This window comes from Vitis riparia, chromosome 2 (genome assembly GCF_004353265.1).
Source record: "Vitis riparia cultivar Riparia Gloire de Montpellier isolate 1030 chromosome 2, EGFV_Vit.rip_1.0, whole genome shotgun sequence".
Lineage (NCBI taxonomy): Eukaryota > Viridiplantae > Streptophyta > Magnoliopsida > Vitales > Vitaceae > Vitis > Vitis riparia.
Window position 1 is genome coordinate 15069016 of NC_048432.1, and position 57917 is coordinate 15126932.

Consider the following 57917-nt stretch of genomic DNA (forward strand, 5'->3'; position numbering starts at 1 on the left):
ATAGAATTAAAATTCAATTGAATTTGATTATAATTTGCATCCCAGGTGATTTTAATGTTTTTAATCTTATATTCATATGTGAAAATAAAAATAATGAAAACATCTATCTTGAAATTAGTAATTTCTACATCAGATATTTTAAATTTGATTAACTTCAAATCTTAATCAAGTAAGTGTCAACTTTCATGTCCCTTTGACGGAGGATATAATAAATTCAACCATAGCCTTAAAGGCTACTAGTACTACTAAATTTTCGGTTCCACCCATCATCTACTAGAACTTTTGATGAGATTAATCGCCTTTCTCTAAAGTCTCACCCATAATGTTGGCACTTATTATAAAGTGTTACCCCTAATGTTGGCCATCATTTTTAGTTAGAGTAATTGATTTGACCTTTGAATTTGATATAATATGACTTTTTTTTTAATATATTAAAATCAATGTTGATATGATTTGACATTAATTTTGATATATATCTTGCAAACTCCTTTTATTTATGAAATTTTAACAAAAATAAGTAACCCTTACCTTTTGAATTCTTTGTAAAATACTAGATTCTCCTAAGACTCCTTACTTCCTACCTTTCAATGCCTACATTTTGGTCAAGAAGTGCTCTTGACTAAAGTAATGTAGGTCATCTTCACTTCATTTATTTGGAATAGTTGAAGAATAGTCTATACTAATTTTCCAATTTAAACTAATTTGCATTTTAAAAGTGTTTTTTAATTTTTCTCAAACACTTATTTTCTTTTTTTCAAAAATATTTTTTCGACTAAGAATGTTTTAAAAAAAATTACTAAACAAATGATTGTGGGATATATAAAAAATTACTGAATCGTCGATCGAAGCTTAATCCACTATTGTGGGATGAATTATAATTGTGATGAGTTATAAAATCTTTGAAAATCTTTCTCATAAACTATAATCTAACTAGCAACTAGAGCAACTAACAACCGGATGATTTGAACCATTAACCCTTTGATCAAAGGTTTGAGTTGTGACGACTTTGTTGCTAATAATTGGTATTTTAAAATTGCATATAAACAATATAAGTAAAATAAATTATAAACAAAATAATTTTCTTCTATTCTAATATATTTCTTCACATTTAAATATTATATATCTTTTATTTATAAAATTTAAGCAATTATATTCATTCATAATTTAAGTTTGATAATATCAAATATGAAAAATAATAGTAATACATTTTCAAAAATACATATATTAAAATTTTATAATTTATTTTTATTTTTAATAATTTATGAATAATATATTTATGAAGTTACTGATTCAACTGTGGTTTAATCATTGATTCCACCTATTAACCCATCAATCGATAACTTTTTTTATCTAATGACCGATACGATCTCAAAAACATTAGTAATAACATTATATTACCTTCCTCGGGTGTGTCGTTCACACAATAGACCTCTAAACTTAATGCTTCAAACATCATACACTAATTTCATTTAAAGCCTTTTTAATTTAATTTACATAATCGAGGTTAAAGCAAAGTCATAAATATGATTGCTAACTCTTTCATCTTTCATCACATATTCCAAATAATTGAAAAAAAATAAAAATAAAAATATGGACTCAAGATAAATGTTGCTGAAATTTTAAACAAGGTTGTAGCAAAGCCCTGTTTGGGTCATTGGGTGTCACTTTCTCTAGAAAAGGAAAAATACGCTAATTAAATTATAGAAGATAGGACTATAGGAGGGAGGGAGTAGGGAGTGAATAATAAAATGTGCAATTAGTGAAATACAGTAGGGCAGAAGGGGTGATTGACAACCTTACCTTCCCATGAAGGTTCACTTTGAGTGTATAGTGGAGAAAGGAATAGACATGTGTAGCCCTAATGGGCTGTGACCCACAGATTTAGAGTTAGGGTTTTTGGTGTAGGGTGGTAACCTAGAGGGACATGGCAGGTAGAAATGTGTGTAGAATGACGACAGTGGGTGATGATTTAACCGGAGAAGGTAAGGCTGTTCCAATACAAGATTGGAAAGGAAACCTTAAAACAGTAGGCAATTGGAATCAAATTTCAGCCAAGGAAAAGCTTGTCATTTTCATAACTTTAGTGCTTTTCCTGGGAATTTTGGAAAGTTATTTCCTCTCTGGCCTTTGTCCCTTTGTTGTTCTTCTATGTTTCCAACTCGAGTAGCAAAATGTAACCACGTAAAATTCTCTCTCATCCGGTAAATTAATTTCACTCAATGGGGCCATTTCTTTTAGTGAATTTTTGAGTTGATTATGGACTCGAGAATAAGTTGAGGGTGCCTAATGAATCACACTTCACCTCAAATCTTGTCAATTATATATTAAAATAACTTATCATAACTTTAATACCATCAACCTTCAAAAAGTAATCTCTATTTTCCTGTGATAATGCATCCGATGGTGACATTATTTTCGACACAAATCTTAATTTAATCTTAATAATGAATTCTTTAAGAATATCTCAAAGATTAAGGTCATTAGCCTCTTCTTAAATTCTGGGTAAATACATCTCGTTTTTATTAGTTTAAAATTTCATCAAATACCTCTCGTATAATTTTTTTATCTCTTATTTTCACTCAATTTTACTCAAAATAAGAAAGTTATTTTATAAAATTTCAAATCAATTGGAGTTAAATGTATTCAACGAAAAGCTTAAAAAAGTTGAATAAAATTAACTTTGTAATATTCACATTACATATAAGAGAAAGTTTACAACGCTATATTAATATGGACTCCTCTTAATTATGTAAGCACGTTTTAAAGCTACGAGTATTTCTTAGGGCTTAAAACGGATAATATCTACATGATTTAATATAAATTGTTACAAATAGTATCAAAGTTTATCTCTGACTTCAATATGAGTCTTTGTTTGTTTAATTTCATGAAAAGTGTATGTCTGTTGTAATATTTCATATTGGATATGAGAAAAAGTTTTTAACGTTGTATAAGTATAGACCCATTTTAATTATGTAAACATGTTTTAAAGTTGTAAAGACATTTTTGGGTTTGGAACGGACAATATCTATATGATTAGGTACAGATCATTACAAACTTTATATTAAAATATATTATAAATTTTTAGAAAAATTTGAATTCATGAAGGCTCCATTTGAATTTTAAAAAGATTTGAAGGGACAAAAAGAAAAAATAAAATAAAAGATAGATTTTGATAAAATTCATTAAATTTTGTTATTACTTTTTAATTTTTCTTTTATACCAAGAAAGAAGAATTTGAAATTATCCAATAATGATAGTAATAATTTTAGGTCATGAAGCATGGAATGGACCTTTTATCATGTCCAAGCCCATGAAATGAGTCCCAAGTTGTATGAGGCCATATCAAACCTAGAGCAATTGGGATGAGGTAGGGCAGGGCAGGGCAGGTCAAGTGACCTATTAACACACCATTTTGTCCTTAGGATTTGGGCCTAGTCCATTAATTTACAGAAAAATAAAAAGATGCACCAGTATCAGAAATCATTTAAAAAAAAAATTATTATTATTATTATTTATTTTTTAAATATTGATAAAATTTTCTATAAAAATTTTAAAGAGAGAAAGAACATTTTATGAGCATCACTACAATTTAGAGAGTGGTATTATGATCCACAAATCGAAATATTTATTATAAATTTTAATTTTAATTTTAATTTATGGAAGGAAGTAAATATGATGGAAAGAAATTTTAAGGAAGGCAAGTGGAAAAATATTTTAAAAAAGAAATTATAATAATAACATAGATTTCATATGAAAAGAAGTGTACATTGATGAATGATGGGTGCACGGGCCTGCTACATATTTAGGCCCATAATTAGAGAGGGGGCTGGGCCAGGTGTAGGGCAAAGATTGGGGACCTGACATCTCTCAATGATGCTCCATCAAACTACTCCATAAAGTCTCAGAAATTATGAGAAAAGCTGATTTGTAATTCTCTACTTTGCAAAAGTGGTAAAGATGACTGGGCCAAAGAGGGTTAAATTTAATGAAGGCTGAAGCTAGTTTTCGGTATTGGGACAGCTGGCTGGATCAAGCCCATCATTGCTGGGCCCACTTCGCTTTATGTGTTTCTAGTGTTTTCAGTTCCACTATTCAACGTCATCCTGCTTCTCATTTGATTGGACGATCAACATCATGCCATCATCTATCCAACTTCCGTACGTAGCATAATGGGCTCTGGATATGATGTTGTCCCACAAAACTTCGGGCTTTTGGGCTTTTGATGGACTCCCAAATGGCCCGGCCCTCAATCCTCTGGATAGATTACAGCTATTTTTGGTGAGATTTGGTGTGGCCCGTGTGAGTGGAAATAGCAACCCAGTCTCTGATTTTCTCCTAAAACTTTTAATATTATTAAGAAACCTCCTTTATTTTTTTCATCAAATAATTAGGTATATAACATTCTAAATTGTTTTACCTTTTATTAAAAGAAAACTGCCGGATGATTTTTATTTTTGTTTATTTGGGTAATAATAATATAAAATCTTACAGGAGGTGAACGCTACTATGTAACCATCAGGACCAACAAAACTAATTTATCACTAAAAAAGATGAAAATTGGTGTTAGTTTAAGCAATTTTTAGAACTTTTTGAATTGGTCCAACAGAACTTATTTTGAAAAGATCACACTTACAAGGCCCATATCTGCTTACCCGGTCCAATGCCTAGGCAGGGCTCAATAGAAGCCCAAGGGGTAGAATAGAAAACCAAAAAAAAAAAAAAATGGGTCCTTGGTCCAACTTAGAAAAGATATATGCTTACCCGGTCCAATACCTAGGCAGGTCGCAATAGAAGCCCAAAGGGTAGAATGGAAAACCAAAAAAAATAAAAATGGGTCCTTGGTCCAACTTAGAAAAGATATATGCTTACCCGGTCCAATACCTAGGCAGGTCGCAATAGAAGCCCAAAGGGTAGAATGGAAAACCAAAAAAAAAAAAAATGGGTCCTTGGACCAACTTAGAAAAGATTCCACTTAAAAGGCCCACCCATGCTTCTCCGGTCCAATGAAAAGTTCATAAAAAGCGCCCACCGTGGGGCTCGAACCCACGACCACAAGGTTAAGAGCCTTGCGCTCTACCGACTGAGCTAGACGGGCTTCATGTTCAGACATGCAGATTAATTTTTTTTATTAAATATCTTTTTCACCCATCTTAAAATATCCTATTTTGGTGCACGCTCTCCATACACCTGGAGACGAGCCTGAATCGTTCGCTTTCAATTCATAGGAAAAGATTTCAAGCCAATGATTGGCTACGTGTCGCTTTCTCCTCTACCCCTTTCTTCAATTCCTAGGAAAAGAATAGTTTTTCAATATCTCATTTTGGTGTCTCTGGATTCTCAGATCAGCAAAACATTAAAAATATAAAATACTTTTCATATCTACACACGGAAATTAATAACAATAACAATACATAATATTTGGATTTGACCATAACACCACAACAAAAGTTTGGGTTTTACATCTTACACTGAATGTTCAAAATCCACGGAGGAAAAACAAATTCAACACAAAACACAACCCCTCCCCACAAATTACACAACTGTAAAAGACCCCAAGAATTCGATCCCCATCTGAACCACTAGAATTTCTACTACCCCAGACTAGCATGGTGATAACAATGGATAATGTCAGTCTGAGATCAGAGGTCTCAGTAAGTTGTTACTGGTGAGATGCATCCGAGAGGGGCATTGTTCCAGATAAGAGTCTTATAGCCCGACATCCCCCACCATTAGTCAGATTTGAGATCTTGAGTAAGGTTCTGGTATGAGACTCCATTTTGTTGGCCATTGCTTTTCAAATCCTCTTTCAACTGAATTACATGGACAGAGAAACATTAGAAAGAATTTAATAATTCATTCAACCCATTGCAGGACGCTTAGTGGACTATTGAAGCAAAATAAGTTGGATAAAAGAAAAGACAACAGGGGCCTACTTCCCAGCAAAGCATGTCGATAACATTGGAGCCAGCCATTTAACGAGCACATCCAAATCACATCACCAAGCAGATTCCAAAATGTCGATTAAGTTGGGATTATTCAACATACCAAATTAATGAAGTTACCAAGAACAATAAAGGATATCCCATCCCACCATCTACCAGATTTTAAAATGTGGAATAAGTATCAAAATATTTAGCATATGAAACTAAGCGAAGGTAATTCAACCTAAATTTGGATCTCTATTGCACTGTGGGTCCAAAGTCCCTATATGTTCAAAATAAGATACAGAAGAAAACCCAAGGAAGCTGCTGATAGTCCATGATCATATTCTAACAAAAAATACATAGCGCTGAATGTTACCTTTGCAAGAAGCTTCTTTTGATACCGATAGCCCTAATAAGATAAGTCAAGAAAACATTATTGGAAAACAATTTTAATCAACTAACTTTAAATACAAAATGTAGATAATAGAATCATAAAAAATAACTGTATAATAACCTTGTCAGTTCCATAAATGTAATCACAGTAGGTGAAGACTGAAGCAAAGTTACTTTGGCTTTGTCCCCCAACATAGTGATGGTAATCATGGTGATCAGCACCACCATAAAATGGTATATATTTCGTAGGACTCCAGGGAAAGTCATATCTGTACGAACATACATAAGTTGTTACAACATGCTCCAAGTGCCACCTCAATTAAGTTTCTAGTGCAAAACATAGACAAAGGAGAAAATGAATATCATAAAGAAAAAAAAGTATATCATTCTTATTTTGTTGATCCCAGTAATTCTATTGCCAATAGAGGAAAGGGAGAATGATATTGTAGGCTTACAGGACAACCAAAAAAGTTTATATAATACATCCTCCTTGGGCTAAAAGTTCAGAGAATATCAAGTTACAATTAAAAAACACATAAAAGTTATCGAACTCTTTCAAATCTATCTTGAAAAGCAAACAAGTACCTACAATTATGCATTTGTTCAGTGAATGAACATCACATTCAGAATTGGATATTAGTAAACAAAAATAGATGCAGTAAGTGCATCTCTTTGTTCCAAATTTGCCATATAACTATTAACAACTCTAAGCAGATTACTTCATTTCACTACTACTAAGAAACCCCTTCTATTTTCCAACTTCACAGTTACGTTTTTTGGTAAAATAATAAGCTACATGTGAGCCTATATGTCTATTTCCGAGAACATTATCATACAAGCAGCATGTGCCACCAGGGGAATCCTTCTCAGCAACCATCAATCAAGGTCCTTATTTAATGCTAATTATCCACACAACCAAACAATGTAGTCATTTGTTTGATAGCTTGCCCACACAACACCAAAAGCATATTGACTGCATGGATCCTTTTTTAATAACCCCCTACATTTAGAATGAGTATTCTGTTAATTTTACTATAATTAACGAAACTCAACATCAATGTAACAATTAGGTCTTTTCTGTTAGTGATGCCCCTCAAATCTGTTGCCCCCACGCTCCCCTTCCCCAACCACATGTAAACAGCACCCTCTCTAATAATTTGCTAAAATCTCGAATATCTCATTTGTTGTGATTAATAATCACCAAACTAATTTTTTCTTAGTTAATCTAAACTTTAAAACTTTCACTGAAAACTAGTTAATAGAGATTACTGAATTTTTCTCACATATATCCGAATTCTAATGGGTTACCAACTAGCCCAAAATTCTATTTGTCATATTCTGGTTAGAACCCTCAAATATCTCCTCTGATTTTTTTTTATAGCATGCATATTCTGGGCCCAGGGTCACCACAAGGCCATCTAAGCTCACAATTCTAGGCCACTTGAATCCTTTTTACATAGAAAAACACTAAAAGCATTCCTTCCATCTTTCCAAAAATCGCTATACTCCACCAAGGCTCTTTGCCCATCTCCAACAAGGCCTTTGCTCATCACTTATGCCTTTAATATGAACTGTGACTCTTAACCAATTTGTGGACACCTTCCTTGCCTTGGTGACCGCCACCTAAGATTTATGAGGTGATTACCTACTAGCAAGGTCACTGAAGAATATAGCAATAACCTTCAACCAAAATAACAAAAAAAAAAAAAAAACCATCAAGTTGTAAAAAAAGGGCTTGGATGGAGATGGGAGTAAAGAAAACAAAACAGCCAAAGCAACAGAGTATTACTACAGCTGAGCTTGAAAATAATCAAGATACTTTATCCGTATTAGGTGACAAGCAACAATAGTGATTATCAAGATAATTTTAAGCACATTATCTATGTGCATAAAGTTAAAGCACCTAACGATTCAAATAATTAATATAAAAAAAATGAAATTTAGTCCTCCAGATTATCTGAAAAGATCCCATCCAACCTCAAATTGAAGTAAAATCCAATTCAGCTCAGCACCACATCTTGAATGCACAGAAAAACAGATTGAACTAATTCTTTCACCTGCAAAAATAAATTGCAACTCCAAAATTTCTTAACCAAAGGCTTGGCATCTGAATCTCCTTCAACCTTGTACCTTGGTATGGCTTTGTACTCACATTAAAAGCAAAAACTATACAATAGATCTAGCCTATAGGAAAGACTGCACCTAATAACAATGAGAAAAATCAGACTATAATAATTCCACCCTCAATTGTAGAGCCCTGTGGCAATTTAACAGTTCCACAATTTCCAAACAAAAACTATAAATGAATTAAAAAAAATAATAATAAAAGAAACATAATAATAATAAGATTTGGAAAAAGAAATAAAAAAAAAGAAGAAGAAGAAGAAGAAAAGTAAAAAGAAAAAAGAAAGAAGAAGAAGAAGAAAAGCACATCTCTGATTCTATTCTTCACCAAGAAAAGGTAAATCACTAGGAAAGATCCTCCACAAAAATACTTTATAGAGAAACTACACGTTAGGGTACACGTTAGGGTAGAAGAGAAAGGAAAAGAGAGAAAGAAGCGGTACTGTTAACATCATTTCATCACAATCAACTAAAGCACAAAACGACAATCAGCAACTGAAAGAAATTAGCATGCGTACCCACTATGAGTGTCAATGGCTTCAATCTGCCGAAGAGCAATCCACAACCAAAATGTGATTATGTGCCCAGGGGCCATTGCTGGCCCAAGAAAAGACGGAATTCCAAGGATCAAAATCTCAGCCCAGTGTGCATAAGGTGCCGCAAATCCAATTGGAGCTGTATACTCATGGTGAACCCGATGAATCTTCTCATACCCCCATTTACAATGCAGGAACCTATGGATCCAGTAATTGGTAAAATCCTCAACCATAAAATAGACCGCGAGTTGCATAAGAATCTCCCACCCAGATGGCAATGGCAAACTTGTACGAATCCCAATCATCTATGAACAAACAACAAATGTCTTGAAAATCGAATCACGCTGATTCCATGAATTCTAAAATTATTTATAATCCCAAAGAATCACAATAATTACCCAATAATCCGATTAAATTTCGAGAAGCAACACATTCTTCAGTTTCAAGATCAGTCACAAATAAACTAGCACTAGAAACATAAAAAATTCTCCTAAATTGAAAAGCCATAAATCTCATTACAAAACACAAAAAACTTGCAACAACCACCCAATTGCAAGCTAGAAAATTAACAAATTCCTCAAATCCAAACCCTACAAATCATATACCAAATATCGGATATTTCACAGCAATTGCCGAAAACACACTATGGAAAAAAAAATAACAAATCACAAAATTCAGAATCCCGATCAAGAAATTCAGAAAATCACATACAACCCACATAAATGTACCTTGATGGAAGGGTAGGAGACGAGCTGGAGAGGACCAACAACAAAGAAAAACATGCTCATAACGTCCTTGTAGCACCGAAATATATCGGCCGAAGACAGCCTCACCTTGGGCTGAATCTTAAACTTATCTAAGCCGGAAGATCGCGAGAGCTCCATGAAGACCAACGGAAGAGGGACGACAGAGAAGATAAGGAAGAGGAAAAGAATGTTGTGGCAGTAAAGGAAGTAATCAGACTTGTTGGCAGAGTAATTGAGCCATACGGTTTCCGGAAACGTGAGGTTCCGCCCCAGAAACGCCTCTGCCTCCTGGAGAGTCTTGTAGGGCAACATTGGTCGGCGGCGGAACCCTAGGTGGCAGAGATGGCGGAACAGGGAGGCGAGTGGAAGCGAATGGGTGGTGCGAAGAAGAAAACAACAAATGCGACTCCACTTAACCAGTCAAGGTTTGTTTACTATAAATATATATAATGCGGGAAATGCATTTTCGGAATATTTTTTGAACTCCGTTTGGATTTCCTGCTGTTTCTTATGGAAATTAAAAAAATAAAACCAAAAGTTATTACCCCATGGACCGCTTTGCTGGCACTGCCTCTGTGCCGCTGGCCCTTCATAATTTGGAATTAAAATTTTTTTTTCTAAATATATATATATATATATATATATATATATATATATATGTTATAATTATGAATTTGGACACATATTATTAATAATTTCCTTTCCTGCCATGATTGCCTTGTAGCACTTGTTAATATACTCTCTCTCTCTCTCTCTCTCTCTCTATATATATATATATATATAGTCAAAGTATTAGTCTACAAACTTGAAATTATGATAAAATTATAGAAAATGTGTTGTGAAGATATTTTCCTATTCCTAGTTAATAAAATAATTGCTGAAATCTTTAGAAGTCATTTGAAAAAGTTTTTATTATAAATTATTAGTGTCAATTCATATTATGAGTTTTCTTTCCTTTTCTATTCAATGTTTTTGTCATGAAGTATCTCAGATTTCTATTTAGTGTCATTTTTTTTTTATAGAGAATAGTATATAAAATATTTTGTAAGTTGATACATTATTATAATATGATATTTTTTTATAAAATAAGAAAAGTTGTTAAAAATGTCTCTATAAATATTTTAGGTTATGAAATGAAAAGGTTATGAGATAGAGATGTATATATAAAAGTTATATAAGTTGGATAGAGATGTGAGGAATAACGCAAGCTACCGATGGAGCAAGATGGTTTGTGGTAACGTGGTTTGTGGTAGAGTATGAATACAAGAAGTGAAGAAATATGAGATGTTTTGAGAACCCAGTAATTGTATCTTATTCTTTTATCTCTAATATTCTCTATTATATGATGGAATGATTATTTCTCATCCATTGACATAAGTATAATTGATCAAATCACATTAAAACCTCGAATAACATACATATGATTGTCTTATCTTTATGTTATTGAATTAACCTTATTTGCATGAAACCTTTCACTCACAATAGTTTAGTGAAATTGTTTTTTTTTTTAAATGTTTTTAGGAAAACAATAGAGATGACGATTTGGGATTTTGGATGGGTCACTCTCATCCCAATCTTGTATTGTTTATTCAAAATAATTTTCATATTTGTCTCATTAAAAATGTTTAACGGGTAGGGTAGGTATATGAATTGCCCATACCTGCCTAACCCCACCCAGTTTAACATTTAAAAAAAAAAAAATCATATTAAAATAAATGTATTTTATAAATAATTAAAATATTATAAAATTTATAACTTTCTATTGAAAATTATTTTTTATTATTATATATTAAAAATAAATAAATTTATTTTATTTTTTAAAATTTAATTTTATATATAATTAGGGCGGACGAGTAAGGGAGGGATGGGACAAGATAATATTCAAACTCATTCCGAGTTTTAAAAAAAAAGCTCGAATTTACCCTTAATCTGTTTATTTAAATTTTAAACCTATCCTATTAAACACGAGCGTGAATTGAGTATCCAAAATAACCTACCCTATTATTATTCCTACCTATCAAGTATTTTTTTAGAAAATACTATAAATAATTTTTCATTACAACAAACCATTCGTCAAAATTTTAAAAGCGTCTTTTAAAAATATTTTTAAATTAAAGATATTTTCTAAAATCAAAGCAATTGTCATATGTTACGTGCACGTATGTGTCTATATATATGATATATAGATATATATATATATATATATATTATGTTTTTATTTTAATAGTATACCCAAATCAGTAGTAACAAGCATCCAATCAACACCGATAAACAATGAGTTATTTGAGTGAGATTCAATGAATTAACATTGATCCCATCATTGTCCCAATAAAAAACTAAGTCATAAGTTACCCAACTTACCATATATTTAAATAAAAAGAACAAGAATCCCCAAATAACACCGTTAAAATAAATTTTAATATCTTTTTTATTTATTTTTAATAACAGACAATACTTAAAAATAAATAAATAAATAATAATAATAATAGTGGGGAAAAACAGGAGGCAAGTGAGTCGAGCTGGGACGTGGGAGTATGTTGAACAGGCAGCACGTGTCACGCCTTAGGGAACGGCAGCAGCTTCCAGATCCATACATAGCACAACACATTCTCCTGCCGTCTACGTTTCCACATTTCCACCTCTTTTGCATGTTTTCTCGGCTTCTTTGTCATTCTCTCTTCTTATCCCTGTTTGTTTACGCTTTTCATTTTTATATTAAATGAAGGGGAGGGGTGTGTTGGAAAATCAAAGAATCAATTAAATCATGTATACCTAATATTTAATGATGCATAACCATGTAATTTAAAACAAAAAATATAATTAATGTTATATTTGGTCACTATTTTCTCAAAACAATTTTCTTTTCCTTTTTTAAATTAAAAAATAAGAAATTTTAACAATAGAAAACAAAAAAATGGGACATTTTTGAAGAATATTTTTTAAAACAGTATTTACTTGCTTTTTTAGGATTATTTTAAAAAATAATTATACAAATATAAAAAATAATTAAAAATAAAAACATTATATATATATATATATATATATATATATTTAAATAAAAAATATATATATCATTATAGAAACTCCCAGTGAAAAATAAAATTTAAAAATAATTAAAAAAATCTTAATATCAAAGTTAATATAACAAATAAGAAAATTAATATCCATTTATCCAATTATAAATTTCAGTCACATCGCAAAATCATTCAAATAATGGAACTTGTTTCTTAAGTCTTATATCAAAGCAATACAAAATGTTGTTTTCACGCATTCTGATGTTGAATTAGTTCATAATATCTAATCATTCTTTACTTGTATGGAAAAACGCATTGTAACAATTAAAACGCCGCCCAAACACGGCCCAGGGGGTGGAAGGTGGGGGTGATGATGTCACTGCGTCAGGCCATCAGCCATGCAAAAGCAGAGTGGTCGGAATTCAAAATAGTCAAAAGTAGAAGGGCCCACAATCTAAGACTATTTAGCCCAACTTGTCGATAATCAATTTTCATAAAAGCCCTCTTAGTACGTTCATCAACCTTTAGTACGTCTCATACGGCATGTGTTACCTTTTTATTTACTTATTTTTCATTTATTTATTTATTTTGGATGATGATGGGTTTCAAACTTTTGGTTAATTACTTATTTATTTTTAATTATTTGACAAATAATTTTAATTAAATTATATATAAATGAACATAAATTCTACTATTCAAATCCATTCAATTAGATAACATAATTTATTAGATTAGATAATATTGTTGTAATTCATTAAACTTAGTCACATCATTCTAACTCGTATAATTTATTTTAAAATACTTTTAGAATGTGTTTGGTTTTCAAAATATTTGAAAAAAAAAATACAAAGAAATGAAATAGAGTAAAAGTAGAAGAAAAAGTTAGGAAAAATAAAAAATAGATTTAAATGTAATAAATTATTTTTATATATTTATTCAAATTCATTTTTTTATTTATCTCTATTATAGTAAAATTAAATAATTTAAAAATATATACATTTTAAATTAATTTTAATTATCTTTTATTTTTAATATATATATTTTTTAGCGAAACCAAACATAGCCTAGTTTATTTTAAATTTTAAGTTTTAATTTTTTAAAATCTTAGTTAATTATAATTATAATTATAATATGTCTATGATATAAAAAATATATATTTTTTAATTTTTTATCCTTCTTATTTGTTATTTTTATTCACCTCTCCTTTAACTTAAAATAAATGGAATATATATGATAAAATTTTAAATTAATGATATTAAGATGTATCTAACCCGAGCCTTGAGGGTGAATGAAATTAATTCAAATTTGTATCATGTTATTGTGTTATGTCAAAAATTTGTATCGTATTGTTATGTCATGTCAAAATTGCTAATTGTATTTAGTTAACATAAACTTTCATTTAAAATAACTATTAGCTTATTACACCGGATTATTTTAAATAGCCTTTAAAAATAAAAGTTATTTTTTTAAATGTATAACATTATTTTTACAATCATTTTTTTCAAATAAATAACAATTTTTTTTTACAAAAAAAAAAAAAAACAAGTGAAAGTTATCATTGTATGTTTTTAAAGACCTAAAACGTTCTAGCAAAATAACACATAGATGGGGTGAATGAATGTTTTTATAAAATTTAAACCTTTATGACTCAATTAAACACTATGAAACTACAAATGATTAATGAAAATTCAATCACACGTAAGAAACAAGGTGTTTCATAGAAAACACTCACATTAATTATGAAAATAAAATATCATACAATTTAAAACCCCAAATAAAAAATCCATTGTATGAGATCATAATATACAGATTTACCTTGTTGCTTACCTTGAGATTTATTATTTAATACCTATATTATGATTCATGTTCATGACTCAAAGAACTTGAATGCTCTAAGGATTCGTTTCGACCTTTGATTTTTTAAATTTATGGACAATTTGACATACAATAACTCTATATTGTCTTTTTATGTAATCTCACTAACTCTTAAATTATATTGGAGTATAACTTTTTTCTAAGTAACTCCTCAAACTCTTCAATAATTTGAGACCAAACACTAAGGCTATGTTTGTTTCCAAGAAAATACGAAAGAAAGAAAGAAAAATGTCAAGAAAAATAATTTGTTCATGTTTGGTTTCACCATAGAAAGTATGGAAAAAATAAAATTAAAAATAGTTAGAAATTTATATATTTTAAAGTTATTTAACTTTTATATGATAGAGGAAAATAAGTGTAATGAGTTTGAATAAACATATAAAAATAATTTATTAATTTTGAATACATTTTTTATATTCCGTCAATTTTTTTTTTCATATAACCAAACAGAGCACAATAATTTAAAATTTTGGTTTATCTAAATCTCTCATTAAGAAAAAAAAAATCAATAAATTATTTTCAGTGTTGTCAATCCCATGTGGTTTCCAACATGTTAAGCCATGTGTTGTAGTAGTTCCAACACGTTTGGTCATTTCTCCACCGAATATAGAATAAAATAATTACCACAAAATTGTAGGGGACTTCCCCGTGTGACCACATGGCAAGCTACCTTGACTCCACGTGGTATTCTTATATCTCTGTCCGGACGAATGTAACCATATCTGAATATCCAATCTAGATTAGAAGTACTAGTAGCCAATTACTTGGTGTTCCTCTAAAACTACGCAATGCACTCCAAATAGGTTTTCTGACCCACTCACATGAACAATCATTCTCCCTATGCTAGGAGCACGCTTGATGAGACGTCATCCTGTCTCTACAGGCGGCTTGCTACACACTGCACCATAGCGCCTGCAGACTGAGGTGACAAGTGAACCATCAGGTCACTCCCACTAGCAATCCCTGTCAGCCGCCTAAAGGGTGATGACTACTCTGTCACCAACTGTGCTGTCATAATGACTATGAAAGTTAAGAAGTCATCTCAGCATAGATGTGACACCGTTCTAGACACTATAAAAGCCCTCCTCCAGTTCAAAATCAAGGTACGCGCACATACAAGACTCATTTTTAACTCCTAAAAGGGGGCAACATCTCAAGTTCACTTTCATCATCTGACTTGAGCTTTGGAGGGTGTGTCCGGACAACCTGGTTGGGCATTTTTTGTAGGAAAGAAGGGAAAAACATCGCTCCTAGTTGACCTGACATCAACAAAAATATACCTAACTTGTGAAAAAAAAAACATGGCAATATAATGATAGAAGAAGGAAAACATTACTCTTTGATGAATTTAATGGCTGCAACCGGTTACTAATGTCATTTAATAAGAAAAAGGGTCTAAAAATTGTGGAGAAATTAATTATTTGGTGTAGCAGGTATAACACATTGGTGTGTTTTGATTTGATTTGTTACGATTCAATGAGACATTCAACGATCCAGGTCGCCTCCATCGATTGCTTTGTGATTAGTGACCAAGAAAGATATTACTCTTCGATGAATTCAATGGTTGCAACCATTTGTTGGTGTCATTTATGAGGAAAACGACCTTAAAAATGTTGATAAATTAATTATTTGGGTGTAGCATGTGGAACACGTTGGGTCATGACTCACATTTATACACAATTATAGTTTTTCAAAATTGTTTTACATAGATTATTAAATCGAGTAAAATCAAACCAAGTGAAATTGTTTGACAACAAAAAAACTAGTACTTTATATTTTTTATTTTTAAAATAGAAAATATGGTATTTTCAGATAATATTTTTTAATTATTTCATATTATTTTCTATTGTTTTTTAGAGTTATTTTTAAAAAATAATTATACAAATATTTAAAATAATTAAAAATAAAATACTACACATAAAAATTATTTTTAAAATATATTAAAAATATGATAAAAACATTATAGGCTTTTAAAGAAACTTTTGTTTTATAAAACATCAAATCAAAGTTTTTATAAACTATTTTTAAAAAATGTTTTGAAAAATAGGTACTAAACAGGTCCTTAGATTCTATGACAAATCTAAATTTTTTAAGGATAAATTATAATTTAAAAATAACTCAATTAATTATAAATTGAATCAAAACAAATTCAATAATAAAAAATTTGACTTATTTACATATTAAAAATTGTTTAATAACTATTTTTAGAATAGTTTTCTTATTTTTAGAAACAGAAAACCAAAAAAATATTTTTGATAATTAAAATTTTATTTTTTATTATTAAAAATAGAAAATATGGTGTTTTTAAATAATATATTTTAATTGTTTCTAATTGTTATTTTTAAAAATAATTATATAAAAATAGAGAATGATTAAAAATAAAATATTAAATATAAAAATTATTTTTAAAACATGTTTAAAAACATTAAAAGCTAGATAAAAATATTTCGGTCTCGAACAAATATTTGTTATACAAAGAAAATGGTTTTCAATCATTTTTTAAAAATTTTATTTTTTTAAAAAAGTTATCAAATACATCCTGACTTGTTTTTAAATTCATTCAAACAAGATGATATTTAAAACTATTTCTATAAAATTATTATTATTTATTTTCAAATAATAAAAAAATCAATTATGTCTTTATTTACAACATATACTAAAATAGTACTATTTTTAATGAAAAATATAAGTTAAGATTTTATTATAATATTAGTATTAATCATATTTTACTAAAAAAAACTTAATTTTTAATTTATTCATAGTTTTATAATTATGAATAAATTAAATTTATAATTAAAAAAAAACAAAATTTAAAAATTATTTTTTATTCTTAAACTTAGAAATAGATTTAAAAAACATGTCCGAAAGGAGACCCTATATTTTAACAATTTCTCCTATACTGAACAAGTCCCACTGCCTTTTAGAAGAAAAAATACGTTATTCTTTTTGTATTTTGTAAAGAGGACTTGAAAGCTGAAAGATTATCTTCCAAAAGACTCAACTATATGATACTCTTGGCTTGACCATTTAGCTTTCCCGTCACATGAAAATAATTTCAAAAGATTTTCATACATGACTTTTTCCCTTTTTTGCCTTCACATGGAATCTAACTCAGACTCTGTCATCTTTATCTCTACTTTTCCATCATTTCAGTCCCACAAATAATCTTTAAATGATTAAAATTCAGAGGAAATAAAAGTGAATGATATATGACTGAATAAATAAAAATATTGCATGTGCACTCATGTCCGGTTCGGCACACTCAAAAGGGGCAGCAGCGTGGACTGAAAAGGAGGGGGCCATCTTTTATTGCAACATTCTTATCTATGAGGAATGCTGCAAATGATAAAAAGTGAAGTGACCAAAAGAAAAGGCAGAAGGGTGAAGAGGCAGAGGGAGGGAGAGGGTCAAGACTCATCATTATCTTCAGGCTTTGGGCTTGAAGGTTTCACTGCGACTGCAATAAAAGTGAGAAAGAGATAGGGATCAAAATCTAGTAACGTGGATCCCATTTGAAGGCGAAAAGAGAGATGACTGTAAATCATGCGCAGATGGGATTAACTTTGCGAAAAGGTAAGGGTGGACTGTGGAGCCTACCCACCATTTTGTTTGAGGGGAGGGGAGGGGGGCGTCTTTTGGGGTTGCGGTGGCGATGATGATGTGATGTGCACCAAATCATTTGATGCGTGGACTATTGCAGTGCTTCACCTCACTCTTTCTTCTCTCTCTTGGTTTCTTTTTCTTCATTGTATTTGTCGTACTCGTTCTTAGAAATGATTGAGTGGACTCTTCAACTCAGACTGCATCAATCGGGGTGACCATCTCGTGTGTCGCGCAACTCTTCTCTGTGACTGCAATTGGAGTCGGTCGCATCGAGCTTGGGCTTCATTGGATTTTTGAAAAAACATACAGTAATTGGACAAAAATTATTAAAATATGACCACTTTTCAAACTATTTCGAAATCTATATGACATCAATTCAATTTTAAAGCTATCTTTTCAAAAAAATATAACTTCAAAATTTAAGATTATGTTTGGTTGTGAAAAATTAAAGGAAAATATAAAAAAATAAAATAAATAAAATCAAAATTCAATAAATTTTTTTATTTGTTATTTAATATTTATTTTATTTATTAACACAAAAAATAAATAATTTTAAAATACATGCATTTTTAACTGGTTTTAATTATATTTGATTTTTTTAAATATTTTTGTATAATACAATAAAACACGAGAATGAGATAAAAAATGTCGGATTAAAAGTTAAACTTTGGTTGAAATAATCAATGAAGTCAAAACTCAAGTTAGATATTTGGGTTGGAAGGATTAATGAATTCACAACTCGTATAAAATAAAGTTGATTCGGACTGCACTAAGGAAAAAAAAAATTATATATATATATATATATAATATGGTAACAAGTCAAAAGAAAACTTATCACCATAATGTAAAAATAAATCATATCTATTAAATCTCTTTTATATCACATTCATTTATCTAGTACACCAATTTGGTATAATGTCAACACTTAAATTTAATATATGAAATGAAATTATTTGTTTTTATATAAAATAAATTATTTAAGTATGAATTAAATTCTCAAAATTAATTATAATTTGTATATCACTAGTTGAAATTTGTTGTAAATGCTTAATAAAGAATGATGAATGGTGAACAACGACCATGTTTATTTGTTGTAAATGCTTAATAAAGAATGATGAATGGTGAACGACCACCATGTTTATTTGTTGTAAATGCTTAATAAAGAATGATGAATGGTGAACGACCACCATGTTTATTAGCAAGGGAATCAAAGTTTTCATTTATTTATCTTAAAGATGAGTTAATAATCCAAGCAATCTTGTAAGCTTATAAAAGACCCTTTGGAATGAAAAAAAAAAAAAAGCCATATTAAGAAAGAAAGTTTTTTAAGTTCTTTCTTCCACTTTACCATTCTCTCATCTCAATTATCTTTTACAATTTATATTTCATTAGTTTGTTTCTTGTTTTATAACATATTGTAGCACGAGCACGAGTTGCTCTGAAGGTAATTATTTGATATTAAACTCGAGGTTGTTTGTATAAAATAAATTTTACATTTTTATATTAATATTGATTTTTTTAGAGGTCCTAGTAAAAAGATTGATCATTCACATGATGAAAACACTAATATTAACTGATGTTACTTTATATTTTGCTAGATCAATTAATATATCATTATGTCTTATATTTACATCTTACTATTACATTTATTATATCATTATTTATATTATGTCTTGTTTTTTTTCTCCTAAATATTAGTTATATTTAAAATTTATACGTTATTATGTCTAAAGATGAATGAGGATGATGTATGTCTTGTAGAGTGTGCAAGCACACAATTTTTCGAGATGAAAGATACGTTTTTAAGTTGATATTAACAAAAGCTAATTTAAATACCATATTTGATACTATAAACTTGGTTAATGGCTCTGGAAGAGTAAACATGATACCACCAAATAAAACTAAATTCCATATAAATGATACTTTATATTCTAACAAATAAAAAAAAAAAAAAAATTGTCTAGTTTTAAAAATATCCATAGAAATGAATATGATATTAAAACTATAAACGTAGATAATATAGAATATTATTACATTACTTCTTTTATTTATAGTAAATAGTTTATAATGGAAAAACTTTTAACTTTCTCATTTGGATTGTATCATACAACTATAAAATTTATTGAATTATATGATGTCGTAAACCAAAAGTTCATTGACTCAAATTTTTTTATCTTTTGGCATGATAAGTTAGGTCATTCAGGAGCTTCAATAATGCAGCGAATAATAAAAGATTTACATGGGCATCCACTAAAAAATTAAAAGATTTTTTTGTCTAATAAATACTCTTGTGTTGCTTGCTATTAAGATAAATTGGTAGTTATATTATCCTTTACTAAAGGCATATGGATGTGTTTTAACGTGATTAGTTATAATTAAATAATATATTCAATGATTGAGTTCACCTTCTTTGACCAACCCCTCACCCAAAACTGTGGACTAAAATCTCTTTTTATTTTTATTTTTTATTATTGCATGTCGGTAAGAAATATCAGGAGGTGTGGAAAAATAAACACCACACAAATTCGATGAAGGTGATTTTCACTGATTTTTCTAAAAAAAATAAAATGAAAAAACACTAATTTATTGGATCAAAGGAATGACATGAAAAACATAGTAAAATCCTACTTGCCTCTTTTCTCCTTTTCTTATTTTCTTTTCTTTTTCTTTTTCTTTTTTTAAGTTTTGAACTATCTAACAATAGTAAAATCCCAATAACCAAAAACCAAAAAAATCACAACAATCAAATCTGAAAGAGAAAAAGTCATGAAAATTGAGAAATTTACAAAGCCAACAATTACAAAACAATAAGTGAGGGAGTAGTATGAAGGAGAGGAGAGTTGATCCATGACTTTTAAGTTGAATGACTAGTCCTATTTGGACTTATTTTATCTAATTAAAAATAAGTTGTAAGTCAAAAAGGAAATTAAAAAATTATGATTTGAATTTTGAAAATAAATTATTTTCATAATAAGGAAAGAAAATAAATGTCAACTTAAATAAAAAATAAAAAAGTGAAATTAATGTTAATGGTTTGCATCGCATACTTCAATAATTGTGTCTTGTGAGGACAAAAAAAAAACAAAAGAATGAAGCTAATGATTATATTGAATTAGGATATTTAAGAATTGTTCATGGAAAATTAGGACAAGTTTATCCAATGGGCTTTTGGGAAAGTTTAGCCCAATTTCAGGGTTTTGGGTAGGCCAGTCCAATTTTGGGCTTTTGAAAGTCCTATGGCCTGGGGAGGGTGAGCCTTTAAAATAAATTGAGAGCCCGATCCCACCCCCACTTAAATTTGGGTTTGAGTCCGGCTTTCCGGGCTTTGGGCTGGGGTTGACACTCGGCTATCTGGTTGGGTTTGGACTGAATCACACAATCAAATAGGCGTTTTTGATACTCGTTGAAAAAAATAATTGGTACTCAAAAAAGCAACCACATCAAGAAATTACCATATAAAAATATCTTTTGGGAAAATATTTTTCAAATGATATTGTGATCTCACCATTAATTTAAGATGATTGCAGTATCAAGTAACCTAAATCATATCTTGAAGAAGCAATTTCTTCGAAAAAAAGTTTTACTCAAAATCTTTATTCGCAAAAATGTTTTCTCAAATTTATTTAATTATTTAATTAAAAAGTCATTTTCCTATAAATAAAACTATAACTTTGAATGAATTTTTATGATAATAAAATTATTATATATACATATATATATATATATATATATATATATATATATATATATATATATATATAATCAAATTAATTAATTTTTTTGTAATAAATTTAATATATAATAATAACCATTAATTATTTTATATACTATTGGTAAATAACAATATTATAAAAATATAAATAATCTTTACCAATAATTATTCCTTTCTTATTCAAGTTAAAATTTTTGTATATGAAGATTATATGGCATGTAAAAATAAATGTCCTGTTATATTAAATTATATATTTACCATAAAAGTTTAGTTTTACTATAAAAAAATATAATATTTTCATAATAACATTTAATTAATTTAAAATTTTTGTTTTAAAAATGAATTAAAATATTTTAATTTTCCTATTTATTTTTTGTGTCTTTACAAATCACCTCATAGATAAGAAATTAAATTTTAATTGAAAGGATAATTTTTTTTCGGCCATTTCTAAGTTTGTCTTAAGGAACTTAAATAATATTTTTCTTCCATTTTTCTATTTCTGACTCTGTGAACCCCTCATGATTCATGAATGGAACCCAGATGCTTATTTTCCAAACTGAGCACAATCTCTTTATCAGTGAAGCAAGCAAAGCAAGTTCACGCACTAATACTGATCCATGGTCTGAGCCATCTGGAGCCAATCTTGGCCCGCCAAATCCTCCTTTCTGCCTCAAACTACTCTGCAACTGTCGCTCAATATGTCCATTCTGTCCTCCACCATTCCAAGTCTCCAGACTCCTTCTCATGGGCTTGCGCAATTCGTTTCTCCACCCAGCATGGCCAATTCAAAGAGGCTTTTGCTCTTTATGTTCAAATGCAGAGGTGGGGACTGTGCCCCACCACATTTGCTCTGTCTTCTGCTCTGAAGGCGTGTGCTAGAATTGCGTACAGAATGGGTGGGCTTTCCATTCATGGTCAGGTTCAGAAATTCGGGTTTAGTGGTGGTGGTGATGGGATTTATGTGGAGACTGCTCTGGTGGATTTTTACTGCAAACTGGGTGATATGGAGATTGCACGGAAGATGTTTGATGAAATGGCTGAGAGGAATGTGGTTTCGTGGAATTCGATGTTAGCTGGGTATCTGAAGTCCGGGGATTTAGTGGTGGCCCAGAGGGTGTTTGATGAGATTCCGCAGAAAGATGTTATTTCGTGGAATTCGATGATTTCGGGATATGCCAGAGCAGGGGATATGCTAAAGGCGTCATCGTTGTTTCAACAAATGCCCGAGAGGAATTTCGCTTCTTGGAATGCGATGATTAGTGGGTATGTGGAGTTTGGGGACATAGATTCTGCTAGAAGCTTTTTTGATGCAATGCCGCAGAGAAATAATGTTTCTTGGATGACCATGATTTCTGGGTACTCAAAATGTGGGGATGTTGATTCTGCATGCGAACTATTTGATCAGGTCGGTGGGAAAGATCTGCTCTTATTTAATGCCATGATAGCTTGCTATGCTCAAAATAGTAGACCGAAGGAGGCTCTTAAGCTATTTAACAATATGCTTAATCCATATGTAAATGTTCAACCAGATGAGATGACTTTGGCTAGTGTTATATCTGCATGTTCTCAGTTAGGAGACTTGAGATTTGGGCCCTGGATCGAGTCATATATGAGAAGACTCGGAATTGAAATGGATGGTCATTTGGCCACTGCTTTACTTGACTTGTATGCAAAGTGTGGAAGCATTGATAAGGCATATGAATTGTTCCATGGTTTGAGAAAGAAGGATTTAGTTGCTTATACTGCAATGATCTTGGGGTGTGGCATAAATGGTAAAGCTATTGATGCAATCAAGTTGTTTGATGAGATGGTAGATGCCCAGATTTTCCCAAATTCAATCACCTTCACTGGGCTATTAACCGCCTATAACCATGCTGGTTTGGTTGAAGAAGGCTACCGTTGCTTTACCTCCATGAAAAAGTATAATCTTGTGCCTTCGGTTGATCATTATGGAATCATGGTTGATCTTTTTGGTAGGGCAGGAAGGCTACAAGAAGCACTTGAGCTAATAAAGAGTATGCCCATGCAGCCTCATGCTGGGGTTTGGGGAGCTTTGCTTCTTGCTTGCAGGTTGCATAATAATGTTGAGTTTGGGGAGATTGCAGCTCAGCATTGCTTCGAATTGGAGCCTGATACAACTGGTTATCGTTCTCTTCTTTCCAATATTTATGCATCTGGTGAGAGGTGGGATGATGTCAAGAGATTGAGAAAGGTCACGAAGGAGAAGGGATTTTCCAAAATACCTGGTTGCAGTTGGATGGAATCTGCTTGACTCCCTTTTTTATAAGAAATATGCACTCACAAAACAGTGTTTGCTCCATTTTGGGTTTGATAACACTTCATACTTCTGGTTTTCAGAGGACCAAGTTTTCATATCCTACCCTTTGTAGTTTCATAAACCCAGGAAAAGTACATGACTTGGGTAGTTGGATTAGAGTCAGATGTAGCACCATTGTAATTTATGGAAGCTAAACCTCTGGAAAGAAATGGAAATCTGCAAATTTTTTGATACCGAGGAAGGTTTTTTCCACTCAGCCATTGTAAGATTCTGGATACAATTGTTGCCGCCATATACCAGTTAAAGGTAGTAGCTATACTCTTCTTGCATCGCTGTTATCTTTGTTCATTTATTCTACTGTGAAGCAAGTTGCATGAATACAACATTTATTGCTAGCAGCTTCATCTCCTTCTTTGCTTAACAATTAAGTAATTTTTATTAATAAAATTACTACAGATCAATGACATCTTAATATTTGATCCCTAGCTTCCCCAATTCTTGTCAGTGTCATGAATAATCTTTCATAATGACTTAGTGTTATTAAAAGTGATCGTCGGGGTCGGCTAGGCCATTAGGTCATTTAATCTAACATTGGATTAAACAAGCTTTTACCTATCAAAAAAAAAAAAAAAAAAACATTGGATTAAACAAAGTATAATATGAAATATTATATTATCAATCATAAAAATAATGAGATGAAGGGTTATCAATCTAGTCTTGATGAAAGTGATGACAATTTTAATTTCAATGATGACTATAATGATGATGCCCAAAGATTTTTTAGGATGTTCATTTTCTTATTTTGTTTTTTATTATGATTTTTAGATGTCTAAAAAAATTAGAATATCCATTTAGACATGATGAATATCTCTATACAATATGATGTTTCTTATGATGTGGGGTATAATATTTAACACTTTGAATAATTATTACTATTTTGTTAATTTTATAAGATATTATGAGAGATGGAAAATAAATAGTATTGATTGTTAAAGACAGTGCTTATATTGATTACGTATCGAATAGGTAAATATATATGTACATTTTTTATTGTCTTATTATAATCCAGCTATGGCCTTATTTTTTGCCTTTTGCCTTAAGCTAAAGGGAGTCTTCTTGCCTTGACATTGCCTTTTGCTTTTGACAACACTGCTTAATATTGTGTTCTCTTGTTCCATTGATCTCTTCCTCATTCCAAGAATTGTCCGTGAATTGTGCAGAACATTATTGGTGAAGGGGATTTTCAGCAATGATACGTGAAATGTTTACTGCAAGGTAATGAATCCCGGTACTAGATTGGAATCCTCTGAAACCTCCACACCACACTCCTTGCAGGCATTTCAGTTTTGGTCCACGTCCAAGTTGATAAGATGAAACAGACCTTGCTAAGTTCCTTGGAAGCTATTATCTTAAACATCTTGCAGAGCCCAAAGCCAGAGATTTGGTGGAGTGGGATTGTTCAATTATGGAACGTCCTTGGGATATGTCAAATGGATAAGGGAAGGTCAGGCTCCCGCTTTGATTTATGTGTTCAATGTGCATTAAAAAGATGAAAAAGGAGTTTCAATGGGGGCTGGAACAATTTACTGGGGCCATGCTCATGATCAATGGGCTACATAAAACAGGCGCATTTGGACGGCGGCTTGGACCATGGTTTGGTATGGGCCCCTTTGAATGAGTCTATGCTTATATCGCAAGCAATGAATATAATCATCTTTGTTGGAATGTTAGATGTAATTTAAGTTGTTAATTTTGCTTCATTTATTTTGGCGTAAGATTTTTCTAGACTATGTGTTTCACTATTCATTGAAGATTTAAGGCTGTGTAATCAATTGAATGACACAAATAAGTATGGACAGGTTTGGAAAATGCCAATAGAATTTATTTAAGACTTGTAGTTGATTCAAAATTTTTAAAATTGAGTAAAAATGTTTTTAAAATATGTATCAAAAAATGGTAAAATCCCAATTTTGCAAAATTGGATTAAATTTATAATGTAATTGAATTAATTTTACAATTATAATTGGATTTATTTTATACTTGTACTTTAATTTATTTTAGAAATAGTAATTTGAGTCCATAGGCATTCATAGGATATAAATACCTTGCCTAACATAGATTTTGGTTTTGATGCAAATATTGGAAAAATCCTAATTTACCTTCCAATTTCCAAAAGCTCTCAAAGAAGATGTTAAACTAATTATGGGTTATCAAAACAGGTCAACATCCCATTAGGAGTTGAGGCAAATCCATTGCAGCATATGAGGTGTTGCATTAGGCATGTGAATCATGGAATAGGTTTTGAAGAGTAAATCTAGGGTTAGCTTCTACCGTGGATTTTAGATTCGAGATCTTCAACTCAATGACTTTTTATCTCTGAACTTGTGTGGAGGTTTTTACATAAAAATATTGTCTCATTTATGTTGGATAGCTATTGTTCATTTCTAATTTCTTAAGGCTTAATTGAATTAAAAAAAGGGTTAAAGTTTTGGGCTTAAATAACCACCTCTAGTTATACTATAACTCCGATTTAGAAACTTTTCAATATCCTTTTAGGACCATTCATTTTAAATAGTCGACCTCAAAATTTTCTAAATGATTTATAACCTTAATTCATGTTTAATTTGTTGGATATAGTATGAAATATGATAAAAGATAAGGTAATATATTTAATTAATGATCGGTGATGAATAAAATAAATCAGATTTCATCTTCAATTAAACAGAGATAGAATATATTATATCACTTTTTTTTTTCTTTTTATTATATATATTTTAGGATTTTGAGTTAACATATGAGATATACATATGACATGAATCATAAAGTTTTTTATTTTATTTTTTTTCAATTTTCTATATTACTTATTTGATATAACAAAACATTTTAATCAAAAAAATAATTTTACAGTAAAAAATATTAACAAATAAGTATAAAATATGCCATAAAATGGGAAAAACAATGAAAACTAAATCATAAATTGTAGAAAGATTTTTAAATAATGTCAAATATGTGAAAGATTTCATCTTTTGTTAATAACAAATATCAATATGCTATATAATTTATATTTTAAATAAATCTCGAACAATGATTAATAATATATTCTTCAATTTTTTTTATTTAATTTATAAATCATGTCTCATTCAATATAATATCTTAAAACATCACATTTATCGAATATAACATCCAATGAGATATATCTTGAAATGGTAAATGATATCTTATAATATACGTATCGAATATGATGTATTAGGTCATACGATGTATTAGGTCATACGTATTATATCTTGTTTTATTAGGCAATAACTTTAATAACATATTGGTTTGAATATCATTATACTTAGAAATGAACAATAAAAGAAGAATTAACACTACACTCAAAAGAAACAACCATAGCCCACATTCTTTACTTTTAAGTTTTAACTCGGAAAGAAAAAAAGAAAAGGGGGAAAAAGAGGAAAAGACAGTTGGGCGGAAATAGGCAAGAGGATGCCCTCTCCTTGAAGGCTTCAAACTTCAAAGCAATCATCATCTGCCTTTCCTTCTCCTAAAGCCCACTAAGCAATTTCCTCGGTGTTTCCTCCCTGCACCTAACTTGTTTTCTGAAAGCACGCAAAACACTTTCGATTCCTTCGTATTCCTCTTTCTTTTAAATGCTTGAACATATATATATGTCTGAAAGAAGTTTCCGGCGACGAATTCCTTCCATCAGACGGAGAACCAGACCCCCTCACCCACCCCCTTCGCCGCATCGGCGAACTTTGATTCATCGGCGATTGAAGAAACCGTCGAAGCCCGTTGCAGTTCTGCACAGGTGCTCCTCCGAGCCTATTCTTTGGACCGTCAGCTTCTTCGTCGACGGGGACGATAATCGGAATCTGGAGTCCGATGGCGTGCTCTTCCGTCCCCAGACGTGTACGGACGTGTTGGCGACGTCGTCGTTTTGCTCTTCGTTCTTGTCCCTCTCGCCGCAAAATCAGGAGGTAGAGAGTCAACTGTGATTTGTCTAGACTATCTTTCTGTTCTTAAATTCATGAAATCAATTCCATTGATTTGGGAGAATGTTGGATTGCTGTTTGTGAATTCAATTCCCTGGTAAAAAATAACGACGATCGAAAATGTTGAGAACGTTTTTGGCTTTTTTCCTTTGTTGGATCATGGGGTACTCCAAACACGCCCTAAGAGTCTAAATTCTATGACAGATTTGGAGTGTGCAGGGTTACAAAAAAGACGCAAAAGTGGTGGTGAATGTAACCGTCGAAGGGAGTCCAGGACCCATCCGAACTATGGTTCAATTGGGGTCCAGTGTGGAGGACACCATCCAGCTCGTAATCGACGAGTATCGCAAAGAAGGGCGAAGCCCACAGCTCCACAAGGACGCTGCTGCCGCTTTCGAAATGCATCACTCCCATTTCTGCCTCCAAAGTAAGTCTCAAATGGGGGTATTTTGAAACCAATTTTAATTTCTTAGGGAAGAAACATGGTATGTTTTCTGAATTGGCTTCTGAAATTGGTGCACTGTATCTGAAATCCCATCATTATCAGAGTTCCTGAATAATGTTTTGGACTTGATTAATAGGCTTGAACAAATCAGATGCCATCGGGGATGTTGGGAGCAGAAGTTTCTATCTTAGGAAAAGCAGCAGCAGTGGTCGGAGTAGCAATGGAGAACAAACCCCAGAAGCGGCTCCGCCTGTTCAGCGTCCTGTTTTTTTTTCCCCGGCCTCCCTGGATCGAAGGATCAAAAAAATTGTAAGAAGAATGCGAAGGTTTTGGAAGCTCTTGGGTTGCTTGCATTGCGAATGAGTTCTTCCCTCCCCCAGCACCATAATCCCCATTGTTAGAGTAACAATTTTTATTACTCTAACTTCCTTAATTTATACAGATCCCTAAAGAAATTTGTATAGTAGTGGTATATTATTGCCTATTTTCATATTGCAATCTCTCTGTAAGATACCTTTTATATGGATTGAATACTATTGGCAAATTATTCAAATGTCGGTCTGCCGGCTGATTGGCAGAGTTATTTTTTATTTGGGCTTCGACATGGTGGGGTAGGTGTGCCGACGTCGCTTGGAAGTGATAGAGGGGCCCCCTTAGGGTTTCTTTTGTGAATGCAAGGGTCGGTTTCATCCGGATGTGTGTTTATAATAAGAGAATGATGGTAACGGCTGAGCGCAGCACAAAATCCAACCCAATGTTGGAGGGTGACAGGTATTTTTGAGACTTAAGTTGGGCTTGGTTGAATTATTTTTTATTTTATTTTTGGGAACTCAATTAGCTTTAGGCCAAGATTGGCAAATTGAGTTATCATTACACCTTTATAAATGTCAATTTTAATTATTTTATTTTTTTAAAAATGGTTAAATCTAAAAATTTTGTCAACCTTTATTGATTAGTCAATTTTTTTTTTAAATAAATAAATTATTATTATAATTTGGCAACTTGATAAATGAAATGAAAAGATAAAAATTGATTAAATATATTTTATCTAAAATTTACCAAAATTTAATATATTCTACAATATTTATTTTATATAAAAATATTTGCATAAATATTATGTTATTTGATATTATATATATATATATATATATATATATATTTTTTTTTTTTTTTCTAATTTAATATTTTTGTCACTTTTTTTTTTATAATCTGGTTACATTACTTTTACCTGATACAATTTTCAGAACTTAATATTTTTGTTTTAATTTTTTTAGCCAAACAGTATTTTTCATACCCTAAATACACTTTGCATATCCTAATCATATTATTCGTGCTTAGATTACAATTTTAATATCTTACTACGCAGGTCACATTATTTATATATGTATGTCCTATTCACATTTTGAGTTGTAATCATATTTTTTTATACCTTAATAGAAATGTGAATATTTAAGACATAATAGAGCCTAATGGATCCCAATTTACCTGCAAAAAATATGAAGAATGTATGGACATTTTTATGAAGAATGTATATATTTTTCTTAAGAATATATGTGGAGTTCTAAATGCTATTTTATGGTGGGGGGAAGAGCTCAAATCCATTCTCAAGGTTTCTAAAATGAATATTTAGATCCAAATAAGGCCTAATGGGGCCTTGGTTGATCTAAAAAAAATGTATATGTTTTTGTGAAGAATACATATATTTTTTTCAAGAATGTATCAATTTTTTTAAAAAAAATGTACATAGGGTTCAAAATCATATTTTGATGTGTGGAAAGGTCTCAAATCCATTCCCAAGGTTTCCAAATGAATATTTAAACCCAAATAAGGCCTAAAGGGATCCTAGTTGGCCTATGAAAAAAGTGTACGTATTTTGATGAAAAATGTATATATTTTATGAAGAACATATGTATTTTGATTAAGAATATATGTATTATTAAAAAAAATATGTACATTTTTTTGGAGGCCAACCATGACACCATTAGACCTTCTTTGGGTCTAAATATTCATTTTGAAAACCTTGGGAATGAATTTGAGTCATTCCCCACCACAAAATAGGTTTGGAACCCTATGAACATTCTTAAGAAAAATACGTACATTCTTCACAAAAAATATGTAAAAAAAAAAATAGGTTAACACCCCATTAGGTCTTATTATGTCTTAAATATTAATTTAGGGAACCTTTGGAATAGATTTGAATTGTTCCCCACCCCAAAATACGATTTAGAACCTCATGTGTATTTTAAAGAAAAATATGCACATCCTTCACACAAAATACATACATTTTTTTGGAAGCCAATCGAGGTCCTAATTAGGCCCTATTTGGGTGTAAATACTTATTGGGGGAACCTTGGGAATAGATTGGAAGCCTTTCCTCACCTTGAAATGTGATATGGAATCCATGTACATCTTTAAGAAAAATATGTACATTCTTCACAAAAATATGTATATTTTTTTAGAGGCCAACGGGACCTATTAGGCCTTATTATGTCTCAATATTCATTTCAAGAACCTTGCGAATGGATTTAATCCTTTCCCTTACCCCTACCCCAAAATACGATTTGGAATCTCAAGTATATTCTTAAGAAAAATATATACATTTAAAAAAAAATGCATATATTTTCATAAAATACATATTTTGTTTTTTGGATGTCAATCAGAACTCCATTAGGCCTTATTTTGGTCTAGATATTCATTTGGGGAATCTTGCAAATGGATTTGAGGCTCTCCCTCATCTCGAAATGTGATTTGAAACTTCACGTATATCCTTAAGAAAAATACATACATTTTTTTTTAAGGTCAACTAGTCCTAGTTAAACTCTATTTGGGTTTAAATTTTCATTTGGGAAACCTTGGGGATGGATTTGAAGCCTTCCCCCACTTCAAAATTTGATTTGGAACCTACGTTCATCCTTAAAAATAATAATAATAATAACAGGTACATTTTTCACAAAAATACATACATTTTTTTAAAGGCCAATCAGACCCTATTAGCCCATATTTAGGTCTAAATATTCATTTAGGGAACCTTGGGAATGAACTTGAAGCCTTTCCCCACCCAATAATTTGATACGGAACTACACGTACATCCTCAAGAAAAATATGCACATTCTTAAGAAAAATACGTGCATTTTTTTGGAGGCTAATTGGGACCCATTAAGCCTGATTATGTCTTACATATTTATTTGGGGACCTTGAGAATGAATTTGAACCCTTTTCCCACCTTGAAATACAATTTGGAACTTCACGTACATTTTAAAGAAAAATATGTACATTTTTTTGGAGACCATCGGGGCCCATTAAGCTTATCTTAAATATTCATTTAGGGGGCCTTGGAAATGAATTGGAGTCATTCTCTTACCCCAAAATTCAATTTGGAACCCTATGTACATTCTTAAGAAAAATATACACACTCTTAAAAAAATTATGTACATTCTTTATAAAATACTTACATTTTTTGGAGGCCAACCGAAACCCAATTAGACACTATTTAGGTGTAAATATTCATTTAGGGAATCTTAGGATTGAATTGAAGCCTTTTTCCTACCTTAATGACTGAAGTTCTAACCCCTATTTACACCCTTAAGAAATATTATTAAAAATGTCAATGGACTTAGAAATTGACTATTAGGATAGGGGAAGGCCTCAAACCCATTTCTAAGGTTCCGGACATGGATACTTAGACCCTAATAAGGTCAAATGGGGGTATTAGTCAACCTTTAAAAAAATAAATGTATTTTTCTTAAGAATATACGTATATTTTTAATGACGTACATGGACTTAGATATTGACCATGGAGGTAAGGGAAGATCTCAAATTTATTCTTGGGATTTCATAAATGAACAGTTAAACCCTATTGAGGTTGCATGGAGTCTTAACCGACCTTTAAAAAAATGTACGCATATTTATTAAGAATGTATATATTTTTCTTAATGATGTACACGAACTAAGAAATCAACCATAAAGGTAAGGGAATACCTCAAATCCATTCATGTGGTTCTACAAGTGAATAGTTAGACCTTGAAAAGGTCGAATTGGTCCCTATCGCCCTTAAAACGATTGGCCATATTTTTTTTATAGGTGAGTATAGATGTCAATCATGAAGGAGGGGAAAGACATCAAAACCATTCTCGAGATTTCACAAATGAATACTTAGTCCCTAACAAACTCAAATAGGGTCCTGGTTAGGCTTTAAAAAAATGTTTGTAATTTTTTTTAAGAATGTTAAATACCATTTTTTATATAAAAAGTATTTTTTTTTTCAATTTTATATTAATAAAAATTAAAGATTTTAAATAAGCAAAAAATTAGAACTAGCATTAAGTTAAAACCTTAATAAAAAAGCTAAAACCACCATCACTTACTGTGATTTTGATATTAAAATTCTAAAAAAAAAAAAAAAACTAATGTAAATAATAAAATAATATTATAAATATATGTTTACTTTCATGTGATAAGATTTACAAAATGAATAAATCTTTTATTTAATATTAATATAAAAATTCTTATATCATAAGCTTCTAAATAATAAAATATAATTTTTAAATTTAAACCTCAAACTATCAAATGTTTTATTAAAATTATTATTTAACATCATCAAGTATATTATTTGTGGTATAATATTTTCATTTTTGTTCATTATATATTTATGTTTTATTTAATTTCTTGTTATTAACTATTTATTATATTCCATCATTTTAAGTTTAATATGTCCCAAAGAATGATTAAAATCAATAAATATGGAGAGATAAGAGTGTAAAAAAAATTTGAAATTAAAGAGGTTTTATGAGAGGATACATGAGTATATTAAAAGAAATGTTAAAGAAGATTAGGAAAAAGTAATATAAGAAGGAAAAATAACAAAAAGAAATATAATACGCAACAATGGATAAGGGGGTGTGAGAGAAAACTACAATGTTTTAAAAATTGGATCGGACTTCTCCGGTTCGATTGGGTCAATGAACCATTTAGAAGTCGGATTCTCGATGAACCAACAAACCAATCTAAAATGAGTTTCCTTTTCTTTTGGCCAAAGCCCCTTACTTCCAGGCCCACCAAACACTTTGTTTGTGTAGTGTTTGTGCAACCTATTTATACCCCACATTTAGCTTCTAGAATTCAAATGTGGAATGAGTTATGGGTTATAATAGAAAAAAAACATGAAGGGAACTTAAACCATGGATCTATGGTTGACGAAGAGCAAATTTTGATCATTTAAAACATTTAAACAAATATAAATATTTATATTCACTTATATTTTTATAATAATTATTAATGATAAATATGAAAATAATATAAATTAATTAATATAATAATTTTTAAAATTTTAAAATAATAAAATACATATTGGTAAATAAAATTAAATATTATAATTTTTTTTTATCTTAAATATATCTCCATATTTAAATATTATACATATTTGTAGACCCCCATTTAGGCATAGGTCGCTTTTTCTCTATTTGTTTTTGCATATCACATTTTTAGCCAGGTGTCACTATCCCAGCGAGCCACGTGTCACATCCTTGGTGGCCATAAGGAATCGACCTCGCTTTTTGAAGATGCAGTAAGACTTTGACACGTGGAGGAACTTTCTGGAAGGGGGTCCCGCAGACCGTCAGGGGGGGCGGATGAGAGAGAAGAAAAGGTGGTTGCTGCAGAGATCGTTGGAGGTTACAACATTGTAGTGGTGCAGGAAAGTGGCTGTTGCAAAGAGTGGTTGGGCAGGCCATGCTTACTGACCGGTGAATAGGAGGGCAGAAGAGTGGCTTGCAAGAGAAGACACCAAAGGAAGAAAGGACGAGAGAGAGACAACAGTGTAAGAGAAGAAATGGAGGAGTTTTGGGTGGAAAGAGTATTGGTGGAAAACTGAGAGAAGAAGCTAAGAAGGGAGGAACATAGAGTTGCCGAAAAGGGAGTCCATGACACAGAGCTGAGAAGGGAGATTTCCAGGTATGACCATTTGTTCTTTGTATATTTTCCATTTTTTTTAGACTGTCCAGGTCTGATTCTCAGTGTTTTTTTTTCATTTCTGTTTGTTGGGTTGTTCTGTTTTAGTGATTATTGATTGAATATTAGAAGAGTTTGATGTGTTTTATGCCCTATTCTGACGAGTATTTTTCCATTTTAACTCACTGAATGTTGGACCCATGGATGAAATGATGAAATGGGTCCGATATGCTGGTTAAAGTCTTCATGTTCTTCTTCTTGTTGCTATCCTGTTACCCCCTTGTTTTCTTTTCCTCCCTGAGTGCATACTCAAGGCTCCAAAGTCTCAGCTGCTTTCCGTGAAGCTTCAAGGCTCTTAACCTTGTGGCTAGAATCTGGGTTTTCAATGATGATGAGAACAAACCTTTTTAGTTTTCTCCAAGCCTTCACAGTCAACAAACACTCGAGGTTGCATGCTATCCTTCACTCCTTCACATACCCATTTAACCTTACCACCCGGGGAAGAATTCTGTTCGGACGACGCCCCGTCTTCTCCGGATGTCTTGCATCCGGAATCCTATCCGGCCAACGCCCACCTTCTCCGGATGTATCACATCCGGAATCCCGTCCGGCCAAAGTCCCACCTTCTTCGGATGCCTTACATTCGAAATTCTGTCCGCTAACGTTGCACCTTCTCTGGATGTCTCACATTCGGAATCTTGTCTGGCCGAAATCCAACTTTCTCCGGATGTCTCGCATCCGGAATCCTGTCTGGCCGAAATCCCACCTTTTCCGGATGCCTCGCATCCGGAATTCTATCTGCCGAAGTCCCACCTTCTCCGGATGCTTTGCATCCGGAATTCTGTCCGTCGACATTCCGCCTTCTCCGGAATTCTCACATTCGACGCCTGACGCCGGATAGTAGAGGGGGGCGATTCAACTTCCCCCGTCAGACATGTCCAGATCCTCGTTTTATAACTTCTTTTTTTAAACCATTTCAAAGCATCCTATCTTTCATCCTTAGAGTTTTTAAGATCATCCAAGAGTCCCGTTTCCAATAAAATTTTGCTGTCATCTTTCCTTCTGGCAAGCAATTTTCACAACTCTTCTGTTTTTTAAAATGTTTTAAAATAAGCATAGATTCAATCCCGTAATTCCGAATAATGGAGTTTATGGAATTAATTCATGCAAAAATAAACGGGCTTTGGTGGGGGCCCGACATATATGACTTTATAATTGATTGATTGATTAATTTAATCGTCATGCATGGTTGATCTTATTCTGCTATATGACATGCTCGAAATTGTTCCTTGATTGTGCACTAACCTCTTTCTTGCTAGCGCATGGTGGCTCGTTACCCAGGTACACACCTACTTTCACTCTGGTCATTGTCTAAGCATATTTTGATTCTCACGTGTGCATGATTTATTCTGGGTACTCATTGATTTACTCGTCCATTGTCATGATTGCTTCATTTTATTAGTAGAGACCCGACTTTAGGGGCTTAGAGGGGTGCTACGGTCTTTACCGTACCTTTCTGACGAGTAACCTGACCCCCGAACCCGATCTGGTTTTTCACAGACCACCTTTTCCAAAATAAGGAGTCATACTTAGAGTTTTTCTTTCTTATTTTGTTTACCTTTTAAAAAATAAAACAAAAATAAGTGACGATTCCAAGTCAGTTTTCTTAATCAAATAAAGATCATTTTTCGAAAACAAAAATCGAGCTCGCCGTCAAGTGGGAAACGAATTGAGCCGAAATGTGGGGTTCATAATATTATATTTCACAAAATTTAATCTCTTAATATATTTATATTTATCTTTATCATTTAATTTGACATATCAATATAAAAAATAAAATATTATTAAAAAAAATTAATTTTTATATGTATATATAATTTTTAAAAAGTATTTTAATTTTAATTTTAATAAAATATATATTTATAACATGATGGTTTAACCGTGATTTGACCATTGTTCCAACTATTAAATTGTGAATGGTAATTTTTTCGGTTCGATAATCATCTTAAAACATCTTATAAGAGAATTAAAAAAAAATAGTAGATGCACTTGTCATAAGAATTTTTAGGGGTAATTTTGGAATAAATTCAAAAAGACTATTTGAGTGCAAGAGTAATTTTTTTTCCCACTTAACACTCAAAATGAAAAGCAAAAATTAAAGTTATAAAAAACTTTTTAGTTTTAGGCTTGGTATATGATTGCATAATTCCCCAAACAATAAATATGATTTTTATAATATTTCTTTTTAAAATTTCAGAAAAAAATATTAATTTTATTTAAATTAGGTTTGTTTGACACAATATTCATATTTCCTAAACTCCGAGGAAACAAAAATAATAATTTTATTCAATGAAATTAAAACACAAAAATTATAATCCAATCACAACCTTGTACGAAAACCTAAAAAACCTAAAATTAGGCATGGAAGTGAGGATAATATCATATTTAAAAATAACTAAATTTTAAATTAAAAAAATTAAATTTAAAATTAAAAACTTAACTTTTAAACTCAAGTAATTACTTAAATTTTGAAATTAAAAAGAGTTCCTTAGAATTTTTCGTTAAGACTGATGTTTTGATTGTTTTTTTATTTTATTTTATTCTAGAGAATATTATAGAAAATATTTTCTTTCTTATAAAAAATAGGAGGAAAGACTGTACCCATATTTATTTTCTTTTAAATACAAATTTGTCATGACCATGGTAGTACCATTACTAATAAATGCTTCATCAAGGAAGTCGCAGATGAAGTCATGGACGCATTTATAGTCTTTCGCATAAATGTCACCGATGTGACGATGTCAAATAATTCTTGACAGCAAAATCTTTTTCCTATGTCCACGTGGCTGAAAATGCATCCAATTGTATGTTATGTCATTAAAATTCCCAATATTGGAAGGTAATTCCGTGATTGCCATTAGTGTAACCAAATGTAACACTAAAACCATAGGCCCAATAAAATGATCGCCCGGCCCATCACATTCACATTTTTCGTCCCCGACCATCGAGTTGGATGCAGAAAGAGAACTAGCTGCAGTGGAGGCCCAAAGGAATGGATGATCAGGATGAGCATCCACCGATTGGAAACCGATTTCTTTAGAGAGGCCCGTTGCGATGCCGAGAACGCGGCATCAAGCCTGACACGTGCACTACTCCCAGAACCTTTGAGCCTTTTCAAGAACAAAATTGTAACGTCACAAAGTTAATGCTTCAATATCCAAATTGCCCTTTCTCTTAAAGTCTTCTAACACACTCGTGAATTTGTACTTAACCATTTTTTAAATGCGTTTGTTTTGATTGCCTGAATGATTACATGAAAGATTGTTTGGTTTGCAACGTTTATGGTGATGTAAATGCCTGATCTCTTTTCATTTTCATGGTAATATTTATACCATCAGTGTGATGAGTGGATGAGTTTTGAGTTAGAAGGAGAGATTTTAATGTGTGAGGTCCTGTTTGTGTAATTAAGTGAAATTCCAGTGGCATAAGCCACAACCACACTTTCTTGGAAATTTCTGGCGAATCAGTGACAAGCCTGAGGACAAATAATGACGTGATATCAGATATGTAACACCTCCAACCGACGTTGCTACAAAACCCTACGTTTCACAATCTTTGAATCCTAACCGCACATGAATAAACCCTAGCCAAAATCTTTATTTTTTACCTCGCACAATTATGACTTCTAAATCGCCGGTGAACAGCCTGCATTGCGCCGGACGAGTTCAGTCCAACTACGACAGAGCTTTGCTCACTCCTCCTCCGGAACGGCATTCGCAACTCGCCCGCCAGCGCGGCGGCCTCATTTCCATTCCCGGAAAACTGAAGCCGCCGATGAGCGGTGCTTCTCGGAGGCTAACGAAGCTGCTGCTTAATGTCACCATTCAACATAGCTTCGGACCAATTCAGGTAGTGACGTCGCCGGAAAACACCGTCGGAGATTTGATCAAGGAAGCTTTGGCGATTTACGTGAAGGAGAAGAGAAGGCCGTTGGTGAAGCAAACGAATCCAGAGTGTTTCGAGCTTCATTACTCGCAATTCAGTTTGGAAAGTAAGTTCTAGATCTTTATAATTTGGAGGTTTTGATTCCCCTGTCTTTTCTAGAATTTCTTAATTGCCACTTGTTCTTCGGTTTCTTCACTCACTCAGGAAGATGACCTCGACGTCATCTAAAACACTAACAAACATACAAATGAAAATAATTCTCTGCTTGAAAATCTCTTTTAACTTTTCACATGTTCTCTTTTAGAGAAATCACATCCGTTGTCGTATATATATATATATATATATATATAATATATATATAATATATATATATATCCACAGGGCATATATGAAAATAAATAATTAAAATTTTACAAAATAAAACTAAAATTAAGATTTTTAAGTTCAGAAAAGAAAAAAATAAAAGAAAAATGAAAATTTATACCGCCCCTTGGCAACGGTTTAACTTTATGATCTTATTTAGAAATTGCTTTCAAAAATGATTTTTAAAACATATGTGAAAATCAAAAATAGAAAATATGTTTTTATTATATTCTTTAATAACAACTATGATGCCTAGGATATTTTATTATATATATATATATATATATATATATATTAATATTATGTTATAAATAAATATTTATTATTTATTTTATTATTTTTCTTTTATCATCATACTTAAGTTTCTTATTATTCAAATGAATTTGATTTAGAAATCGTTTGATAATAATTTTAAGAATCATTTCTAATTTTTTTAATACTTACAAAATTTATTATTGAAGTGTTAAAAAAATTTTAAATAATTTTTAAAATTATTATCACACACTCTTAATACAATAGAAAAATGAGTCTATTATTAAAGAAACGCATGTTTTGACATATAAATGGGGAGGTGCAGGTCTGAAGACGGGGGAGAAGTTGATAAACTTGGGGTCGCGGAACTTCTTTTTGTGCCAAAAGCCTGCCAAGTCTCTCGATTCATCTTGCTACGAAGAAGCTATGTCTCTGTTTCCCTTCACCAAGTTCATGGATTTTCTGCTTTAGAAATCTCCTGCCATGCTTTGGTTCCATCAATCAGCTCTCTCCTATTTTGTACTCTCCGGGAGTGTGGGCCTCAAATTCAAAGACCAAATGGAATAATGGCCCTTTTGTCGCCTTGTTTCTCTAGCGTTAACTAAAATCTCAGTTGTAAATCACTTGGCTTCATCACTCTGATTTTTGCTTCCCCATTTTCTTTTTGAACATGTTCAAAGGCATGGCATGTTACCCACTTCATGCTTGAAGAGGCATTTCGATGATAAAAAAAATTTAATAATGCATTATGTTCTATATCCATTTACATGTGAAGCAAATATTTTTAAAATGTGAGAGGCCTTAATATCTTCTTGGAGAAATAAATTTTGGGAAGTTTGCAGCATCAATTTTGTCTTTATTAAAGTAATTTGATGATTTCATCATAGCAAATCAAGTTATCAGATTACATCACAATTTATTATTGCTGTCATTCAATTTTGATTTGAACTCTCCCTTCACTATTTTCAGAGAATAAATTAAAAAGCAAAACAAGCAATTTGGTCAGAATCACCATCACTAAATTTTGTCTTGACTTTTGATCATTCAAGTTTTAAATCTTTTATTAGCGTTCAAAGATTTTTACTCAATTAATTATAAATATTAGAATAATAAACATTTTATATGCTTAATTTTATTTGAAGTTTTGTGTTCATATCTGCACTGGATAACCCAACGCATCAGTAGATAATGGGCTCGGCTTAGCCCATCTCACCGTCCTTTTCATATGGAGTGGCTGGCCCAGTCTAATGAAACCCATATGGTGCGCATTACGCTGCCGGCGCATCAAATTTGACATCGGCCCTAGCATCTTTCTCGCGAATCAAACGGGAAGCCGAAGCGAAGGCAAAGGAAAGAGCAAGGACTGGAGCATATGGGGGATCTGTTTGCATGGATATTCTCCTTCTTCATCCTCATTGCCCTCCTAGTCCTCGTTGTTTACCAGGTCCTTCGTTTTCTAAACCCTAGACTTCATTTCAATTTCTTCTCTTTTAATTCACATTCAAACTTAGTAATTTTTTTTTTTTATAAATGTATCTTACGGGATTGAAGAAAAAGAATGCTATGATGGGATTAAAAAAAAAAAATCACAGGAGGATACAAACTTTTTCTTTATTTTGAATCGCATTGTTCATTTCATGACTTAACTAGGGTTTTGATTTTTATTTAGACCAACAGCTAGAATTTTTGTTTTATTTTGTGTGAAATGAATTTTTTGGATCACGGAGATGTAGTGACTGGGAATTGGTCTATTGGAGTTAATGTAAGAAGCTGAAGTAGAATATGTGGTTTACAGAGATTGAGTTTTATTAATTTATTGCCCACTTAAAAATGTTGGATTTTTTTTTCCCTCTTATTAGGAAAGGATGCAATTTGTTATCTCTTTAATTCATCAACTTTGCCGGCTTTCAATTCTTGCGATTTCATGTTGTGAAAGTAAATTAGAAGCTTCTTAGTTCTACTTTGATGATTTGATGGTAAATGAATTAGGGTTTGAGGAAATTGGCTTATTAATTTATGATAAGGGAAACAATGGATGCTTAGTAATGAAGACTGTACTTGTGAAGAAGTTAGGGCTCATCAAGTGCTACTAGTATGAAATATTTTGTGTTTTCAGACCAATTTTAAGCGTTTTTTGTAGGTGAAATTTGTGAGGAAAGGTAGATTTTGATCTCTGTTTGCTATTGGAAAAGACGGTGTTAGCACTTGAATCAAAGTTGATGCTGTGTGGTCGATGAAACTTGATTTACATGTTGTTGATAGAATTTTGATGAGTTTTATAATTACAATTTTTCCTCTTCTTGTTATTTAATTTCTCCCTTTCATTTGTTGATCCAGAAAGAGTTATAGTGACCTGCTTGAGTATTGGATTAAATGGGTTCACTGAAATGAGTCTTGTGCCTTTTCCAATTTATCCATATTATCTATAACTATCAACTTTATTTTTTGAGTAAATGCTATAACTTACAATACTTATGCCATGCTGTGCCACACTCACATGAGGAAAATCCCTTTTTGCCTCCGGCTCACCTTTTAAAACTTGATTTTGGCATGGAGAGTTGAATATATATAATTAAAGAATTCGTAAGGAAATTTCCAGAACAGTTGTTTGAAAATGAGGAATGGGTTGAAGCTGCTGTAAGTGTTTCTTGAGCACTCGTAAAATAGTGGATTGACAGTTGTAAAATTTGTTGCAGCTCATGTGCTTGGCAGATCTGGAGTTTGATTATATCAACCCCTATGACTCTGCATCCCGGATAAACAAGGTTGTTTTGCCGGAGTTTATCACACAAGGAGTCTTATGCTTGTTCTATTCCCTAACAGGCCATTGGTTTATGTCACTCTTGTGTGGTCCATACCTGTACTACAATGTGAGACTGTAAGTGTTCCCTTAGTCCTTTCTCTAAAAGTAGCTAGATCTCATCTAATAGAAAAGACAAACACAGAGTTTTTAGCACACATTTACTTTAGTGGGGATGAATTTACATCACTCTTTTTTAATGTTAATCATTATATTAATATCCCATGGACTTGTTGCTTTTTGCATCAAATTATGTCTGACTGTTGAATGCATATCCATCAAACTTGGGTCATTCTTTGTATGATTTCATAAAGTCAATGTTTGCTTCCAAGAAATTACCAAGGAAAGAAAAAAATAATATGAAAATTTATTTTCTCTTGTTTGATTTTTTGATGGAAAATTTGAAAAAAAAAAAGAAAGTCAAATATAATTAAAATTAGTTGGAAACTTATCAATTTTCAAATGATTTAATCTTTAGATATTAGAATTAAAATAAATGAAATGAGTTAGTAACACCATATAAAAATAATTTATTGATTTAAAACATACATTTTTTTTTTCCTTCACTTTTTCTTTCCTTCTACCTTTTCTCTTTATTTTCTTTCCCTCGCATTTCCCTCAAATTTTCTAGGAACTAAAATAGCCAAAGGGTTTGATTATCAGTCAAGAATAAGGTTTGATTATCAGTCAAAGAATATATGCATACACGCATGCACATGCACATGTGAAGTTTACATTTGAGCATTCATTGACCATTTTAACTTAGTATGCTCAACAGATTTGAAAGTAGATTCATCCTTGTGCATTTCAGGGTGTGTATATTTGAGCTAATCTAAAATCATTAATGAGTTGTTTGAGAACAACTGAAACTCATAGTAAAGGACATGTAAGTTTTAAATGGCACCTGATGTCTCATAGCCTTGATGCTTTGTTGGGGCCTCGAGAAAAATATGCATGAAGGCTCAGCCTTATAACTTATGGTACAATAAAAGCTTTTGTAGCACTTTCTTGAGACTCATGAGGCACGCTCCTCAAAACTTGAGGTTTACCTTATGTTTGAGGTGCATGCCTCATGTGTTATCAAGAATAGGGAGCTCTTGGTGCTGAGGTTGGGGTACTGAGCTGCTGGTCTAATGGCATTTTGAAGGGCTTCCCGAGTGACGTCCCTCTAAGAGATTAGGAGTTGAGATTATCCTTTGTTAAAATATATGAAAAATTACACAAGTTGGAACTTAATTTTTGCTTGTCTCTAATTTTTTGCTCAAGTCTCTGAAACCTATCATTAGGTCTGAAATCGTCATAGACCTCCTCAGATGATTTGGAACGAAAGCAATCCAACATAGGATTAGAAGTTTACTTAATTATGCAACACATAATGTGTGTATGCTACTGCTACCTCTCTTTGATTTGCATCAATCGGAAATCGAGTATTAGCTCTAGGGTAATTTTACTCAAGTTAAAAACCCTCCTGGTGATGCATGAATTATTTCCGAACTAACTGCAGTGATCACAATTTAGTGACTTGGTTTATATACCAATTTTCTAATACATTTGATGGTGTCAATCTAATTCTGATTCCTTTTTCTTCAATTAGGTACCAACGAAGACAGCACCTGATAGATGTAACTGAGATATTCAACTTGCTCAATTGGGAAAAGAAGCAACGGCTCTTCAAACTTGGCTATCTAATTTTTCTCCTCTTCCTTTCCATATTCTGGTACTCTGATCAATGAAAAGCTGCTGCCTACATGTACTAACTGCTTTCATTTCTGAGGCCACTGGAATGAGATTGTTTGACCTTTTTTGTGTGTATTGTAGGATGATTTTGAGCGCATTGGAGGATCATGATGATGATTAGCTGGGCAAGGATGGTTGTTTTACGGGATATAATCAATGTGATTACTTAGTATACCATTATGGCTGCCTTCTATCAGATGATTGCATTCAATTGCTGCCATGTTTCTACACCAAGTTTGTTGTAACTGATATAGCTTTGGGAGAAGTTTCAGGGTTTGGAAGTAGGTTTCCTCGTCTTTTTATGATAGCATGTCTCTAAATTGTTGTATGCTTGCAGGATATTTTTTTGATTTGTTAAAAGGAAAATTAAGTCATTTATATTTTCTTTCAATCATGGGCTAACTTTTGGCTAAATCTATTCGAGTTAAACTTTGGTGAATCCAAATGGGGCATAGAATAAAAGTCTATTAGGAGGAGGGGTGAGTAAGGATTTTAATGAGTTTTTTATAATGTTATTAATAATTGTCATGAAATGTATGATTTTAAGAGATGGTTGTCATTTTGAGATTGAAGGTCAACCTAATATAATGGTACATTATTTAATAATAATAATAATATAACTTAGGAGTTTGCATATTTATTTCCACAAAGGAAAATTGACATAGGATCTTTATTTCAAGGTTGAACTTTTCTAAAATATTCTAAAATTTGGGTTTAAGAATGTAGACTAAGAGGATGTTTGGTTTTTTGGTTTTTTGCTAAAAGCAATTTATTTTTAGAATTGAGGGTGACTTATTATAATTTTTTTACTGAATAGAAAAAGTTGAAATATTTAATTTTTTTTTCAATGGAAAAAATAACATATTGATTTTTTTTTAATACTTAATATAAATAAAATATTATAAAAATAAACAATCTAATATTTAATACTATTAAGCATTAATGTTTTATTTAGAATTAAGGAAAAAAATAAATATCTTTTTGGAGTTTTTATTTCTCGTATAGGAGTCTTTATTTTTAAAAGGAGGAAGTATGAAGTGTACAAAGAAACATTAGGAAAAATGGTTTTGCTTGGATACACTTCCTTTTTCTTTTTTATTTTTTCTTATTAAAAGTAGAAACATTTTTATAAAGTATAAACTTATTTTCTATTCTTAAAAGTTACTTTAAAAAAAAATAAAAAATTGTAATAGTAATTTTTTTAATAACTCAAAGTTTTAATTAGCTTTTAAAAATCTTTATAAAACAAGAAGTGTACGACCTCTTTGATAACTTTTATTTTTCAACCGTTTTTTGACATTTAAAAAAAAATGTTTTCAAAATAAAGTGTTTTCAAAAAATATAAAATTGTTTTTACTTGATCTTTAAAAATTATTTAAAAATAATAATTATACAAATATGTAAAATGATTAAAAATAAAACATAAAAAAATTATTTTAAAATATTTAAAATAGGTTTAAAATATTTTAAATTTTCAAACAAATTTTTCTTTTATAAAACATCAAATAACATTTTTTAAAACTATTCTAAAAAAATATTTCTCAAAATTGTTTTTGAACACACTTACCAAACAAGACAGGTATTTAAAAATAAAATTTTAGAGTGTGAGATAATTATTATTATATAATTATTTTAAAATTAATTAATAACAACAATAAAAAAGTGACCAAGTCTTTTGAATATAAATGTAATATTATAAAAATATTTTACATATGAAAAGATGGATCTAAAAATAGAGTTTGCTAGAAAAGTAATATATATATATATATATATATTTTAGGGAAAATTGTCTTTTGGACCCGGTTAGGTCCAAAAATTAAAATTTAACTAATAAAAATTGTATAATTGATGGGGATGATATAAAATATAAAAAGACCAATATACCATTCAAAACTATTTTATACCATAATGCTTAAGAAACTTTTTGATTTTAATTTTTTTTAATAATTATTCTAAAAATTTATTATTTATAGAAAACTAATTTTTTAACAATATATTATAAAAATATATCATTTAAAAAAAATAAAATTGACATATTTTCAGTTATTTTTTTATATACACAATTTTAAAAATATATATTTTTTAAGATGTTTGATTTTTAAATAATAATAATTTATTTTTATTTTTTTGGAAAATGGTGTATTTTTAACCAAATCACTAAATTATGTTAAGGTTTGCAAAATGAATAAATTTTAAATTAATATTTTTTTTATAGTCAATAAAGATCATTTTTAGAAAGATAAAAAATTCATATTATTCTTCTCAATTTTCACACTTTTTCAAGGTCTTAAACTTAAATAGTAAACTTATATGGACCAAAACTTAATTTCTGGGTCCAACTAGGTCCAAAACACAATTGTCCCTATTTTTTAAATTCACATCTAAATAATAATAATAATAATGATAATAATAATAATAATGTGTAAATCCCCGATATGGTATGTACTGTTTCCATAAATATTTTGAAAACAAATCGATATTTAAAAAAAAAAAAATACATTTACAGCAAATTCCTATAAATATTTATCCTATATATAAAATAGTATAAATTTAATATAATATCGTCTAAATCATCTTGAGATATACTAAATTAACTAATTATAAAAATGAATGTATTAATCAATATAAGCTACAGAAAGAGGGAAACAAAAATGCTAAATTATTTTTGAAATTTGTGAACCCCAAAATCAATTTAAACCAGTTGTATATTAGAAATCAGGCCCCGTAAAAGCCTCACGGTTCAAACATTGGGCAGCCGAGGCTCAGGAAACTATCGCCTCACCTGACTGAACTCAGGTTGCGCACGCCTTTAGGGTTTGCTTGCAGTTGGACTGTAGGAGAAGCCCGATCTCTGTTCAGGCCAAAATCATTCAATCATTTCTTCTCCAAACGCTGCCTTTCCATCCATCTCTGAGTGCAAGGTACTGTTCCAATCTCTATTCCCAATTCAATCAATCGACTTCTATGTTAGATACAACCATTTAGATGCTGAGGAAATGATGAGAAGATGAGGGAATATTTTGAATTGTAAATTTTTCGCCATCCAGGGCTCGAGAGTACTGAAAGATTGTACTTCACCTAAATCTCATATGTGGCTTAGTTGATCACAGGTTTTTTTTTTTTTTGGATTTTTTTTCAGCCAACAAAGCGAGGGAGATGATGTGATGGAAATCTGGTTTTTCTTGGTAAACCAGAGGGTCTGATTTCACTCTCGATGCTTTATAAATTGGGAATCCTATTGCGGGAAGTTTTGGGCATGTTTGGAAACTGTTTTTGAAAACAGTTTTCCATTCACCTGGAAAAGAAACACTATTATCAACCACAAAATAGAACATAAAATTTTCTGTTCTATAAATCAGAAAACAATGTGATCTCAAGAACATCCTTTTAATTGTTTTATTGCTCTATTATCTTGGAAACCAGTTTGAATGCTTTTATCCTGTCAATGGTATTGTTGAAAATTTTGTATTCTAGGATTGCATTTTGGACCATACGGAAAATGCCAAATTATTACTGGGGCACCATTTTCTTCATGATATTAAAGCCTTTTTTAATTATAGGATAATCATGGAGAATTTCTCAGTTGGCGAGGAAATATTAGAACAAATTAACTAATTCTGGAAAGGAGTTAGAGAAAGAGAGGAATTTTCAGAAGGCGTCAATGGCATATAATTGACCCAATTTGAAAGTAGGTTCTGGTTCTTAAATCACAATAATCAAAGAAGGCCACTGAGTTGGACATCCATTATTTGTAAAACGGACGATCTTGCAAAGGCAATCTTTCTTCACGATTTCTTATGCATTTAGCTTATTAGAAAAAGAGAATATTCTTAGGCAGCTTCTACAATTAATCTTATATGAGTTTATATTATCCGTTTGTTATGGTGAAAATTGCATCTTACCTGTTCTATTCTGAAAATTGCAGGCCTCTTCTTTTTGGCAGCCGTGACGCAATAAAAGACTTCTTTGAAACATCTAAGCCAGTTCCTCTACCTGTGTTAAGTGATGTGAGTATCAAATTTCGCAAAATGTTTATTTGGGTAATTAATTCATTTTGCCTTTCTGTTGAATGGTTGCATATTTAAACTTACTTTTGAAGTTTGAAGACATTCTCATTTTTAAGATAATGGGTAGTTCAGCAAAGCATATGAACTTTGAAATTTCTGTTAGATTATGTTGTTTCATTGGGAGCTAGCTGAAGTTTGAAGAGAATATTTAATGCCATCAATGAATAAACTTGGAGGGGACACCATAGTTGTTAACTCATAAAACATATTATATATCTTTTTTCTTATTTTTCTGTGTCATGTATCGTATTGTGTATTGTATGTTTTTCCATATAGTGAAAAATAAATAGAAAAAATATGTATACGTGTCTATCTATTGAAAGTACAAAGTATAGAGTAATATATAACAAATTTTATGGAAGACGGTGGGATAAAAAAAGTTAGACTATATCTTGTCATATGAAAACATTGAACGTTAGAGCTTTGACAAGTTCAAATTAACAAAATATGACTTTAATATATAGATTTATCACATAGTCCATAAAAATAAAGTTCTTCAATTTTTAGTTCCAATTTCTAACTAGGCATATGCACTATTGTGTTGTTGATTGATATATATATATATATATATATATATATATATATAGATATATATATATATATGCCTTTATGTTTCATCTTCAAAGTTTCAGTTTTTCAAATTCGTCATCATTCCTTTTCCACCAAAAAAGAGATAAAAAAAGCTAATAGATATATTAAGTAAAAAATTTTATTTACTAATCACTATCATTTTCATCATCAACATTCAAACCATTCAAATGAAAATTTTTCAATATTCATTGTAAAAATAAACTTATTTAACTTCCAATATAGCATTTGACAACAAAAATGCAACTTTTCATATAAAATTATTTTACCTATTTCTCCTTTTTATGATCAATTTAAAATTTTTTAGCACATTTTAATTAATATAATAATTTTTTTAACAATTTTTTCTTTTGTTTTTTCTTAAAAATGATAGAAAATAGTTGAAGAGGTATGTATCATTGTATTGTAATATCATGTATTGTATTGTGTATCATATATGTATCATAAGATATGCTTTAAAATAAGATACAAATTGCGATATGTATCAATTTCTATTAAAAAAAAGTATTGTATCATATCGTGTATCATAAGTTTTTAACAACTATGCTTATCACTTATAGATGGTGTTATATATATTTTTTTTTAGTTGAACCAACTTATCTACAATAGAATTTCCATGCTTTGTATGCTTTATCCTTTCATTTTAACCATTTAATGGGGTAGACTTGGGTCTAACAATTCATATAAAAAAGATTTAGCTTAAATAAATGTTCACTAATTTTACCATGGAAACATGAATTGTACCTGTCATGCTGCCAAAATGGAAGCCTTTGGAAGAATAGGAAGAGTAAAAGTAAAAACTCTTATCTTAAAAGTAGAAAATGAAGAACTTTAAAGTGCAAATTAAGTAAAATGAATTTAATTTCATAAGTCATAATCAAGAAATAATAAGAAGGTGAATTTATTTTGATCTTTGAGGTGAATTTGTTATAATAAATATGTGAAATATGAGGGGAAATAAGTGATATAATAGGCCTACTTTGGGAAGAAAAAAATCTACGAACTCTGCTGCAATTTTATATATGGTATAGATATAGACTAATTAGGTGCTATCTTGTATTTTCTATATGCATACGTGAATGTCTAAATGCACTTGATTCTAGATTTGTATAGGGCAACACTTACGCTCTTTCAATACTTGAGCTGTCTTATATGATATTTCTGTCTAGCTCTTTTGTTGCTTCTGGGCAATGCTCAATGCCTATGCTCTTAAACAATCTTTTTTCTTCTGGGCACATGCTTTCCTGCTTAGCCCTTAAGCACTGTATGCAGGGTATAAACCTCATCTAATTATTTGTTACCATACTGTTCCAATACATCCTTAATTTGTGATTGAGGGTTTAGGAACAACTACATAGGCACCCACACCACCAATCCTATGGGGTGAAACAGCCTCAGTAAGACTTGTTCCCATGATTTTCCATACCAGGGCATGATGAAACTATTGTTTGAAGTTTCCCTGAAAGAAGCAAGTTTTATTTTCTGGTTGTGGTGAGATAAAGAGGAGAGTGGGAGAACTTTATTCGGTTGAAGTTACAGGCATGGACACTTGTGTTTTTGTTTGAAAGGAGATATCAAGAAGGCACATTCTGATTGTTCTACTGCAAATGGATTACATTTTTCCATTTAGCCATTGAAAACATCCTTGCTATGTTTTTGCATACAATGAGCCTGAAGTTAAATCTTTTGAGTGCCATATAACCCAAGATCCTTGTGTTTTAAGCATTTTGCAGTTGCATATAAAACTGAATTTCTTTGACTTGGTTTTGGCTGACTCTGGATAGTAATGATTTATAGATGCTGCTTACATTATTGTGCTTCTTACCCTTTGGTATTTGCTTTTCTTGCAGTTCAAACATTTAGGGTTGCTGATAAATTATGGTCAATGCCACTAAAGGATTGTTCATTTCATGGTAAAAAAATTACTTTTTTTCTTTCTGTTGAATAACTTGAGCATTGCCATATTTGTGCAGAAGTCATATAGTGTGTGTTTGATTTCAGTGAATCATGGTTATGTTCTTTTTTCAATTTGAATCTTCATTTTCAGGAATTTGACATCTATCAAAACTCAATAACACTTCACTGATCTATATGACAATTACAGTTATTGGTATCATTAAAAAATGTTTGAAGTTTGGGGAGTTGCTATTGGATTTTTTTTCTTCTCTTTTTTGTTTTAATATTACATCTGTTGGTTTAGGTGGAGGTTGAAGTCATCAAAATAATGTCTCCATATTAAAAAAAATGGGTTAGTTCTTGAACAACATCCTAGATAACCCCAAGAGCATTAACCTAACTGAAATGATAGAAATATACAAATAGCTAGTCATCTGTCAGTTGCTTTGTGATTTCCTTGTTGATATTATTATTATTTTCTTTTGGTCTTGTTGTGGTAGGAATTCATTGTTTGTTAATCCAAAAACATATGCATATTATGTTAAGTACATGGATTTCCCTTTTTATTATGCCTGTGGAATGTCTTTGTGTGTTCTTCCCCAACCCCACTTTCTTGCTTGAATAATTTGCTCATATCTCCATTGCAGTGACATACCCATGGCACAATTCATCATCAACATGAATGCTTCAATGCCGGCATCACAGAAATTTATAATACACGTCCTGGATAGCACTCATCTGTTTGTGCAACCTCATGTGGCTGAAATGATACGAAGTGCCATTTCCGAGTTTAGAGAACAGAATTCTTATGAGAAGCCTGCTTGATTGAGATGTCGGCCCTTCTTTGATGTCAATACAGGAGCGGAGTCTGTTTTTCATTACCTCCTAAGAACTGAGGGCTGCCAACATAAGCCCCATACTTACCTCTCATTTAGTGATGACTCCTCTCCCATCTATACGAGATCTAAATTGCAGTCTCTCTATCATTCTATGTTCCCTAAATAATCTTAGGTCTCTTCTCATATTTATAAAAGGAAAATCGCATAAACAAACTTCAAAAGCCAGGATTTCAATTTCGCTTTTTAAGGATTGTTTTTGGGACTCCAAGTTTCATAAAGTAATGCGGTCTAAAATTTGTAATGAAAATTTGAAGATTTAGAATAAATTTTAAGTTAATTTTATTAAATAATTTTAATATTTAAAATAAAAATTAAGTAATAAATTTTAAATCAATAATTTAAATATAATTTAATTTAAAATTAATTTAAGTTACTAAATAATAAGTATTAAGTTTTATCAAACACTTTTAAAAGATATGATAATATACGAAATAAAATAAGTGATATTATCTTTTTTTTTTTATTTATTATTATTATCTCTTTATATTGTATATAAATTTTATACATCATAGTTCTTGTTAATTTTCTGCAATTTTCTAAAATCTTTTATATTATTTATTTTTTAAAACAAATAATTTGATTTAAAAAGGATGAATTTATAGGTAAAAGAAAGACTAAAAATAATATGTATAAAAGATGCTATAAAATAATACTTATATGTATGTTATGTAATATATACAAATTTTCTTAATTTAATATAATATTTTTATTTATAAAATTTAAATATTTTAATTATAAATGTTATTAATAAAAATTTACTTATTAAATTAGAAATTATAAAATTATTTTAAAATACTACTAAATATGTGAAATATTTAATAAAGTATCGGGATATAATATAATTTATATTTTAAATAAATATTAAATATTAAAGTATAACATTTTTTATATTTATGTTTTATTTTTTTATAAATCAAATATAAATATGATTTAAGATATCTAATTGAATATAATATTTAAAAATATTATTTCATTAATATCCCATTAACAATGGAAAAAGAAAAAAGGGCATGAATCAGATCCTTGGGAAGACTAAATAAGGTGGGTCGGTAGTCGTCGGGTCGTCGGGTCATAGTAGATCCGGTTCCCAGTACACTTATAAAATATGGGTTCCCTCTATCCATCCACCTCTTCCTCTCTCCTAATTTCGCTTTGGGTTTCCTTCTCTCTCGACCAAAATGGCAGTGCATCTTCACTCCACGCCCTCTTCTTCTTCATCTCTACACTCCCGAACCAGAGTCTCTCAGCCGCCTCTTAGGTTTTCACTCACACTCTCTTTCTGTTTCATAAAAATTTGAAATTGATATTTAATTTGCTTCCCTTCTCTTTTTTCTTTGGCAGTTGCGCGACCAAGCTCTTTTCAGGATTGAAGCTTCAATCTGCAAGTTTGCTTCTTTCCCTTTCTCATTCATGAATTGTTTCTTGATTTCTTCTCTTCTTTTCCGTCTGGTATTTCTTTGGATTTTTTTTTCTCGTTTTAACATTTTGTTATGTATTTACTTCATTATTGGGAAAGGTACGTTTGGTACTGGAAAGCCGAACTTGACAGTTGAATTCTTCAAAAAAGTTCATAAGAGCGTCCAATCCAGGTAATCCCTTGCTGGTTTTATTTCTACATTCTATAGTTTTGAACTTAGGTAATGGGTATTGGGTTTATCTCGTGTATTTGTGCAAAAGATTTTAAACAGAAACGAGGTTGCATTGAAAGACACAAGGGGAATTTATAGTTCTTAGAAAAATTGAATTGCAAGTATGGTTTGTAGTAATAAAAATTTAACCTGGGAAATTGTTTTGCTTAATATCTAAGGATTATTTTAGAAGAACACTTGATTGATTATTTTCAAGAGATCCTACAGAGACATGGGTGCTAATGTAGGCTAGAACCAAAAGATTGAATTTATATATATGGTGCAATTTCGAAGAAAGATTAATTTGTTCAAAATATGGTTGTCTTGCCATCTCAAAATTGGCTATTTTTGTACTGTCCTTTTATATGTTAGTTGTCTTTCTTCTTCTTGTCATAACTTGTCTTGCATAGTTGTGTTTTATGGTTACTTGGTGTTATGATATAGATGTTTTGCTAGTATTGGTTGGAAGTCTGGAAAAACCACTTGTAAGTTTTTGTAAGGAAGCACTGTACTTTGTATTTCATTGAGACAGTTTCCATAACTTGTATTTGAACTGCAATATTTGGAACCTTCAAACCTAGTTTTTGGTTGATGAAGGGTCTTCCATTGGGTGTGCTTGCTGGTCTGCATTAATATCTTAATGACTAAAAAATTCTTGCTTAGTCTCATTGGCTACAGACCACATTTTTTACATCACCACTTTCAATGTAACATTTTCTCTCTGTTTGCAGGACTAGTGACAGTAAATCGACACGAGCGCGTGTTCGAATGATGCCTATAGGGACCCCAAGAGTGCCCTATAGAACTCCTGGTGAGGGAACTTGGCAATGGGTTGATTTGTGGAATGCCCTGGTAAGTTGGGAAAATTTTTATAATAAACGAATAGGCTACTAATTTTATCAAGCTATCAGCATGAAACACTACATACACTGTTTATTTACATACACATGGTGCACATCAGAGGTTGGTCTTTCTCTCTTTTATCAAAGATTCTCCTGGTCGCTGAATTGATTAGATATTTCTGACCATATGTTTCGTTTATTTACCCCTGTGGACCTGCAGCTGCCTAAATATACAAAAGAATGCTGCTGGTTAAATCGTTGTGCTTTAATAACTCATGCATACTCTCACTATATATTTGCTTGGAGTCTCTTTTGTAAGCCTCTTTGAACGGTTTATCCCCCTGTATCTGCCCTAGATTTTTATCTGCTTGTGGGAGTCAAGTTTCCTAATGGTTGCCTATCTGACCTACTTATACTGTTATATTTCTATAACTTTGGATGTATTGGGCTGCAGTACCGGGAACGAGTTATCTACATTGGACAACATATAGATGAAGAATTTAGCAACCAACTATTAGCCACGATGTTGTACCTTGACAGCATTGAATCTTCCAAAAGGATGTTTTTTTATATTAACAGTCCTGGTGGAGATGTGAGTTCTTTATCATCTATCATGCTTTTTATGATCAAATTTTTCTACCTTGTAAAAGTCTTGTTATTGTTTTGGTATTTTTCTGCTAGAAACTTGCTCGTTTTGCAGCTTACTCCAACCTTGGCTATATATGATACCATGCAAAGCTTGAAAAGTCCTGTTGGCACCAATTGTTTGGGTTTTGCATATAACCTAGCTGCCTTTCTTCTTGCAGCTGGAGAAAAGGTAATATCCTTCTTCAGAATCTATCCATTATGCTGTGAGTTAAATATTGCTAGAATACCAGAATTCATGCAGCATGCAGCGAAGGGATTGTAGCGACCATCAGAGATTCAACTAATTCTCTCTGTTATGGACATCACATTGCCAGTTACTATCTATTCTGTAAAGATCCTTAGGGTCTGATAGTATATTATTTTAGCATCCAAAAGGATTGGTCTTTTTCTGGATAGCAGTAACGGTACTGCATTGATGGACAGGTCTTATGTTCTATATTATACATAGCTTGCTGGTATCTGTATACATTGATTTTTTAATTAAAAATGGCTGAATTCTGAAGTTCTCCCTGATTTTTTCTTATCCAATATTTTTTTTTGCTTGATTAAGGGTAATCGCTTGGCAATGCCTCTTTCAAGGATTGCACTACAATCACCAGCTGGAGCTGCTCGTGGTCAGGTATGATTGTGCACCAAACGATTATTGTTATTAAAAAGCTCTGTTTCTGGTACTTTTCAAGATTACTGTTTTTTCTTTTCCTTGTTCATTATGATGAACATACTAATTTTTATTTTACAGGCTGATGACATTCGTAATGAAGCAAATGAGCTTCTTAGAATCAGAGATTACCTTTTTTCAGAGTTGGCCAATAAGACGGGCCAGCCCATCGATAAGGTGTAGCTTGCCTTTCAAATGATGTTACTTTTGCACAACATTGGTTTAATGATCAATTACTCAAGATAGCCATTACTTATGAAAAGAGTATGATCGACATGAAAATATATTCTATGTGCAGATTAACAAGGATTTAAGGCGGATGAAACGCTTCAATGCCCAGGAGGCTCTTGAATATGGGCTCATTGATCGTATATTAAGGCCACCCCGAGTTAAAGCTGATGCACCACGCAAAGATGCTGGAACTGGTCTCGGTTAGTGTTTTTGTTTTATTGCCAACAAATTGGCTGATAACTGTTGAGCAACCCTGAAAGTCTCCGAAGTTCATTTATGTCCTTGTATAATAAGTTGTTTAGTGAGGAATTGATGCATGAGTTTATTATTGTGATTGCTAGGAATTTTATCAGCCATTGAAGACTTATAGAATATTTTTTTTTTCTGAAAGCAAGGTTTTGCATGAATTTTCCATTGCCAGGCCACTTTCACCATTATTATACTGGGATCTTGTATTCTAATTTATTGGGTCTGATCAAATAAATTTTCAGGTACAATGCCCCAAACGATAATGGTCTTTAAGTTATCTTTACTATCACCCGGTCAGTTCTACTTTTGACTGCAGTGGTTTATTTTAATTACTTTATTTTATTTATTTGATAGGCAATTAATGGTAGGTGTTAGCTCCTTAGTGAGTGGACAGTTAAGGGTCAAGAGTACATTACAATCTGATTACACATTCCTGATTTTATGAAGCCTAAACTACGTGAAAATCCATTATTTATCTGTGAAAGTTACTGCAGTGGAGATGATGGTTCAATGTGGGCAAGTTATCATGAATTCTATGTTGAAACCAGTAAACCAGCTGCTTTTAGGATGTGGTATAGCCTTACATTATGAAGATAGGAGTGTTTCCATTTTGTTAAAGAAGACACAACCCAAACTATGAAGATCCGTTTGACGAGTCCAATGTCCTTTTCATGAAGGAAATACCCATGACTGTTTCCATCAACTTTTCGTTATCTGGGTTGAGTCACAATAGGGATTTATTTTCCTTTTTTTTTTGGTAGTCAAAATAGAATTGTATTAATATTTAATAGAGGCACTGAACAAAAAAAGGGGCAAGCGTGTACACGAAGTATATGAACCATGCCTAGAGAAAGGAAAATCAACTAAAACCAGCCCTTACAACAACTAACCCATGCATAATCTATCAACAAAATCCAGCCAAGGAAGAAGAGGAAGAGAGTATGCCACCATTAGACTACTCAAACTAGTTCCTTAAAAAAACCACTGTTTACAGCCAGACTGGTATGTTCCATCCATAAAAAATCCTGTTATTGTGCTTTTCCCAAACAGTCCAGACCAAACATAACAGAATCAGCATCAAGAACCTTCTTTCATTGAGTGCAGAAACAAGTTCCTTTCAATACCTCTCTAACTGAACTTGGTATAATCCAAGAAATTCCTCTAAAGGGAAAACAAGCCCACAGCTGAAAGAGCCAATCATGATGTAGAGGACATGATTTGCAGATTACGAATCATGCTCTTCTGTGCCTTTGCCTATCAAAAAAAAAAAAGGATTAAGAATCTGATAGGCCTCCTATACGATATGTGTATAATAGAAAAGGGAAGAGGAATATACTGCCACCTGGCAGTTAGTTGTAACAGCGTGAGTGGAGGTTAGGGCACAGTTGGATACGGGCTGAGGGGAAGGTTTAAATAGAAAAGGAAGGGGAATTACAGGGGGGAAATTGTTGTAGATCTGGTAGGGATTTGAGGTCCAGATTGGACTCTTGTTTCTGGAAATTCTTGAAATTCAATAATAATTCTCCATTAGATACCTATCAATTTGGTATCAGAGCATCGATCCAGATGGCTCAGAAAAGGAATGAAGGTCGCGTGGATTGTCTGGAGAAGGAAGTTGGAGAAATCAGAGAGGAGATGCAGCGCTTACCAGGAATGGAAAAGACGGTGATGGACCTTGCTCAGAACGTAATGCGAGTGCTGCAGTCGTTGGAAGAGACACAGAAGGCAGTGGCGGCGTTGTCATTAGGGCGGAACACGACGACTGCTGCTCAACGAGAAGATCGGGCAGGATGGATCCCTGGAGTTGGGGAACCCAGTGGGGGGGGAATGGCGTCGGATGAGACGAGGCGAGGCGGAAATGGAGAATGGCGCGGCAGCCGACGGGTGGAGATGCCTGTATTTACGGGAGAGAACCCGGACGGCTGGATCTTCCGGGCCGATCGATACTTCGTAACGTACGGACTCACGGAAGAAGAGAAATTAGTCGCCGCCGCGATGAGTTTAGATGGGGACGCACTCTCTTGGTACCGGTGGACTGATTCGAGGGAGGTGTTTGGGAGTTGGAAAAATTTGAAGAGGCGATTGTTGCTTCGCTTTCGTCCGACTCAAGAAGGGAGCCTTTGTGAGCAGTTTTTGGCGGTGCGACAACAAGGGACAGTGGCAGCATACCGGCGGGAATTTGAGATTCTGGCGACTCCATTGAAAGGGATTTCAGAGGAGGTAATGGAGAGCACATTTATGAATGGGCTGCTTCCTGAGATTCGGGCTGAGCTACGTCTACTGCAACCATATGGGTTGGGCCACTTGATGGAAATGGCCCAAAGAGTTGAAGATAGGAATTTAGCCATGAGAGCAGCCCGTGAGCCAAATGGCCCAAATGGCCCAAAGAGCACCAAAATGTTGTCATCTGCAAATCGAGGTGAGTGGAAGATTGGGGAAAATTTTCAGACTAGGGCAGTGGCTGTCGGCGAGAAGACGATGAGCCAGCGACATGAGATTCCGATAAAGAGACTGACGGAATCA

At 31.7% G+C, this 57917-nt stretch overlaps 7 protein-coding genes and 1 non-coding gene across 11 annotated transcripts; 6 read left to right on the plus strand and 2 right to left on the minus strand.

Moving 5' to 3' along the window:
• Window positions 1-5022: 5022 nt before the first annotated feature.
• TRNAK-CUU lies at window positions 5023-5095 on the minus strand. The gene has a single exon. It is a non-coding gene; the product is annotated as a tRNA-Lys (tRNA).
• Window positions 5096-5392: 297 nt separating this feature from the next.
• Window positions 5393-10140, minus strand: LOC117905901 (methylsterol monooxygenase 1-1-like). The gene is made up of 5 exons (XM_034818772.1): window positions 9706-10140; window positions 8960-9282; window positions 6439-6586; window positions 6301-6333; window positions 5393-5810 (listed from the first exon to the last, which is right to left on the minus strand). The coding sequence occupies exons 1-5, from the start codon at window positions 10033-10035 to the stop codon at window positions 5730-5732; spliced, it is 915 nt and encodes a 304-aa protein (XP_034674663.1). The 5' UTR covers window positions 10036-10140; the 3' UTR covers window positions 5393-5729.
• A 12300-nt stretch (window positions 10141-22440) lies between these two features.
• On the plus strand, window positions 22441-26051 carry LOC117928081 (pentatricopeptide repeat-containing protein At4g22760). The gene is made up of 2 exons (XM_034847880.1): window positions 22441-24511; window positions 25426-26051. Exon 1 carries the CDS (start codon window positions 22457-22459, stop codon window positions 24197-24199), a length of 1743 nt encoding a protein of 580 aa, XP_034703771.1. The 5' UTR covers window positions 22441-22456; the 3' UTR covers window positions 24200-24511; window positions 25426-26051.
• Window positions 26052-27662: 1611 nt separating this feature from the next.
• On the plus strand, window positions 27663-29235 carry LOC117927697 (uncharacterized protein At4g22758). The gene is made up of 3 exons (XM_034847354.1): window positions 27663-28185; window positions 28405-28627; window positions 28782-29235. Exons 1-3 carry the CDS (start codon window positions 27856-27858, stop codon window positions 29006-29008), a joined length of 780 nt encoding a protein of 259 aa, XP_034703245.1. The 5' UTR covers window positions 27663-27855; the 3' UTR covers window positions 29009-29235.
• An 8931-nt stretch (window positions 29236-38166) lies between these two features.
• LOC117904426 (uncharacterized protein At4g22758-like) lies at window positions 38167-39913 on the plus strand. 2 transcript variants are annotated; one of them, XM_034817028.1, is made up of 2 exons: window positions 38167-38642; window positions 39466-39913. In XM_034817028.1, the coding sequence occupies exons 1-2, from the start codon at window positions 38270-38272 to the stop codon at window positions 39480-39482; spliced, it is 390 nt and encodes a 129-aa protein (XP_034672919.1). In that variant the 5' UTR covers window positions 38167-38269; the 3' UTR covers window positions 39483-39913. The 2 variants fall into 2 exon arrangements, with proteins under 2 accessions (XP_034672919.1, XP_034672910.1); XM_034817019.1 differs by having other exon boundaries at window positions 38191-38642; window positions 39477-39913.
• Window positions 39914-40430: 517 nt separating this feature from the next.
• On the plus strand, window positions 40431-44079 carry LOC117927635 (protein cornichon homolog 4). Its single transcript, XM_034847260.1, has 4 exons — window positions 40431-40595; window positions 41848-42029; window positions 43546-43668; window positions 43770-44079. The coding sequence occupies exons 1-4, from the start codon at window positions 40524-40526 to the stop codon at window positions 43807-43809; spliced, it is 417 nt and encodes a 138-aa protein (XP_034703151.1). The 5' UTR covers window positions 40431-40523; the 3' UTR covers window positions 43810-44079.
• Window positions 44080-46407: 2328 nt separating this feature from the next.
• LOC117928480 (general transcription and DNA repair factor IIH subunit TFB5) lies at window positions 46408-51303 on the plus strand. Of its 3 annotated transcripts, none has more exons than XM_034848367.1 (5): window positions 46408-46609; window positions 46828-46885; window positions 47614-47695; window positions 50194-50256; window positions 50887-51303. In XM_034848367.1, exons 4-5 carry the CDS (start codon window positions 50222-50224, stop codon window positions 51062-51064), a joined length of 213 nt encoding a protein of 70 aa, XP_034704258.1. In that variant the 5' UTR covers window positions 46408-46609; window positions 46828-46885; window positions 47614-47695; window positions 50194-50221; the 3' UTR covers window positions 51065-51303. The 3 variants fall into 3 exon arrangements, with proteins under 3 accessions (XP_034704258.1, XP_034704265.1, XP_034704250.1); XM_034848374.1 differs by having other exon boundaries at window positions 46828-46873; XM_034848359.1 differs by lacking the exon at window positions 46828-46885.
• Window positions 51304-52254: 951 nt separating this feature from the next.
• LOC117933696 (ATP-dependent Clp protease proteolytic subunit-related protein 2, chloroplastic) lies at window positions 52255-55497 on the plus strand. Its single transcript, XM_034855187.1, has 9 exons — window positions 52255-52396; window positions 52480-52523; window positions 52655-52727; window positions 53498-53618; window positions 54063-54200; window positions 54309-54425; window positions 54807-54875; window positions 54996-55091; window positions 55213-55497. Exons 1-9 carry the CDS (start codon window positions 52317-52319, stop codon window positions 55348-55350), a joined length of 876 nt encoding a protein of 291 aa, XP_034711078.1. The 5' UTR covers window positions 52255-52316; the 3' UTR covers window positions 55351-55497.
• Window positions 55498-57917: the final 2420 nt, after the last annotated feature.

Bases quoted from the DNA above. Each gene is read 5' to 3' on its own strand.
- LOC117928081 (XM_034847880.1), top strand. From the start codon at position 22,457: ATGGAACCCAGATGCTTATTTTCCAAACTGAGCACAATCTCTTTATCA.
- LOC117927635 (XM_034847260.1), top strand. From the start codon at position 40,524: ATGGGGGATCTGTTTGCATGGATATTCTCCTTCTTCATCCTCATTGCC. The intron at 42,030-43,545 runs GTAAGTGTTCCC...TTCTTCAATTAG, and splicing joins CTGTACTACAATGTGAGACT to GTACCAACGAAGACAGCACC. The intron at 43,669-43,769 runs GTACTCTGATCA...TGTGTATTGTAG, and splicing joins CTCTTCCTTTCCATATTCTG to GATGATTTTGAGCGCATTGG.
- LOC117928480 (XM_034848367.1), top strand. From the start codon at position 50,222: ATGGTCAATGCCACTAAAGGATTGTTCATTTCATG. The intron at 50,257-50,886 runs GTAAAAAAATTA...TCTCCATTGCAG, and splicing joins AAAGGATTGTTCATTTCATG to TGACATACCCATGGCACAAT.
- LOC117904426 (XM_034817019.1), top strand. From the start codon at position 38,270: ATGACTTCTAAATCGCCGGTGAACAGCCTGCATTGCGCCGGACGAGTT. The intron at 38,643-39,476 runs GTAAGTTCTAGA...GGGGAGGTGCAG, and splicing joins CTCGCAATTCAGTTTGGAAA to GTCTGAAGACGGGGGAGAAG.
- LOC117933696 (XM_034855187.1), top strand. From the start codon at position 52,317: ATGGCAGTGCATCTTCACTCCACGCCCTCTTCTTCTTCATCTCTACAC. The intron at 53,619-54,062 runs GTAAGTTGGGAA...ATTGGGCTGCAG, and splicing joins TTGATTTGTGGAATGCCCTG to TACCGGGAACGAGTTATCTA. The intron at 54,876-54,995 runs GTATGATTGTGC...TTTATTTTACAG, and splicing joins CTGGAGCTGCTCGTGGTCAG to GCTGATGACATTCGTAATGA.
- LOC117905901 (XM_034818772.1), bottom strand. From the start codon at position 10,035: ATGTTGCCCTACAAGACTCTCCAGGAGGCAGAGGCGTTTCTGGGGCGG. The intron at 9,283-9,705 runs GTACATTTATGT...GTTTGTTCATAG, and splicing joins TCTCCTACCCTTCCATCAAG to ATGATTGGGATTCGTACAAG. The intron at 5,811-6,300 runs GTAACATTCAGC...CATGTAATTCAG, and splicing joins AAAAGAAGCTTCTTGCAAAG to TTGAAAGAGGATTTGAAAAG.
- LOC117927697 (XM_034847354.1), top strand. From the start codon at position 27,856: ATGCTTGAACATATATATATGTCTGAAAGAAGTTTCCGGCGACGAATT. The intron at 28,186-28,404 runs GTAGAGAGTCAA...ATTCTATGACAG, and splicing joins TCTCGCCGCAAAATCAGGAG to ATTTGGAGTGTGCAGGGTTA. The intron at 28,628-28,781 runs GTAAGTCTCAAA...CTTGATTAATAG, and splicing joins CTCCCATTTCTGCCTCCAAA to GCTTGAACAAATCAGATGCC.